At 42.7% G+C, this 72,089-nt stretch overlaps 1 protein-coding gene across 2 annotated transcripts; it reads left to right on the forward strand.

Moving 5' to 3' along the window:
* The first annotated feature begins 15,269 nt into the window (after positions 1-15,269).
* On the forward strand, positions 15,270-60,224 carry LOC140077901 (ubiquitin carboxyl-terminal hydrolase 12-like). 2 transcript variants are annotated; one of them, XM_072125503.1, is made up of 10 exons: positions 15,270-15,658; positions 31,643-31,723; positions 44,394-44,607; positions 45,897-46,123; positions 48,543-48,619; positions 52,805-52,888; positions 56,340-56,477; positions 57,261-57,458; positions 57,606-57,684; positions 59,187-60,224. In XM_072125503.1, exons 1-10 carry the CDS (start codon positions 15,611-15,613, stop codon positions 59,286-59,288), a joined length of 1,248 nt encoding a protein of 415 aa, XP_071981604.1. In that variant the 5' UTR covers positions 15,270-15,610; the 3' UTR covers positions 59,289-60,224. The 2 variants fall into 2 exon arrangements, with proteins under 2 accessions (XP_071981604.1, XP_071981605.1); XM_072125504.1 differs by lacking the exon at positions 56,340-56,477 and having other exon boundaries at positions 15,272-15,658.
* Positions 60,225-72,089: the final 11,865 nt, after the last annotated feature.

Here is a 72,089-nt window from a genome sequence, read left to right on the forward strand (position 1 = left end):
TTCCCCACCACAGAAGTTAGACTCACGGGTCTGTAGTTTCCAGGATCGCTTTTTGATCCTTTTTTCTATATTGGTACCACATTTGCTATGCTCCAGTCCTGTAGAACATAACCAGTCCTCAGTGAATCTTCAAATATTAAAAATAACAGTCTGTCTATCACGGTACATAGTTCATGCAGAACCTGGGGGTGTATGCCATCTGGCCCCGGTGATTTATCTATCTTAGTGGTTGTGAGGCGGCACCGTACCTCTTCCTGGGTTAAACTGTTGACATTCCAAAAAGAATTGACATTATTCCTCATTGTGTCTTCCACCATTGTGTCTTCCTCATTATTTCTAATGGGACCCACACTCTCTGTTTTTAGTTTCTTATCATTTATATAATTGAAAAATAATGTGGGATTATTTTTGCTCTCCCTGGCAATATTTCTCTCAGTCTCTATTTTTGCGGCCTTTATCTGCTTTTTACAGGATTTATTTTTCTCTCTATAATCCTGTAATGCCTCATCACTACCTTCACGTTTTAGCACCTTAAACGCCTTATCTTTCTCGCTTATTGCTTTCCTTACAAGACTAGTTAGCCACATTGGCTTTTTCTTGTTCCTCTTATGCTTTTTCCCATAAGGTATGTGTTTCTCAGAGGACTTTTTCAGAATATATGAGAAAAAGTCCCATTTTTTGGGGGGGCTTTTGTCTTTGAGAACATTATCTCAGTCTATGCCTTTAAGGTCTTCCCTTAGTTGCAGACAATTTGCCCTCCTGAAGTTTAGAGTGTTGTTTGCCCCTTCCCTAACGCTCTTAGTAAAGCGTAATACAAAATCAATGATATAATGATCACTATTACCCAGGTTCCCCCAGAGGCCGCACCACAGTCTCCGGCCTTCCCAGAGGCCGCACCACAGTCTCCGGCCTTCCCAGAGGCCGCACCACAGTCTCCGGCCTTCCCAGAGGCCGCTCCAGAGTCTCCGGCCTTCCCAGAGGCCGCTCCAGAGTCTCCGGCCTTCCCAGAGGCTACTCAAGAGTCTCCGGCCTTCCCAGAGGCCTCTGGTGTGCCTAGAGCTTCTCGCCCCAGCCTCCGCAGCTTCTCAGTGCTTCTCCAGCGGCTCTCCAAGAGCGGTTCTCCACAGAATTTAGCCCCAAGAGACTCACCCACACCCCTGTGTGTGACACAGCCGTCCCTGCCCGACGATCACTGTGATTGGTCAGTGAATCCAGCCTGACCAATCCCAGTTCAAGAGGTTGGGGAGAGCTGGTTCCCGGGTCTGATTCTGTCATATTTTGAGACAAAAGTGACAGGATCAGAGCTGTGTGCCCCCTCTCATCCAAATACCCCCCAAAACCCACTCCAACCCCTCCACACCCCCGTTCCTTATCATTATTCAGTGTGACAGTCGGAGCTGTCATTTTTTTGGGAAATTTTTTTTTGTGTGTGATTAGGGCTAGTGGTTAGGGCTATTGAATATAAGTGATCAGGGCTAGTGATCAGGGCTAGTGATTAGGGATAGTGGTTAGGGCTGCTGAATCTATATAGTGATTAGGTCTACTGATTAGGGTTAGAAATTAGGGCTAGTGCAACGTCCCTGCCAATGCGCATGGCAGAGGAGTAGTTGCGAATAAGCCCTTTTACTACCCAGTACAAATTAAGGTAATTGAGCAGCGGTAGATTCTGTCTGGATAGGCAAGGGTTAAGGGAATGTTAATGTCATCATCCAATGATGTTCCACTTTTTGTAACTGGAGTGTGATTGGAGAAGGAGACCACCTGACTAGGGAGTAACTAAACCCTTAGTCAGGGGAGGAGTTAGTTCTCTTAAGACTCAGCTTCTGACCGAGGAGCATCATCTCCTAGAGCACATGCTCTGTACATAGGCCTCCTAGGCCTCAGCAACTCCACCTAGAGTGACATAGGACATACAGGACAAAGCTGCAGCATTGGACACAGCTACATCCCAGCCTGCCCCTGCATCCAGGCTGGTGACACCACTCCTGAGGTTCCTCTCCAAAATCACTCCAGTACTAAATTTGTACAGAATCGTTTGGCGTGTTGTTACCGTTGGTTGAATAAAGAACTGTACTTTTATGCACAACATTGCTTACGTCTGGTCTCTGCTACAGCTGCATCACCACCAAGGGCGCCCCATCTATCTACCAGGGACACATACTAAAGACTTTAAGGGCTGCCCCAGGGAGAACCAGCCCCACAGCCTCTCCCTCCATATCATTTCTTGCCAACACTACCTGCTTGAGACCTGCCAGGCTCTAGGACAGCCCTCCGGTTCCCCATACCAAGCACTGTGACACTAGCGTGCCTAGGCCGCAACTGCCAGCCACTGCAGTATTCTGGGCCCCAGCTGTCTCCAAGCCCCAAAGAAAAGGCTAGGCCCCGGTGGGGGATGTTGCAAGTGGCGTCACAAACAGGATTTCTACTTCTGTGGCTTATGCTGGCACTATAGACTGTCCTTTATTGAAAAACTACTGTGCTGCCTAACCCTGCTGCCATCCGGGTTTAGGCCCAAGTGACTTTGTGCTTTGTGCTATCTCTGTCGCGGCCACGGATCGAAACAGTGAGTACTCGTTGTGCTCACCATACCGAGCCGAGTCGCTATAGTCGCCTATGAGGGATGTATGTCCGTCAGCAAATTGCAACCAGATATACATCCCCTATACGTTCTTGTGAATGTACCCCTTCAGGGACATATTTATACACAAATTTATACACTAATATATACACACCTTTATATACTTATATACACATAAAGTTCTACACGTGTATCGTTGCACCCATATACATACAAGTATACAGACACATTTATGCACTCATATACATTTATACACTAATAGAGTGTATACAAACTCTTACAGTATATACACTGACCATATATGCACATATATCAGTATAAAAAGACCAAATACACACATACTGCATATACATACAGAATATACACACATACACACACATTCAGTATATACAGCATATACACACACACACACACACATTCAGTATATACAGCATATACACTCACCGGCCACTTTATTAGGTACACCATGCTAGTAACGGGTTGGACCCCCTTTTGCCTTCAGAACTGCCTCAATTCTTCGTGGCATAGATTCAACAAGGTGCTGAGATCTGGTGACTGTGGAGGCCATTTGAGTACAGTGAACTCATTGTCATGTTCAAGAAACCAGTCTGAGATGATTCCAGCTTTATGACATGGCGCATTATCCTGCTGAAAGTAGCCATCAGATGTTGGGTACATTGTGGTCATAAAGGGATGGACATGGTCAGCAACACTACTCAGGTAGGCTGTGGCGTTGCAACGATGCTCAATTGGTACCAAGGGGCCCAAAGAGTGCCAAGAAAATATTCCCTACACCAGTGATTTTCAACCTTTTTTGAGCCACGGCACACTTTTTATACTTAGAAAATCCTGGGGCACACCACCAACCAAAATAGCACAAAATGACACTAAAACAGTCATAAAAGGCCTCCCTTTACTAATAAAAAGGCCCTAGCTGCCTCCCTTTACTAATAAAAAGCCCCTGGCGGCCTCCCTTTACTAATAAAAAGCCCCTAGCTGCCTCCCTTTACTAATAAAAAGCCCCTAGCGGCCTCCCTTTACTAATAAAAAGCCCCTAGCGGCCTCCCTTTACTAATAAAAAGCCCCTAGCGGCCTCCCTTTACTAATAAAAAGCCCCTAGCGGCCTCCCTTTACTAATAAAAAGCCCCTGGCGGCCTCCCTTTACTAATAAAAAGGCCCTAGCTGCCTCCCTTTACTAATAAAAAGCCCCTAGCGGCCTCCCTTTACTAATAAAAACCTCTAGCTGCCTCCCTTTACTAATAAAAAGCCCCTGGCGGCCTCCCTTTACTAATAAAAAGGCCCTAGCTGCCTCCCTTTACTAATAAAAAGGCCCTAGCTGCCTCCCTTTACTAATAAAAACCTCTAGCTGCCTCCCTTTACTAATAAAAAGCCCCTGGCGGCCTCCCTTTACTAATAAAAAGGCCCTAGCTGCCTCCCTTTACTAATAAAAAGGCCCTAGCTGCCTCCCTTTACTAATAAAAAGCCCCTAGCGGCCTCCCTTTACTAATAAAAACCCCCTAGCGGACTCCCTTTACTTATAAAAACCTCTAGCGGCCTCCCTTTACTAATTAAAAGACCCTAGCGGTCTCCCTTTACAAATTAAGAGTCCGTAGCGGCCTCTCTTTACTAGTTAAAAGGCCCTAGAGCCCCCCCTTTACTAATTAAAAGGCCCTAGAGCCCCCCCTTTACTAATTTAAAGGCCCTAGAGCCCCCCCTTTACTAATTAAAAGGCCCTAGAGGCCTCCCTTAACAAATAAAAAGCCCCAGCCTACCTTTACTAATAAAAAAAAAAGACCCTAGCTGCCTTCCCTATACAAATTATAACCCTATATACTTACCCTTGATGTCTTCTTCCACGTACCTTCACTCCTAATGGCGATCCGCTCACCTTCTGTAGCTCCTGCACCTCGCGGCTCTGGTCACGTGACTTACGCGACCTGACGTCAGGTCGCGTCAGTCACGTGACATGGGCCGCGCGGTACAGGAGCTACAGAAGATGGGCGGATCGCCGACGCGGGGCTTGGAGGTAAGTATGGGCGCAGAAACACGGGGGCGCGGCGGCAGCTCGACACCAGGGCAGCTTAGTTGGGGAACTTTCCCCCGCGGCACACTCAACCTTGTGTCGCGGCACACAGGTTGAAAATCACTGCCCTACACCATGACACCACCACCACCAGCCTGAACCGTTGATACAAGGCAGGATGGATCCATGCTTTCATGTTGTTGACGCCAAATTCTGACCCTACCATCCGAATGTCGCAGCAGAAATCAAGACTCATCAGACCAGGCAACGTTTTTCCAATCTTCTACTGTCCAATTTCGATGAGCTTGTGCAAATTGTAGCCTCAGTTTCCTGTTCTTAGCTGAAAGGAGTGGCACCCGGTGTGGTCTTCTGCTGCTGTAGCCAATCTGCCTCAAAGTTCGACGTACTGTGCGTTCAGAGATGCTCTTCTGCCTACCTTGGTTGTAACGGGTGGCGATTTGAGTCACTGTTGCCTTTCTATCAGCTCGAACCAGTCTACCCATTCTCCTCTGACCTCTGGCATCAACAAGGCATTTCCGCCCACAGAACTGCCGCTCACTGGATGTTTTTTCTTTTTCGGACCATTCTCTGTAAACCCTAGAGATGGTTGTGTGTGAAAATCCCAGTAGATCAGCAGTTTCTGAAATACTCAGACCAGCCCCTCTGGCACCAACAACCATGCCACGTTCAAAGGCACTCAAATCACCTTTCTTCCCCATACTGATGCTCGGTTTGAACTGCAGGAGATTGTCTTGACCATGTCTACATGCCTAAATGCACTGAGTTGCCGCCATGTGATTGGCTGATTAGAAATTAAGTGTTAACGAGCAGTTGGACAGGTGTACCTAATAAAGTGGCCGGTGAGTGTACACGGTATATAAATATACACAGAATATACATATGTACGCAATATACACAGTATATAAATATACACAGAATATACATATATACGCAATATACACAGTATATGCACATGTACAGAATATATATATACAATATACACAGTATATACACATACACAGAAAATACGTATATATACAATATACACAGTATATACACATACACAGAATATACGTATATATACAATATACACAGTATATACACATATACAGAATTTACATACAGACAGATAAATACATATGTATTTACTTACCTTTTAGGATGTGTAGGTGACCACCCAGCCGTGGCTTCAGGCGGGTGTTCCGGTGGTTGTTCAGGCGGGTGTTCGGGAAGGAGGGGGGGTTAGGTTGTGTGCTCGGGCGGGGGTGTGCGTTCCCCGGGCGGGAGAGAGAGGTGGGTGGGGGGTGTGGTCATCAACTGTGCCTCGCTATGCAGGGGGTAGGCGGGCCGCGGTCACCTGTGCCGGCGGACGGAGAAGGGAGGTGGCTAGCGCACGGGCGGTTTCAGGGACTGGGTGATCCAGGAGTGGTGGGGTGGCCCGGGGACACGATCTGCCAGGCACCTGGCAGTGCACTCCCGGACCACTTGGCAAAGCACTGCACAAAGGGTCCATGCATCCCGGGCCCCTGAACCTCATACTGTCTGTATCCATGAGGGAAAGGACTCCCAGATCTGTCTACCTGAATGTCCCCCTATCCTAACCAAAAGTGGTAAGATTTTGTGGGATTTTTTATTCCCCCTGTTAGGTAAAGGCTATCACCTTTACATAGATAATTTCTATACAAGTGTCCCTCTCTTTCAGAGCCTCCTTGAAAAAGAAACCGTGGCCTGCGGAACAATAAGGAGAAATCGAAGAGGCCTCCCAAAAAATCTGGTGGACCTTAAGTTGAGACGGGGTGAAAGCAAGTCTTTGTGTTAGAGTAACATCATGCCGACAAAATATAAGGAGAAGAGAGATGTGTTTGTCCTCACATCTATCCATGCAGATTACAGCGCCCCTGTCTCTGTTAGAGGAACCAATGCCACAGTCCACAAGCTAGTTTGCATACAGCCAACACATGGGAGGGGTTGATCTAGCCGATCAAATGCTACAGCCATATAATGCGATTCCCGCACTTGGTACAAAAAGCTTGCAGTGCATTTAGTGCAAACTGCATATTATAATTCCTTTATCATTTACCGCAAGACCCGGCAACAAGTAACCTACTTGGCATACCAAGAACAAGTAATTAAGCAATTACTGTTCCAAGAGAGTGAAGAGGGTGCAAGCACATCCCATGCTAGACACGCCAGCAGAATTGTGCCGGGACAACATTTCCAATATGAGATCCCCCCACAGAAAAGAAAAGACGGCAATACAAAAAATGCTGTGTGTTCTACAAAAAGGGAACACACAAAGATACGGGTTATCAAATGTGACACTTGCCCAGATAAGCCAGGGTTGTGCATTAAAGACTGTTTCCGCGCTTACCATACTTCCCTGGAATATTAATTTTATTTTGTCATTTTTGTTATTTTTATATGATCCTGAACAAACATATCATAACATTTCATTTCATTATACCCCTAGATGAATAAAGGAGTTCTTTACAACATATGCAAATAGATTTTTCCTGGATTTCATTTTACTAGCCCCAAAAACTTTCATTATACCCTTTCATGAATACAGAAGGAAAAAGTGTTCTTTATAACATATGCAAATAGATTTTGTCTAAATTTTATTTTACTAGCTCCAAAAACTTTCATTATAACCCTAGATGAATAATTTCTGCTTTCTGGGTGTTGTTTTCAATAAGGTTCACTTATGGTGGTACATTATTCTGTTAGCTCAAATCTACTATAAGTGTGGAATGCGGCCTATAAGTCACTATTGCTTTATCCTGGGAGCCTTGAAGGGTTTAGTTTCCAAAATGGGGTCACTTGTTGGGGTTTTTAACTGTTTCCATTCACCAGAGTCTTTGTAAATGAATGTTGATGGCATAAATGATGGCAGGAAAATTTACCCACTCATAGCCAAATGGTGCTCGCTCTGTTCTATGCCCTGCTATGTGCTCTAAAAGCAGTTTACACCCACATGTGGGGTATTTCCGTGCTCAGGAGGAATTGTGCAATAAATTGGGGTTTGTGTTTTTCCCTACAACCCATTGTAATTTTTTCAATTTTAGGCCTAATTTAATATATTAGTGAAAATTTTTTTTTTCAAAATGTTACTTCTATTTTGCTTTAATTCCTGTGAAACACCGAAAGGGTTAACAAACTTTCTAAAAGTGGTTTTGAAAAGCTGGATGGGGGCATCACTGAGAATGGAGTCATTTGTGATGGTTTCTTATTGCAAAGTCTTAATTGCAATAGTCCATAAACACGGTTTTCCAAATTTTCCTAAAAATTGCTGTTACTATTGTAAGACTGCTAAAAACCTAGAAAAATGTAAGAATGTTTACAATGTGAAATATAGTAAGAAGAGGGAGAGTCAGCTCACCTGAAGTCCATGTAGCAGAGTCAGGAGTGTTGGAGCACAGACAACTAAGTTCCAAGTCCACAATATAAAGATAAATATAAGTCCAGCTTCATTCAACAGTCCGGGAGGATTTGTAAAATGTAGAAGTTTATTTCATCTTGTTAAAAAGTTCATAAAGATATACAAGCACGCAGAGAATGCAGACATCACAGCGTTATTTGCCTACGCGTTTCGGAAAGGTTCCTTCATCATGGCATGGCATGGCAATGTTTACAAAGTTATCACAATATAATGCAGAGCTATGGTAAATTTTATTTATTAAGTACCATATATACTTCAGTATAAGCCTAGTTTATACTCAAGTAAAAAAAATATAGGTTTTACCAGTTTTTGTGGTAAAATAAGGGGCCTCGGCTTATACTTGGGTCGGCTTATACTCGAGTATATACGGTAATTTGGATGGTAAGATTGTCTGTCTAACAAAAAAAAACATTTTAAATTAGGAAAATTGATGATTATTTTTATATTTTGCTACATTTCCCCTTTTTACATAAAAAACAATCATATCAACTAACATTTACCACTGACATAAAGCACAATGTGTCATGAAAAACCAATCTCAAAATAACATAGATAAATTAATCTGTTCTGAAGTTATTATCAAACAAAATGATACATGTCAGGTCTGAAAAATAGGCTTGTGTCCATAAGGTCATTTTAGGTTGTGTCCTTAAAGGGGTATTCTCATCTGGGCATTCACATTTAGTGTTATTAATATGCCATATATATACATTTCTTCAATTGGATATTATTTTTAAAAAAATGTATCTGTTTGAAGATAATTTCCTATAAATGTAGCCCTATGGTCCATCAGAAACAAAACTGTGTCCGTAGATACGACCACCTCTGTTGGAGTGATTGCAGAAAGAAACAAAAAAAAAATTGGTTTTTGAAATGTCCGGGAGTTCAGGATGCCCCACAGCCGTCCTGTGGTAATGAACGCTGAAGCCAGAAGGTCAGACAGAGCTCAATACTGCATGTCTGGCCACCGCTGCCAAAATGTGAGGTGGTCGTAACTGCTATCTGGTTTCTAGGGGACAACATGGCATCATTTATGAGAAATTATCTTCACACAGGAACATTTTTTTTAATAACATCCAATTGAAGAAATGTTTACATATGGCAAATGAATTTAATTAAATGTGAATGTGCAGATGGGAAAACCCCTTTCAGGTGTTAATACAATTTTTGCTCCTTACCCTCCATGTTTTGTTTACTTCATTATTTTACACCTTTCTGCCCTTTGTTTATTCATAATTGAGGGTATCATTCTTAGATGGCACAGAACTAACAGTTACCACTGAGTCATAGGGGCTTAGAAGCTCTGAAATAAGCGCAAATGCTAACATACTGCTAGCACTTGCTTTTTTCCCCCTTTCCGCCATCTCCCCGGAAGGGGGGTGCAGCCACCGGGGGAGAAGGCCGATGCACGGCTAGGAGTGCTGGAGATCTTTACAAGTGAAATCTCGCTGGCTGCTCTTATTTCTACACCAGGTAGAAATGTAAAAATAAACCAGGTAAGAAAACCTGGAGCGTAGAAATAAAACGCTGCCCAGCCACCCGCCTGATACATGTATGATAAGCTGGACTTTTTTTTTATCTCTTGGCTCTCATAGGTACTTCTGCTGACACCAGCCTGTTACCCTGTGTGATGCATGTAGGTCCTGCGAGACCTATTGTTGACATGTTTCTGTCTTTATCTTTTGCTTCTGTTTTATCTTATTTAATTATAAAACTTTTAATTAACTTGATTGAACATACAAGTGTCCAAGATGCAGCAGACAAGGAGGCACAGCTTCTCCCTGACAAATTTCACTTTCCTCTCGTCCTACAGGCAGCACTGATGGGTAAGAGTCTGGAGTCCTAATTATGACAGAAGAACACAATAACAATGTTAATTAACAATAAATCAATTAACCGACTGCCCTATAAGTATCCTAGGAGTCAAGGAAGAGGCGTGTTTTTTTTCTTCTGTCCTAATTAGGTTTACTGCCAGTATCCTCTTGCTCCCCTGAGGCCTGGGCTGTGGTGCACGTCCAGCAGGGTAGAAGCAAATGTCTTACCAGTGCAATCCTGGTGAAATTACATTCTGAGGCTGTCCTTCCCCCCGTGGTGGCGGAAGTCCAGTATTTTCGGAGTTTCTGGATAAACTCCCCTCCTACCGCGTCTCCCATTGGAAGCGGGAACCGCTGTATTCTCAGGTACGGCTGTTGAATAAGCAGAGAAGTGGAGGTCAGATTTGTGTTGCACTCAATACTTTGGGGTATAGCTGCTGTATTGCCGCATCTCCCCCTTCCTGAAGCCACCATCTGCAATGTACCGTAAGGTGGTTTCTATATTGTCGTGAACAAAGCTCTTGCTAACCTTAGGGCTCAGCGCGTCCCCTGCATCCTTTTCTTATGTTAGAAGGATTTGGTTGTTAGCCTGGGTGTCGCCTCTGACCAGGTGCATTGCATTTCCTGTTGGGAATGTTTTAAGGCTGTACTGTTCAGGTATGCTCTCTGCACCTGCCAGGCAGCAGAGTCAGTCTGAGCTTAAGGTTTGTTCCTTTCATGAGTGCCCTTGTTCCTTCATTTGGCATGTCCTAACACTTGTTGTTTGTGTTACAGATATCCAGCCTTGGTAAAAGGAAGAGAAAGTCTCATCACAGAGACTGTATTAGCTGTGAGCAGCCTATACCGGATGATTGCCCTGATGATGTTTGTGCCCCTTGTGCAGCTCCTGCTCAGACTTCAGGAGGAGATGTCTTTTTTCAGTGGATGAAGGAAAAAATGTCTGCTGTATTTGATGAGATGAGTTCAAAGAAAAAGAAGTCTAAAAGACATCATAAACGTAGAAAACATCATAGGCAATCATCTTCTATATCTTGGCCTTCTAGTAGCTGCTCAGAAGCCCAGATAATTTCTGGGGATAGCCCTGAATCGGAAGGTTCTGGGCCAGATGTATCTGAGGATTTTTTTCTGTTTCACAAAGATAAAACCTCTAAATTGATCAAGGCGGTTAAAAGTGTAATGGAGACAGATGAGAGTCATAATGACTCTGTTAACCAAGATGCACTTTTTTATTTTCCCAGGAAAAAAGCCAAAGTATTGCCTAGTCATCCTGATCTTAAAGTCCTCTTTGAACAGGGTTGGTCTAAGCCTGAAAAAAGATTTGATTTGGGGTCTCGTTTTCGAGCAGTATACAAAATCGACCCTAAGGAATCTGAAGAATGGGAATTGCCTCCCAAGATTGATATCCCAGTGGCTAAACCATCTAAAAAATCTATTTTTCCTGCAGATGAATCTTCTTTACTTAAAGACCCTCTTGACAGGAAAGCTGACGCTATGCTTCGCAAAGGCTATCAGCTCTCAGCAGTCATGGCTAAGGTATCTCTTGCTACTGTGCCTGTTGCACGAGCCTTAAGATTATGGCTAAGCCAGATTGGTCGGGACATTTTGGATGGAGTCCCTAGAGAAGAAATTTATGAGAATTTGTCTTCTGTTAAACTTGCAGGTGATTTTCTGTGTGATTTTTCTCTTGACTCTTTAAAACTTGCATCTAAGAACATGCTAACGGCTAACTCTGCACGTCGTGCCCTGTGGATAAAGTCCTGGACAGGGGATGTAGCCTCCAAACATCACTTCTGTTCACTTCCCTTCCACCCATCTTCCTTGTTTGGGAAAGACCTGAAGGAGGTGTTTAAGAATCTTAGTGAAGATAAGGGGAACTCCGACGTAGAGGAGTTCAGAAGTCTAAAGACAGAACTGTCTTCCACAGTAAAAAAAGCGAGAAGCCTGACTTCTGACGCCATGCCAGGTCTGTCTCCAGTAGGTGCAGAGCTCTAGAAGAAGTCCCTTTGTCAGAAAGAGGAAAAGGAGTGTACTCCGCCATATTTGCTGTACCAAAGTCGAACAACAGGTGGAGATTAATTATAGATCTCCGCTATCTAAACAGGTTCTTGACCAAAATTGCATTCAAGATGGACTCCATAAAATCAGCCACCGCCATTCTACAGCAAAGCAACTACATGGCCAAAATAGACCTGGCCGATGCCTATCTCCACATTCCCATCAGGAGAGGTCACAGAAAATATCTGAGAATAGCAATTGTTACCAATTCAAGAACTCTTCACTACCAGTTCACCTGTCTGCCATTCGGCATTACATCAGCCCCTCGCGTCTTCACCAAGACCACCAAAGTTCTGGTGGCTGCACTGAGACTTCGGGGGATACAGATAGTGCCCTATTTGGACGACTGGCTGATTATAGCAGAGAATCAATCTCTCTTGAAACTTCATCTTCAGATGACAATCGATCTTCTACAACAACTGGGTTTCCTAATCAATTGGGAAAAATCCCTTCTTATTCCAACAACCAGAATTCAGTTCCTGGGGTTTATTCTCGACTCATGCAATATGACTATTCATCTTCCTCAGGAGAGAATCTTGAAAACCAAGCAGTCCGTGCACTACCTTATCAAGACAAGATGCACAACGGTCAGAACAGCCATGAGGGTTCTGGGTCGGATGACTTCAATAATAGAAGCAGTTCCTTGGGCAAAGGCACATTTCAGACAGCTACAACTCAACATTCTGGCTGTTTGGAACAAATCTCCAGCAGGATTCGACAAACCGATTGTACTAACTCCTCAGACCAGAGTCAGCCTCGGTTGGTGGTTGAGGAAGAATTTGGCGTCTGGCACATCTTTACGTTTTGTTCAACCCCAGATCCGGACAACCGATGCCTCATCCTCAGGTTGGGGGGCCCACCTCGGCAATCTCTGGGTTCAGGACAAATGGAATTACACAGACAGGAATCTGTCCTCAAATCAAAGAGAATTGAAAGCCATTTATTTAGCCCTGAAATTCTTTCAGACCCAGCTGAAAAAACAGCATGTGAAGGTACAGACCAACAATCTGTCATGTGTTTATTACATAAACAAGCAAGGGGGTACCAGGAGCACACCCCTCATCAAACTGTGTCAAAAGATTATCTCCTGGGCCGAGGAAAACCTACAGAGTCTGTCAGCAGTCCACATTCGAGGGTCTCTGAACACTCAGGCAGACATTTTAAGCCGTTCTCAACTAAGACCAGGGGAATGGTCCTTGAACAGTGTTATCTTCCAACAGATCGTCAGTCGGTTCGGTTGTCCACAAATAGACATGATGGCGACCAAACAGAACTCGAAGTTGCCAATGTTTTGCTCTCTTTACAGGTCAGACCAACCCTATGCAGTGGATGCCCTGTCTCTTCCCTGGACCAACCTGTTCATCTACATATTTCCTTGGATACCGCTCATTCAGAGGATACTTTACAAAATCAAAGAAGAGAAACCGAATGCAATTCTGATCCTTCCATTTTGGCCACGCAGAGTATGGTTTCCTCTTGTAATGAGGTTGTCCAAGGGCGAATATTGGAACCTTCCTGCAGTTCCACATCTCTTGGAACAGATGGGGTTTTTCCATCCATCACCACAGAAGCTACAGCTTACGGCCTGGAGATTGAGAAGAAGACCCTAACAGGTCTAGGTCTTTCATCCAGAGTTATAAAGACATTGTTGTCAGCTAGAAGACCAGCGACCATTAAGTCCTATGGTAGAGTTTGGAAAGTCTTCACATCCTGGTGTTCAGACGATTCTGTATCTGAACCTTCAGTCTCAGATATTCTTACTTTTCTACAGGATGGCCTTGATAAAGGTTTAAAACCTGCTACCTTGAAGCTTCAGTTTGCTGCAATCAATGCTTTAAATAACAATAGATTCTCATCTAATCATTTAGTACGGAGATTCTTCAAGGCTTTAAGGAACATCAAACCTCCTATTAGACCACCATGTCCACAGTGGGATCTTGCCTTGGTCCTACATCATCTCACAGAACCTCCCTTTGAGCCTATACAGGAAGCTTCTCTCAAATGTTTATCGTGGAAGACCTTCTTTTTAGTTGCTGTTTCCACCGCTAGAAGAATTTCAGAGCTGCAAGCCTTATCCTGCAAAGAGCCATACTTACAGATAAGATCAGACTGCATCATACTAAGAACAGTTCCATCGTTTCTTCCTAAAGTGGCCTCAGTTTCTAATTTAAATCGGGAATATTATCTTCCAGCTTTGTGTCCAACTCCTGCTAATGGTCATCAGCAAGTTTTGCATCTTCTGGATGTTAGATCTGTCTTGACTTATCTAGAGAAGACAAAATCTTTTAGAAAATCTGAATCTCTGTTTCTCCAATTTCAAGGTCCAAGAAAAGGGATGAAGGCCTCTGCAGCCTCTCTCTCTCTCGATGGATAAAGCAGAGTATTTCTATGGCTTACAGAGCCTTGGGACAACCTTCACCTTTACAGATTAGGGCTCATTCTACAAGATCTACTGCTACTTCCTGGGCAGAGTATGCAATGCTCTCTATAGATCAGATCTGTCAAGCAGCTTCTTGGACTTCTTCTAATACCTTTGCTAAACATTACAGGCTGGACGTCTCCTCAGCTGGCTCAGCCTTTGGCGTATCGGTGCTATCTACAGTGGCTTCGAAAATTTGTCCCCCCCTTTGATTTGCTACCTAAATCCCATCAGTGCTGCCTGTAGGACGAGAGGAAGATCTAAATTTTGCTTATGTGAAAATTTATTTTCCTCGAAGTCCAAAGGCAGCACTATTATATTCCCTCCCAATAAAATTTTTTTTTTTTTGCTGCATAAAACACGCCTCTTCCTTGACTCCTAGGATACTTATAGGGCAGTCGGTTAATTAATTTATTGTTAATTAACATTGTTATTGTGTTCTTCTGTCATAATTAGGACTCCAGACTCTTACCCATCAGTGCTGCCTTTGGACTTCGAGGAAAAGAAATTTTCAGGTAAGCAAAATTTAGATCTTAGTTACACCAAATGGCACAAATAATAGCAGAAAATCTGCATGGAGTCTATTCTTGGAACATGCAATGAAGTCTCAAATGCAAAATTTATAAAGAAGTTATCTTCTTCTCCTAACGGCTGGCATACTACCTAGTCTTACTACTCGGGTCCGCAGCTATTCTGTGGGTAAAATTGAGGTATTTACAGACCTAAATCTACAAACAGCTCAACTGCAATTTCCATGTTAATAAAAATTTAGGTTAAATTAGCTAGTGTAAATCTGATAACATCTCTGTGCATTTTGACACATGTGAACAGCTCCTGAGCACTCCTGTATTAGAAGATCCTACCCCCTCTCCTCTCCATTGACTAATAAACTCGACGCCAAAGCCCCGACTACAAGGACGAGTACGGAACAAGGTAGAGGTGATGAAGCAGTCACGTGACGGGCCGATACCACGTGACCCTCACGTCATGGCGGCACCATTCTACACCCGACTGTAGCCCTCCGCTGGGCCCGATAGCCGCCCTTACATGTAGCTGTAGAGATCCTATACAGCCCTAATACACATCACCCGCCGCCCGCACAGTCACTACAGCATACACCCCGTGGAACGTCTGTACAAGGAACCCACTTCCCTATCCCCATGTTTCCGGTCGGCACGTTTTCGATGTAGCACCGCTACGGGCGGAACGCTTTCCCGGTGACCCTGCTGCGGCTATCAAGGGCCGAACTCCGGTTCATCATGGCGACGGTGGAGGAAGGCGGATGGACGTACTGATGACCGTCCGTAAGATCGCCTCGATCTGTACGATGGTGAGTGCCAGGGCCGGGCACGGGAGGCTGGCACTGCTCTCTACCAGGGTGAGGTGGGGCGAGCAGACTAGGATGTAGTGGGCTAGCAGGAGGGCACCTGTATACATGACTGGCTGTGTACATGTCTACCACCCTGCAAAGCAACAGCGCTGTCACATGTTACATCAGCCTAGAGTGTTATGTCCTGGCTGGCGATGATCATAGTTGCTTTATGTCAGGGCATCAGCTACGTGCCATCCGATCACACCCATGACTGACCATGTAACACACCCCTCTTCTATTTATCTATCTATGTGCCCACTCCTGGCTCTGTAGTTCTCCCTGCATGTACTTCAGCCCCTGTCACACCTTGAAGGGTCACATGTTTAGGATTCCCCCACTGTATGTGTCTTGGGTAGTGTGCACACTTGTCTTGGATCATTTACCAGCGCTAACTCACAGAATCATCACTGCAGGGGCTCACAATGTGAAATTTACTTACTACGCACATTTCTAATGAGATTGCCCCAATACGTTTTGAACATTTCAGTGCTAAGAGAAAACCCATGTAGAAGCAAAAAAGAATTGTTTAAAATCATCACTTCAGTTTTGAATAACATGTTATTCAAAAATGTAGATGGTCTTGTACTTGAACCCAGGACCCCAGTGCTTCAAGGCAGCGGCTGTATCAGCCATTTCTTTGCACCACCCACTAGACCTCTACGTGATGTGATTGCTAGGGCATTATAAGGAAGGTGTTTTGGTTCCCAATAAAATGTCATATTTTTGTGTTCTCTGGTATGAGTTTAGAAATCGCCAACTTTGGTGTAAGCGAATGCATAGAATTCATCCTTCTGCACTTTTGTTTTTCCTTTTTCTTCCTATAATGCAACAAAGTATGTCCTGATGTAGGTGTGAACACAGCCTACAATTCTTGTGACTTTCATTCTGTGTCGGGTGCAAATGGATTTCCGTCTATGATGTGATTTTAAACCCATATAACTATTTCTATAGATCTCATACCTTTGCTACAAATTGTTACTAATTTTTAGTCTTTCTAGCTGAAATCCAGGTTGTTGATTATTAGTGGTGATGCTCTTCTGGAGTAGGTTCGTTTCTATATGACTGGAATGACCAGTCATTATCTGCAGTTGTCAATTCCATGCTCTTACTTTTTAATCTGTGGTTAAAGGGGTTGGCCTAAGTTTCTTGTTCCTGTGCTCAGGGGATCCCCATCAATCACAAGAACATGGGTCCTGTTCCCACTTACCGATGAAGCAGCCAGTTGAGCTTGCAACCTGTTGCTCTTTTCAATGCCTATAGAATATAGGTGAACACAGCGCTCGCCTCCAGCATCTAGTGATCAGAGGGGGACATGTCACCTAATAATGGATTCAGAGGTAGCACTTAAAGGAAACCTACCACATGATATGGTAGCTGTAAGATGGAAATACCGAGCACCAGCTCAGGGTGATCTGGTGCCGGAGCTTATTTTTGTTAGTGTCCTAAACCGCTGTATCACGGTTTAAACGTGTTTTAATCTTTATAGCCGAAGCTGCTTCGGCGCACCAAGCGTGTGACCGTGCGCGCGCCTTCATAGAAAGTGAAGGAGAGACGCGCAACCGTGCACCGAAGCAGCTTTGGCTAAAAAGATTAAACCGTGTTTTAAACCGCGATACAGCGGTTTAGGACACTAACAAAAATAAGCTCCGGCACCAGATCACCCTGAGCTGGTGCTCTGTATTTCCATCTTACAGCTACCATATCATGTGGTAGGTTTCCTTTAATTTTTTCTGGAAAAGCATAAATGCTCCTTTTTAGCATCTTTTAGCTTGGTACATTTCAGAAGTATTTGTGGCGTATTCCTACAACGGAGAGCAGCAGTGTATCCCGCTGCATTCCTCTATAGTTAGATACATCCTCTGGCTTCACTTTACATATCAAGAAAGCAGAGCATGTATGCAGAGATGTATATTGGTAAATTACCTAATATCCTGCGCCCCACACTTACACACACATTACAAAAAGGTAAAGTGGTCAACCCCTTTAACCTGTTCACGACCCGTGACGTAATAGCACGTCACGGGTCGGCCGTGGGTGCATGGAGAGGGCTCACGCGCTGAGCCCTCTCCATAGCCAGTAAATATTAGCTGCATATTGCAGCAAAGGCTTACCGGTAACGACCGCGATCGGTGCCAGCCATCTTTTCGAGGATCGCCGCTTCCCGTGATGTCATCGGGGAGCGGCGATCCGTCGCCATGGTAGCCCGGGTCTCACGAAGACCCGAGGCTACTTCGGGTTATCCCATGCATTACAATGTGCTATCAGGGAGTCTGAAAAATAGTAAAAATAAAAAAGTAAAAAAAAAAAAAATTATAAGAAAAAACACTAAAAACTCAAATCACCCCCCTTTCCCTAGAACTGATATAAATAAACAGTAAAAATCATAAATACATTAGGTATCGCCGTGTCCGAAAATGCCCGATCTATCAAAATGTGATAACCTTTTTTCACTGCGTTTAATTCCTTAACGGAAAATCGCGCCCAAAGTCGATCACAAGGTCGAACAGTCCTAAAATTGATAACGTTGTAAACGTCATCAAAAATCTGCAAAAACTACACCCCCCACAGCTCCGTACACCAAAGAATAAAAAAAGTTATTAGCGCCAGAAGATGGCAAAATCCCCCCAAAAAATTTTGTACAGGAGGTTTTAATTTTTTTAAATGTATGAAAACATTATAAAACCTTTATAAATTTGGTATCCCCGTAATCACACTGACCCAAAGAATAAAGTAGACATGTCATTTGGGGTGCACAGTGAAATCCGTAAGATCCAAGCCCACAAGAAGACGGCACAAATGCGTTTTTTTTCTAATTTCACTGCATTTGGAATTTTTTTCCCACTTCCCAGTACACGGCATGGAATAATAAATACCATCTCTATGAAGTGTAATTTGGCATGCAGAAAACAAGATGTCACACAGCTCTGGACATGGAAAAATAAAAAAGTTATGGATTTTTGATCATGGGGAGTGAAAAATGAAAATGAAAAAAACAAAAAAGGGCAAGGTCCTGAAAGGGTTAAACCATTAAAAATATAAATTGTGGACCCCCACAAGGCTATATACTGTCCCAGAGCTCATGGTAGTCTTATCTCGCCCCTGTCCTCCACTGACACAAATATTTACTCCAAAAGAAACAGATAATGAATAAATGTGTCAATGTGACTACACATTCCTCAGAGACACTTACTACACATGTTTCTAATTAGATTGCCCTGATCAATTTGATCCAAAAAGAACAAGTAGTTCTAAGAGTTTGTCTGGCAAATTATCCGCAGGATCAGCCGAAAAAATACTGCCATGCAAGTGAGGGCTAAACGTGACTTTAACTGTGGGTAGTAGCACTGTAACACCTTGGTACCAGGACTCTCTTGTCCAGCAAAATTTTTACTTTCGCTGTAAAATGCAAAGCTTTGGTAAAGAAAGAGTTCTGTGATCTGTATCCTGCTGCCTCCTACGTTGCGGTTCCCGACTTTTGAATTTTTACATTTTTATTTCCTAGCCTTAATGCAGAAATCTGATCTTCCTCTCATCCAGTGTTTTGTTTTTCTGTGTCTAGACTTGGTACAGATTTTGTCTTTTAAAAGTGGTTGCCAATGTGCAAGGCCTGTGAGGGGTTTGCACAAGAAAGAAAGTTATCAAACTTTAACCGCTTAACGCTCAGAGTCCGATATATCGGACGCTGAGCTGATGCCGGTTCAGCTCAAGATCTGAGCCAAACCGGCATCGGGAAACACAGGGTGCCGGCTGTGACTGATAGCCAGCACCCAGTGTAACACCCGTGATCAGAGTTGTCTCAGATCGCGGGTGCTTAACCCGTTACACCCCCTTAACCCTAACATGCATCTGAGGGGGGTCTTTTCCCCACGATGCCCCACCCCCCCGAACAGTTTTCGGTGGGTCGCCGATCAGTTGCCGGTAAGATGGCGTCTATCACGTCTATCTTACTGGCAGAGTGCCAGCCTATGCAAGTGCATAGGCTGACACTGATAATACCCTGCAATTCTTTTCTGTATTGCAGAATATTATCATGAACAAGCAATCAGATGATTGCTTGTTCATGTCCCATGGTAAAAAAAAGTGAAAAAGTAAAAAAAAGTTATTCAATAAAAAAAAAAGTAATACCGTAAATCACTAAAATTTTTCTAAGTATTGGAAGCCGTCAGATTTATATTTTTTAAATGCCCTCTTTTTCTCATTAATTGCCCTTTTAACTGTAGCTGTAAGCCACGAGGGGTGTAATCTCGCCCATCTATACTTGTTACCTATTGGAATAAATTTAGAAGTATAAAAACCCAGGATAGATTTGAATTTCTCCCATTTAACATTAGTATCACCATGTGACAGTATCTGATCCCAGTCTATATCCTGTATTGCAGCCCTGAATTTCTGGAAATTAGCCCTCTTAAAATTCAAAGTTTTCGATTTTCCCACCTGTTTCTGCTTTTTAAAGTTTAAGAGGAAAATAATTATATTATGATCGCTGTTCCCGGACACTGACATTTTGGACAAACTCCACATTGTTAGAAATCACAAGGTCCAACAATGCATCACCTCTTGTGGGATCTTCTAGAAGTTGCAGCATAAAATTATCCTGCAGAAAGTTGATAAAATGTCTCCCCTTCACAGATAAAGACGAGCCCTGACCCCAATTTATATTTGGAGAGTTAAAGTCTCCCATTATCACTACGGTCTCCTCCTGTGCAGCCCGCTCCATCCGTTTATATAGGTGACCCTCTATTTCCTCATAGATGTTAGGGGGTCTATAAATTACACCAAAAATAATTTTCTCAGAGCTCTTCTGGCTTTGAATTTCAACCCCAAAGTTTCAGCCTCCTCACACTCTTCTGAGACCACTGACTCATTCACAATCGGTTTTGTCTCTTCTGATATACAGACATACACTACCCCCTCCTATTACATATACACATACACCACCTCCCCTTCTATTACATGTACATATACACCACCTCCCCTTCTATTACATGTACATATACACCACCTCCCCTCCTATTACATGTACACATACACCACCTCCCCTCCTATTACATGTACACATACACCACCTCCCCTCCTATTACATGTACACATACACCACCTCCCCTCCTATTACATGTACACATACACCACCTCCCCTCCTATTACATGTACACATACACCACCTCCCCTCCTATTACATGTACACATACACCACCTCCCCTCCTATTACATGTACACATACACCACCTCCCCTCCTATTACATGTACACATACACCACCTCCCCTCCTATTTGCCCTGTCTATCCGAAAAGAGTGTAAAACCTTGAATATTAACACCCCAATCATGTGATGCATCGAGCCATGTCTCCGCTACACCAACAACATCCAACTGTTCCTCTAATACCAGAGCCTCGAGCTCACCCATTTTGCCTGTGATACGTCTGGCATTTGTGAACATACACTTTAATTTTCCACAGTTATTTATCTGACCATAGTCAGAAGATTAACGGTTCTATCCAGGGACAACCAAAATTGTATATACAAGGACTGATAGAGACGGGTTGGAATTATATCTGAAATTTGGTTTGATATCCTGAGTATATTTAAGAATTTTTTCTTAAAGGACACCTGTCATCAGGTCTGTGTCACTTGTCCTGTCACTACTACCTGTTGGAGCAGCTCACTAGGATCCCATCCCAGCCTTTATCTAGTTATTTCATACATTATTCATTGTAAAATCATCTATTCTTTATTATGTAAATGAGGCTGGTCACATGGTCAGAGGCAGTGATGTCACCGCTGTTCCCCCTCCCCTCTCCTCCCCCTGCTCATGTCTGTGTGTAATGTATAGTAAAGCATGGCTGGTGTGTGCTGCATCTGCTGACATGCTGCATCCTCCTAATATACAGGTGAGAGACACAGACATCAGCTACACATGAATCTGACATGTTCTGCTGTAACATGGCTGCCTGGAGCTGCTGTATCTCTCCTAAACACACACACATGCACACACAGGCTGCAGGGGGCGTGGCCACCAGCACCAGGAAGCACATCATTATACAGCCTCACACCATTATACAGGCTGTCAGTCAAGCACTGGGGATGTGGCTGTGCCTCCCACTCATGAATAAGCTAATGCTTCATTGGACATTTCACAGGTCATTTGCATACAGCTTTAGGACCTCATTGCTTAGGTTTACAGGCATGTAGAGGGACAATAAAGGGATAGAAGCAATGCTCTCTAATGGCAGTTTATGAAAATATATTTAGTTTATGGGGGTTATTTTGCATGACGGGTTCTCTTTAAGGGGGATACTCCTTAAAGGGCAACATTGGACTGAATGGAGATTTCTGCAAAGTTACAGACCATAGGGACTGATACTTGACTGCTAGAACCGCCTGTAGTACAGTTTGCAACCATTGGAGTACATCCCAACATTTGCACTCCTCTTTCATGGGACAGTTTTAAACACCAACCCTGTCCAATTTTGAAATTCTGTAATTATCCCCTTTCATGCAAATTACCAGGGATACAGACAAAGAAAAAGGTGGGAATTGGAACTTTTTCTGCAACTCAGATTTCCAACTTTGTCGTCACTTGCGCAAACCTTCATCTCTGAACTCGCAGAACCACAAGCCTGATAGAAATATAAAATGATTTGATCTGATACCGGAACCATGGCTGTAGCTGCTACAACGCCCTAGATATAAGTGTCTAAATGTACGCTCCCAATTTCAGTCTAGCTCTGCTCACTTTCATGTGATTTGGCGGATTCTTTTTATGTCTGTCTTTTAGGTATATTAGAGAGATTTTGTGCTAGAAAGGACCCCCTCCCCTGAGTGGTCTGTTAGTTTAGTGAGGTGAGTAGGTGACACGTTCCCTTTAAAGTAAATTATAACCACAATGATGCTACAACAAATTCACTTCTATGGCAGCCATATGCTAGCTGGTGTTCATACTTCTAGCAATGGGTCGCCATTACTGTCATGTAAAAGGGGCCTTTTGTATAGTACTTGAAGAGCTCAAAGCTAACGCTGACTATGCCTGCTAATTCTAAAGGCCTGCAATAAAGGGTTAAATAGCTATGCATTTACTTCAGCGAGGCATGTTATGGGTAATGTGTAAGCATTACTGTTTTCACACATACATCATCCCTAATCCCTGAAGCAATTCTCTGCTTTGGGTTGTGTAGCAAATGACTTGCTGACACGGCAAGAATGAGGCAAGAATGACTATGGGTTGTGTTTGGCAGATACCTGTCTAGTCGTCTCCTGTTACTGCATACCCTCACGCACTTCCACACCACTCATTCTCTTCTTCATGTGATTTCGCTGGAAGACTTTTTAATTTTTTTTTCCCTTGCATAATGTTGGGTTTTCAGAATGTGCTGTCCCACAAATAATGGATACAGGCAGTCCCTGACTTAACACCCAAATTACATAAGACATCATAAGAGGTGTCTACAAGCTTTTTTTTTTTTTTGTTAAAGGACATCTACCACCAGGATGAAGGATTGTAAACCAAGCACACTTACCTGATGGTATGTGCCCGCTCTGGCAGGATCTGCTCTTTTTTTAAGCTTCTGATGCCCTTGTTTTTAAGGGGAAAAAAGTATTTTTAAAGTTATGTAAATGAGCCTGAGGGGCTCCAAAGGTCTTATTGGAAGTTCCTCAGGCTCATTTGCATAACGTTTTTTTTTTCTTAAAAACAAAGGCATCAGAACCTTAAAGACGACCAGCTCATGCCAGGTTTTTAAATGTAAATGAGTGAAATTTAACAGTAAAAGGTAATTCTACAAAGGATATTCATATTGTACCTCAGGGGCTAGTCATTTAGTGGGGTAGAAGCTGGTGACTGGTTTTCCTCACTCATTCAGTCTGCATATAACCGATCTATCATGCATGTGTATAATGGAAATATTAGAAATGTATATTGCCAAAATGGTGCACAACAAAGTCTATGTGTTTGATACTTCAATTGGGTGCTTCCTCAGGTCTGTATATACTCTGGAGGAATAAGAACAGACATATTGGTCTTACTCCAGCTCCAGGGTATATGCCTGTATCTAATTGAGGTGCGAAACCTTTAGTCTTACACCATTTTGGAAATATATTAGATCAGCGCCATTTCTAATACATCCATTCTTCACCCCCATTGGGATATGTCATCGACTTGCCCTAGGTCAGTGATGGCAAACAGTGTCCAAACTACAACCAAAACCTGCATATTTTTTCGCAAAGTGCCAACGCCACAATTTAAGCAGTAACTTATTACTCCCTGCACCTTCACAGGTTTAAATTGTATAGGCACCTGAGGACACCAATACAGTAGAAAGGTGGAGAAGTTTGGATTATCATTGTAGCTTCCTAGGGTCCTGGGCTGCCCGGGACTGCAAGAGGCCTTGAGTCCTGTTTTGCAAACTTTTCCCTGGGGTGCAGGTGCCCATATAGAGGGCTCTGAGTGCCACCTCTGGTGCCCGTGCAATAGGTTTGCCACCACTGCCCTATGTCCATTTGTCGCTACTACAAACCCCTGAGGCCACTTGCACCACAGAGGAAGGGACCAGGCTGCGATCACAAAGGTTTTATTTCAGAGTTGTGCCTGGTACCAAGCTCAACTGGAGAAGGTTAGTAGGTGTCTATTCCTAACTCCCTCAGTTTATGAACGCTAATGGTGCGCTAGGTGTGTTTGGCCCACAATTTTTTTAAGTTTAGTATTAACTATTATTATTAATAGCACTGTGTCTATGTTTGCAGATGACACCAAGCTGTGTAGTGTAATACAGTCTATGGAGGATGTTCATAGGATACAGGGTGACAAACTGAGTGTTTGGTCATCCACTTGGAAAACACTGGTTCAATGTAGATAAATGTAAGATTATTCACCTTGGGGCTAATAATCCACATGCAACATACAGTATGTCCTTGGGGTAGTAATTCTTTTGGTTAGAAGTACATAAGTGCACTAAAAGATCATAAATAACCCTTTACTGCTCGGCATCGTACATGTACGACACAGAGGTGTGGGTGCTGTATGAAGTGTGCTCACGGCTGAGCCCTCTTCATACGGAGGTGGAGTTTGCTGTATATTGCAGCAAACACCCACCGCTAATAACCACGGTTGGTGCTAGCAACCCAAATTAACCTTGCCAATGCCACTGTCTGCATTTTAAAAATGGTGGCACGTGGGCGCGGCCGCCATGGTTCTGTTTGTCTCTCCCTGGAGTCATCAGAGAGCGCCGATCAGTTGCCATGACAGCCTCAGGTCTTCGTCGGACCCAATGCTGTCTTCAGTTTTGTTACAATGAGCCAGTGGTTCATTGTAATGAATACTGTGTAAAAATGCCATATACTTCAAGACCAGAAGTATTGCAGTTTATGGTAGGAATGATCATTTAGGGTTAATGTACCCTAGAGGGTCTAAAAAAAATGAAGTATGAAAAAGTTAGAAGTGTCAGATTATTTTTTTTGTTTACACATTTGTTTAATTAAAGGGGTTGTCCGAGTTCTTGAAAAAAAGCTAAAAGTGGCCGGGACAGGGCTGCTTAAAAAAAATAAAGATGTACTTACCTCCCGGTGCCCTCCCGTATCCAGCGCTGCTGTCACTCCGGTCCGGGCGCCATGTAAACAAACATGGCCGCCGGAGCAGCGCAGGACTCCGTTCCGGCCGGACCCGACAACCTTACGGCCCCCATACACAATGCTGTGTATAGGGACGGATAGGCGTGCCCGGCCAAGGCCGTCCGGAAGCTGAATCCAGCGCTGCTCCGGCGCTGGATACGGGAGGGCACCGGGAGGTAAGTACATCTTTATTTTTTTTAAGCAGCCCTGTCCCGGCCACTTTTAGCTTTTTTTTCAAGAACTCGGACAACCCCTTTAAGGAAAATGGATTAAAACACAATACTTTTATAAATTTGGTATCCCTGTGATGGCACCAAACCAAAACAGAGGTGTTATTTGGACTGCACAGTGAAAGTCTTAAAAACTGAGCCCACAAGAAAGTGACACAAATGCATTTTTTTGCCAATTTCACCATATTTGGAATTTTTTTTCCAGCTTCCCAGTACACGGCATGGAATAATAAATAAGGTTACTGAAAAGAAAAATTTGACATGCAGAAAATAAGCCCTTACACAGCTCTGTACATAGGAAAATGAAAAAGTTTTTTTGAAGGTGGCAAGCGAGAAATGAGCGAAAAAGCCCTGTGTTCTTCAGGGGTTAAAGATCAGCATATAATGTCAATCAGCTTCCTCTAAAGCCAACAACATCTTGTTATGTATCAAAAGTGGTATGAACAAGGCACTGGTTCGGCCTCACCTGGAATATGCTGTCCAGTTCTGGGCACTGGTCCATAAAAATGATGTCCTGGATCTGGAGAAGGGTTCAACGAAGAGACATGAAAATGGCATATGGAGGGTTTCAGTTATGAGAAAAGATTCAAACAACTAGATTTATTTAGTCTGGAAAAGAGACGACTTCGAGGGGACATGATTAATTTATATAAATATATGAATGGTCCATACAAAAAATACAGTGGATTCCAGATTCCAAAAATTCCAGATTAAATCAAATCAAAAGATGAGGGGGTGCTGTCTTCGTCTTGAGAAAACAAGGTTTAATCACCAGAGGAGACACAGCTTTTTTTTACTGCCAATCTGGGGAATAGTCTCTCAGGCGCTGGTAGCAGCAGGGACAGCAGAGAGCTTCAAGAAGGGTCTAGATGCCTTTTTACATCAAGCAATCGATAACATTGACGGTTTTGTTATAATATAGCATTGTTTCCCTTAAATCCCTTCCTCATCCAATCTCTTCCCTTCCCTGGTTGAATTTTACGGAGGTGTCTTTTTCAATTGAATAAACTACGTGAATATCCTGATCTTGAACCTTTCATAACCTATTTTGGTGGGGAACAATATTTTGACAAGGTCATTGTCAGTATTTGAGTGATTTGTTTGGGTAACAGCCGGTAGTTATATCCACAGTTATGTCCTAGAGGACGATGCTACTTTATTTACTAGAAGCTTCCTATGGACCAGCATTAGTGATGGAGGTAATCGGGTTACAGTCTTTGGATCACTCGTGCCTAGCAGATGCCCCTCCTCCCATCTGTGCTGGATGTTTCAGATAACAATATATATTTATAAGGTGACATTTCTCTTACAATATGAGCATTCAGCAATTGGTGTTGTCCTGCTGAGATTCTGATGGATGTAAACCTCACTCAATGGTTATTCGGGGAAAACTGCAACAATCCCATAATCCCAGTAAATGAGGAAGTCTACAGTACCTAATCGTAGATATTTCCCTGTATATTCCCCTCAATGTGTCGTAGCAATGACTTTCCCAGTGTCATGTTGCATATCGCTTGCGTTCCCAGAGTTGCTGTGAGACTGGCACGCTTTCACACTATTAAAGCAATTACTTTCCTGCATTACAGTGATATCTCCATCCCAATGAAACGTTCAAGTCTGTGCTATGAGCCAGAGCCCTTGCTGGTAAGCGTCTCCCATTGAGCGTGTGTAAACAAGTCATTGCTTCTTGCTACAGTTAATGCATCCAAGATGTAATATATGGCATGACGGCAGCCGGGGGATTGAATTGGTAATGGCTTTAAGTCAATAAGTGCCTTCTATCACCCTGCAGATATCACTTGCCCACCATGGTGGTCTTGTCACGCCAAAGACCTCTCGACAGCCCATCATTTGTCTGTCTTTGGCAAGGCATACAGCTATAGGTCTGGCTCTTGCATATCTCTTCCTATTGGTGTCTATTTTACTTGTCTTGACATTCACTGATCTTCACAAACTATACACTTCTGTGGTTGCCACAGTCTTGTGTAGTATACAGAGACCATCAAGGTGGAACTGGATGGTGGTGTTGGAGCAATCGAGTGAATACCGTATATATTTGAGTCTAATTTTAACAAACTGGGAAAACCTGTTGACTCGAGTATGGTAGGGTGGGAAATGCATTGGTCACAGCCTCCGCCCATGCCCCCAATATATAGCCATCCAGCTCATGGCCTCTAGTATATAACCAGCCAGCTCCCTGCCCTCCCCAGTATATAGCTAGCCAGCCAGCTCCCTGCCCCCCCCCCTCAGTATATGGCTAGCCAGCCAGCTCCCTGCCCCCCCCCCCAGTATATAGCTAGCCAGCAAGCTCCCTGACCTCCCAGTATATAGCTACCCAGTCAGCTCTTTGCCCCCCCCCCCAGTATATAGCTAGCCAGCCTCATGCCCTCTAGGATATAGACACCCAGCCCCTGCCCCCAGGATGCCCACCAAAAACTGTACTCGTCTTTAAGATTCCCCTTAACAGGTCTTCTTTTTTTCCTTCGATGCTACGGCTCTGCTTGCTGACTACATCGTTTATGCTGACATTCTGGGGCGTCAGAAAGGGGAGTATAGATTTTTTTTTTTTTTTTTTTTTATAGACCCGAGTATAAGCAGAATTGGGTTTCTTCAGCACGTTTTGTGCTGAAATACTCGGCTTATATTTGAGTATTTACAGTAAGTGGGAAAATCTTTTGATCAGTTTGAGTTTTTCCCCATAATTTTCTTTCCTCAATTCAGAAAACCCAGAGGGATAGTCTCATCATCCCTAATATTATACATGACTTGGTTATTGAGGTGGACCTTTCTATGTACCAGAGTTCAGAGATACCCTGATTTGTGTGGGTCCATTTTCTGGAATGCTGTTCTAAACTTCCTTGGACAGCCAAATGCTAAATTTTATGCTCGACCATCTTCTGCTTTTAAGTAGCCTTCAAATGTGCGACCACTTGGCCATTTAGTGCCATTAACTTTTTCTAGACAAAGAAACTATTGCATTTTTTGCAATTAGAAATTTGTTTGCAATTTTAGTTTTTCCACTGTAGTCACAGTGATGCCCCCAGTAGAATACGGAAGAAAAAACTTACATACCTTGTTCCTCCCTACGTCTTCTCTCTTTTCTTGCCTTAACTGTGATGCTGAACTGTGACGCACAAAGACATCATGTGCCACCTGCGCCGGGTCATCACTCTCCTTAGGGGACATGTCGTCACATGTCGCTTGCGCAAAACAGACCGCGCAGACTGCGTGGTAGATGGAGAGCAGCGGAGGAACTCCAGTGGGAGCCGTCACTCTGCTTTGTCGTTTCTTGTTCCGCAGACCATTAGTAACCACATATTTTCAATTGTCTTAGGCCACCTCTGTGAAATAGTGGTTGCGACCCACAGGTTGAGAGCCTCTATTGTACAATATAGTATTTTTTTCTGTATTGCAGTGTATTTTATTTTATTTTTTTATATGGCAGCCTGTTAGACCCCTCTTCCAAAGCTGCTGTCAGATATCACCACCTAAATGTATCTCCAGTCTGGGTTGTTACCATATGACCAGCTTTCATAAGACGGCCAAACAAACGCTCTTCCTTGGCAGTTAAGAAATATAAGGGTTTAAAAAATATAGGCCTAAATGCAGTTTAAAAAAATCCATATGAATTGATCCATTGTCTGTGATTGATCATCAGCAGGTATCGCCGCCTCTGTAGAAGCAGTAGTTTTTGCAATCCTGTAATGGTTTATGAGAAGTTCACAACTGGAAAAGGTTTGAGATGGTTGTCAGTTTTTCTACAAGTCAATTTCCCAGAAAGCATAAGCCTACACAATTCGCATGAAAAAAGTAAAAAACACATCATGTTAAATAGTCAAATATTTTTATAGCCATAAAATTGAACAAGTTTAGTTTTGTGTGGAAGGATTGCCAGAATTTTGGGATGTGCCTCCACATCATTGTTCTATTAATAAAATTTAATGAGGGACAGGCTGAGGACGTCTCTAGGTACAACATTACAAGCTCTTAGTGTGACAGTATAACTAATACAGGTCCTGGCATCCAGCCCTATGTTTATCATATAGGAGTAATTTACATTCTTCTCACTTCCCTCCTTAATACTTTTCTATGTAGGGTCTCCATTGGTTTAGGTTTTGCTAATAAGGTTTTATTGAGTATCCTTTCCATTCACTACAGAATGTTAATATGGAAAAATGCCTCTGTAGAAGAGACTGTCTGCTCTGTATCTGCTGGGTGTCACATCTAATGTCAGAGATTAGTTGTCTGTTTATTGCGGGCATTTTATTACTCATAATAGATCATAAATTGCCACCGGATACTTTCATCAAATAAATAAATAGAATATGTTATTTTTTAACCGCCCATAGATGTTCTTGGATTACGGTGACTGTTTTGTTCCATAACTACTAAATCCTATAGGTTAGGAAGTAAATAAAAATGTTATGCATGCTCAAATTGTCTAAAAGTTGTATATAGTTTAGGGACAAGTTATTGGGATTACATTATTCTATGAGAAGAAGTGTCCTGTACATGAGGGGCATATATAATTTAAGCATAAGGCTGCATTTACACCAACGTAAGGCTACGGCCGGGTGGGCGTGTCCCTCCCCTCTCCATAGCGATTCTTGAACAAGAATGAGTCTTCACTAGAAGCAAGACCACATTGTCCATGTTGTTAAGAATGAAAAGGAAACATTAGTCCAGTATTATATTCCTTAGTTCGCCGGAAGTACAATAGACAGCTTCAAACTACAGTGAATTCTGAAAAATGCAAGTAGGGAATTTTCATTGTTTTCTTCATTCTTTAGTAGTTTCTTGTTAGCTATGTAGGTCTTATCAGCCCATTAGTGTGTACTACATAATGGACAGATAGTAAAGAGGCATTATCCCTGTTTGGTAAGCTCTGGCAAACGCAGTTTAGTACCCAAAGAGAGGGATTTCACATGTATGACGCATATGACCGGTCTGTACAGTGGCTGTTTGGTCGCAACTCTGGTGTAATCTCTCCTTATCGGACAGTTATCTAAGCTCCTCCTCAACATGACATGGAGTGTGCTCTGAGCTGTCAGAAACCCACTTCTAAGTTTACAGAAGTAAACTAGTACAGTAGAGTGGCCGGACTGCAGTAGGTTTATTCCGGGTGGACAGTACAGGTCATGGGATACACCATGCTGCAAGCTGTGCTGGGTGTCGCAGGTGCCTGTGGCCATCCAAATTGCCAGATTTTGTGCTGTCATCCCTTCCCCCAACTCAAAGCCAGATGTTCATTACACTCAAGTAATGACCCCATGATGGTTCTGGTGGTCACACTGGGGGTCTGGGTCAGAAAACAAGCTGCTACTGCGTATTTCACTGTAATATGGCATAGGCTTGTTTAGAACTTGAGGTGACCTACCCTCTATACACTCTTATATACCTATGAAATCTGCCACGTTTTATGATAGCAAGTTGGTGTGATAAAAGTACTTGATGATCATGTGACGTTTCTGAGGGAACGCCCCCTCCCTCAGACATGTGGCTCATACTACCAGTGGTCTTGTGAGGTCTGAACTTCAAGCGAGTGTCTACAGTATATTTACCTAATTACGCTGTTTTTGCGAATGAAAAAAATTTTGTAAAATGACACTTTCTATGCTAACACAATGTAACAAGCCAACATTGCTGTTGTGCATAAAACCATTAAGATTACTGCAATGGAATTGTAAATAATGTATACCTGTGGATATTAAAGTAAAGAAAATATTTGTTTAAAAAAGAAAACTTTGTGTATGGTCTACTATTGGACACCGTTCATAGATGTGTTTTGAGTGAGGCTTTGAAGATCCTCTAGTCCTGGACCAAGTAACTGTTTATTTCCCTCTACATGTCTATGTCTATTGTTTTTCTGTTGTTTAAAGGAGTATTCTTACCCTTCTAGAGGAATGTTAGTGGGACCTCTGTCTAATAATTCAGGGAGTAACATCGATCTATTCATCTATCCTCTGCCCTTTTTAATGTAAAAAACTAAAACGTACACCAGTAAGGAACGTTCCAATGGTCCATAGTTACTTCGTGTTGAAATGTGTGGCCTTTCCATATGTACAAGAACCTTTATATTAATTGAGACAATTTGTGTTTTTTCTCCCCTCAGGGCACCAATGCCTCAACATTGGAAAAAGAAATCGGCCCAGAGCAATTTCCTGTAAATGAACATTATTTTGGATTGGTCAATGTAAGTTATTTTTTTTCTCTTTGCATTACTTTTTGATATTTATTAACCCCTAGGCGCACCAGGACGTTATAGTACGTCCCCGGGGGTTCATGCTTAGCACACGGGGACCTGCTATAACGTCCTGCTTCTGGCACCGGCTCACGAACGGAGACGGCGTCAGAAGCAGCGGCTGTAAGGGTGTTAACCCCTTACACTTGACCACGGCGTGTAAGGGTGTTTGCGCTATGGATCTGGCATGTGCCCCGGAGCAGCCCGATTTCCCTGGCAGTCAGGTCCCCTCCGGGTCTGACTGTTAACTGTCTGAGCATGTGCCTGCATGCTCAGACAGTTTATACTTCTCTACAATGAAATAGTATTGTAGAGCAGTGTATTGAACTTAAACCAGTGATCAGAGCATCGCTGGTTGAAGTTCAAGTATGTATAAGTAAAAAAAAAAGTGAAAAACGCTGAACACTACACATTAGAATAAATAAAAAATAAATACATAAAATTATAAGCCCCTAAAATGTCACTTTCCCATAAACACACTTAACAAAGTATAAAAAAACACCAAAAAAACCCTGCATATTTGATATTGCCGCGTCCGTAACAATCTGTATAATAAAACAGAATCGTTACTGGACCCACACGGTAAAAGTTGGAGAAAAAAAACGCAAAAACATTCCGAAAAAACATTTTTAATTAATATCCTATAAAAAATGCTCTTAAAAGTGATTTAAAAAATGTTATGCACTCTAAAATAAGCCCACTAAAAAGAACAACTCTTCTCGCAAAAAAAAGCCCTCAAACAGATTTGTGAGGCGAAAAATAAAAAGTTATGCATATGAAAGCCGGTGATGCTAAAATTAACAATTTTTGCCAAATTACTTTTTATTCAGTAAAAATTGAAAAAAAAAATCTATATAAATGAGGTATTTTTGTAATCATGGCGACCCATAGAATAAAAATAATATACCTTATATACTAGTTTTTCAGCAAAAAAAATTTGCTGAAAACCCCAAACTCGGCTTCTACTCGAGTCAAAAAAATAAATATATCTAAACTCGCCTTTCCGGTGACCCCTGTATATCTTCTGTGCGATCTGTCGGGCAGGGTCTGGCAGGCTATATACACTGGGGCAGGGTCTGGGCAGGCTATATACACTGGGGCAGGGTCTGGGCAGGCTATATACACTGGGGCAGGGTCTGGGCTGGCTATATACACTGGGGCAGGGGCTGGGCAGGCTATATACACTGGGGCAGGGGCTGGGCAGGCTATATACACTGGGGCAGGGGCTGGGCAGGCTATATACACTGGGGCAGGGGCTGGGCAGGCTATATACACTGGGGCAGGGGCTGGGCTGGCTATATACACTGGGGCAGGGGCTGGGCTGGCTATATACACTGGGGCAGGGGCTGGGCTGGTTATATACACTGGGGCAGGGGCTGGGCTGGCTATATACACTGGGGCAGGGGCTGGGCTGGCTATATACACTGGGGCAGGGGCTGGGCTGGCTATATACACTGGGGCAGGGGCTGGGCTGGCTATATACACTGGGGCAGGGGCTGGGCTGGCTATATACACTGGGGCAGGGGCTGGGCTGGCTATATACACTGGGGCAGGGGCTATTTTTATGGTATGGTTAACGGCCAAAAAAAAAAAAACCCATAAAAATTTTCCAAAAAATTGATGATTTTCATTTCCTCCACCAACAAAGAGTTAATAAAATCTCACCAATTAGCTATAGATGCCCCAAAATTACCTACCAGAAAAGTGCATCTCATATGGCAAAAGAAATAAGCCCCTATAGGTCCACATTAAAAAAAGAAAAAAATTATAGCCTGTACAATGTGACCTAGCAAATCTGATCTGGATGGCGCCTCCCTCCCCTCTATGCCCGGCCGTGCGCCCATACAGCAGGTTACCAGCACATATAGAGTATCCATGTACTCGGGAGAAATTGGGTTTCAAACTTTGTGGAGCCTTTTTTCATTTAATCCATTGTAAATGTTTAATTTTTCCACCCAAAATGGGTGTATTGTGAAAAAATATTACAATTTGCAGACTGCACCTCCATTTTGTTTTAACCCCTATAAAACACCTAAAGGGTTAACAAACTTATTAAAAGTGGTTTTTTATACGTTAAGGGGTGTCGTTTCCATAAAGGGGTAATTTATGAGTCTCACTATTATTTAGGCCTCTCAGTGTCAATAAAAAGTTGAGCAGGTCCATCTAAATACGGGTTTTGGTGATTTTACAAAAAAAATTGAAAAATGATACCTAAATTCTGAGCCTCATAACATTCTAGTAAAATATGTGGAATCTTAAAAAACTATCCAACATAAAACCGACATTTGGGAAATGTAAGTTATGAATTTATTTGGGAGCTATGACTATCTGCATCAAAAGTAGAGAATTTAGAACGTTGAAAATAAAGAATATTTCCAAATTTTTGCCAAATTTAGTTTTTTTTTCCATAACTAAACACAACAGATTTCATCCAAATTTTTAAACTAATTTGAAGTACAATCTCAAAATCCCCTGGATATCTCATAGCGTTCCAAAGCTATAACCACTTATAGTGACACAGGCCAGATTTGAAAAATGGGGCCGCGTCCTTTAGGCCAAAAGAGGCTGAGTCCCGTAGGGTTTAAAATCTTCTTTCCTTTTTAAAGGACATCTACCATCATATTTTCTGACAGTAGACTAGTCCTACTTACAATTTCTTAAAGGAATCCTTCTCAGAACTTCTTTTATTATAACGTTTTCAACAGAGGGGAGTGAATAAATTATAAGAAGCACTCTGCGCCTTAGACTGGCTAGCATAATTTTTATAACGCTATCACCAAAATTGCAGTGTACAAGGCTATAACAAAAGAAGTTCTGAGAAGGTTTCCACAGGAGCTTAATAGTAGGACCAGTCTACCATTGGTGAATCACTAGCTGGCTGTATACTCCAGGGGGGTGGGTGGCTGGCTGTATACTCCAGGGGGGTGGGTGGCTGGCTGGCTGTATACTCCAGGGGGGTGGGTGGCTGGCTGGCTGTATACTCCAGGGGGGTGGGTGGCTGGCTGGCTGTATACTCCAGGGGGGTGGGTGGCTGGCTGGCTGTATACTCCAGGGGGGTGGGTGGCTGGCTGGCTGTATACTCCAGGGGGGTGGGTGGCTGGCTGGCTGTATACTCCAGGGGGGTGGGTGGCTGGCTGGCTGTATACTCCAGGGGGGTGGGTGGCTGGCTGGCTGTATACTCCAGGGGGGTGGGTGGCTGGCTGGCTGTATACTCCAGGGGGGGTGGGTGGCTGGCTGGCTGTATACTCCAGGGGGGTGGGTGGCTGGCTGGCTGTATACTCCAGGGGGGGTGGGTGGCTGGCTGGCTGTATACTCCAGGGGGGTGGGTGGCTGGCTGGCTGTATACTCCAGGGGGGTGGGTGGCTGGCTGGCTGTATACTCCAGGGGGGTGGGTGGCTGGCTGGCTGTATACTCCAGGGGGGTGGGTGGCTGGCTGGCTGTATACTCCAGGGGGGTGGGTGGCTGGCTGGCTGTATACTCCAGGGGGGTGGGTGGCTGGCTGGCTGTATACTCCAGGGGGGTGGGTGGCTGGCTGGCTGTATACTCCAGGGGGGTGGGTGGCTGGCTGGCTGTATACTCCAGGGGGGTGGGTGGCTGGCTGGCTGTATACTCCAGGGGGGTGGGTGGCTGGCTGGCTGTATACTCCAGGGGGGTGGGTGGCTGGCTGGCTGTATACTCCAGGGGGGTGGGTGGCTGGCTGGCTGTATACTCCAGGGGGGTGGGTGGCTGGCTGGCTGTATACTCCAGGGGGGTGGGTGGCTGGCTGGCTGTATACTCCGGGGGGGTGGGTGGCTGGCTGGCTGTATACTCCGGGGGGGTGGGTGGCTGGCTGGCTGTATACTCCGGGGGGGTGGGTGGCTGGCTGGCTGTATACTCCGGGGGGGTGGGTGGCTGGCTGGCTGTATACTCCGGGGGGGTGGGTGGCTGGCTGGCTGTATACTCCGGGGGGGTGGGTGGCTGGCTGGCTGTATACTCCGGGGGGGTGGGTGGCTGGCTGGCTGTATACTCCGGGGGGGTGGGTGGCTGGCTGGCTGTATACTCCGGGGGGGTGGGTGGCTGGCTGGCTGTATACTCCGGGGGGGTGGGTGGCTGGCTGGCTGTATACTCCGGGGGGGTGGGTGGCTGGCTGGCTGTATACTCCGGGGGGGTGGGTGGCTGGCTGGCTGTATACTCCGGGGGGGTGGGTGGCTGGCTGGCTGTATACTCCGGGGGGGTGGGTGGCTGGCTGGCTGTATACTCCGGGGGGGTGGGTGGCTGGCTGGCTGTATACTCCGGGGGGGTGGGTGGCTGGCTGGCTGTATACTCCGGGGGGGTGGGTGGCTGGCTGGCTGTATACTCCGGGGGGGTGGGTGGCTGGCTGGCTGTATACTCCGGGGGGGTGGGTGGCTGGCTGGCTGTATACTCCGGGGGGGTGGGTGGCTGGCTGGCTGTATACTCCGGGGGGGTGGGTGGCTGGCTGGCTGTATACTCCGGGGGGGTGGGTGGCTGGCTGGCTGTATACTCCGGGGGGGTGGGTGGCTGGCTGGCTGTATACTCCGGGGGGGTGGGTGGCTGGCTGGCTGTATACTCCGGGGGGGTGGGTGGCTGGCTGGCTGTATACTCCGGGGGGGTGGGTGGCTGGCTGGCTGTATACTCCGGGGGGGTGGGTGGCTGGCTGGCTGTATACTCCGGGGGGGTGGGTGGCTGGCTGGCTGTATACTCCGGGGGGGTGGGTGGCTGGCTGGCTGTATACTCCGGGGGGGTGGGTGGCTGGCTGGCTGTATACTCCGGGGGGGTGGGTGGCTGGCTGGCTGTATACTCCGGGGGGGTGGGTGGCTGGCTGGCTGTATACTCCGGGGGGGTGGGTGGCTGGCTGGCTGTATACTCCGGGGGGGTGGGTGGCTGGCTGGCTGTATACTCCGGGGGGGTGGGTGGCTGGCTGGCTGTATACTCCGGGGGGGTGGGTGGCTGGCTGGCTGTATACTCCGGGGGGGTGGGTGGCTGGCTGGCTGTATACTCCGGGGGGGTGGGTGGCTGGCTGGCTGTATACTCCGGGGGGGTGGGTGGCTGGCTGGCTGTATACTCCGGGGGGGGGGGCGGGCTGGCTGGCTGTATACTCCGGGGGGGGGGGCGGGCTGGCTGGCTGTATACTCCGGGGGGGGGGGGGGGGGCTGGCTGGCTGTATACTCCGGGGGGGGGGGCTGGTTATACAGTGGGAGGCTGTGACCAATGCATTTACCATCCTCGCCTTATACTCGAGTCAATAGGTTTTCCCAGTTTTTTTGTGGTAAAATTGGGGGCCTCGGCTTATACTCATGCTATATTTGTTAATTGTAATGTTAATTTTTAATTTATTTCTCCCTGATTTTTTTTTTTTTTTTTTTTTTCCCCCAGTTATTTGTAAAGTGCTTGATTGTGGCAATTGTACAATGTACTTCTACTTCTCAGTAAATAGTGAGCAATTCTCCATAAATGCCCAACTGTGTATTTTGCAGACCATGCATCCACACACTTTTTAGATGTCTCAGTTGTGACTGGCTTAAAAGCCACAGACTGAACCGGGAGTGAGCGTTCTCACTGCGCTATGAATAGAAAAGCTAAAAATAATGGCACCCGGCTTCTATTTCCGCTGCTTGTTATCCGCGGGGCACTTAGATGCCCTTGTGCCATTTCAGGCTTGTTTTTGTAACAATTGAATGAGGACACCTTTTTACAGGCATAATTCCAGAATGTATTTGCATCTCTAAGTAAAGAGCACTTTATGATTATTATTATACAGTAATAAATGGCTAATGCATTAGCTGTGTACCATTTATTTTTTAAAATGCTTTTTAGCTTTTTCAGCTTGGAACTGTGATATCTTGTGCCAATGAGCACCTCTTTAACCCATTCCCTGCGTTTCTGGAAATATTGTAACAATATTGGCCAGAGTTTTGACATGTGCAAATAAAAGTGGAAATGACAGCGAAAAGAAGTATTCTGACCTCTGCAAAACCATTTTCTGTAAAACATATTTTTGATGGGTACCTTCATGTAATTTTAATTCAGTGTCAAATTTTATTAAAATTAGTTTTTAATTACAAAAAATATGCCCCAAATATTTTGTTTTTCTCCACCTAAATGTAATGAATGAACGTGTGTAGAGTTCATAGATGAATAATAGGCATTTATTTTTTTTGGATGATTTTGTGAACAATTACGACTGAATAAACCAAAAATATGCTTTTCAGCTGAAAATGTTATGATGGTCACAACTTGTAAAATATAGCGATTAAACGCATTAAAAAGTAAATTATAAGATAAAAGTAGAAGCTCCTATCCTGTCAAAACCCATCGTTTTCAAAGCAACGCCTATAATATTAAATATATAACTTTATAGTTAACACCTTATCGACATGTGACGTAGTATTACATCACATGCTGGGTGAGGGTGCATGGAGAGGGCTCACGGGCTGAGTCCTCTCCATAGCCTGTAAGTCTGTGCTGCATATTGCAACAAAGACTTACCGGTAACACCCGCGATCGGTGCTAGCGCCGATCGCCGCGGAGGCTATCAGCACATTGTAATGAATGAGGAGGAAAATCCCCATATACTGCCATACTGTAGTATGGTAGGATCGATCAGACAACCTAGGGTTAAAGAGAACCGTCATGCAAAATAACCCCCCTAATCTAAATAGATTTACATAAACTGCCATTAGAGAGCATTGCCTCTATCCCTTCATTGTCCCTCTACATGCCTGTAAACTTAAGCAATGAGGTCCTAAAGCTGTATGCAAATGACCTGTGAAATGTCCAATGAAGCATTAGCATATTCAAGCTGTCCAGCTTATTCACGGATGGGAGGTACAGCCACACCCCCAGTGCTTGACTGACAGCCTGTATAATGATGTGATGGCTGCTCCATGTGCTTGCTGGTGTCCACGCCCCCTGCAGCCTGTGTGTGTATGAGATGCTCCTATACACATGACTGACAGCCTGTATAATGGTGTAATGGCTCCTCCATGTGATTCATGGTGCTGGCGGCCACACCCCCTGCAACCTGTGTGTGTATAGGAGAGATGCAACAGCTCCAGGCAGTCATGTTATAGCAGAACATGTCAGGTACATGTGTAGCTGATGTCTGTGTATCTCACATGTGTATAGGAGGAAGAGCATGTCAGCAGATAAAGCACATACACTAGCAATGCTTTACTATACATTACACACAGACCTGAGAAGGGGGGGAGAGGGGAGGGGAAACAGGGGTGACATCACTGCCTCTGACAAGTGACCAGCCTCATTTACATAATAAAGAAAAGATGATTTTACAATGATTAATATATGAATTAACTAGATAAAGGCTGGGATGGGATCCTTGTGAGCTGCTCCAACAGGTAGTGGTGACAGGACTAGTGACAGTGACCTGATGACAGGTGTCCTTCAAAGTACCCTAGGGAGTCTGAAAAATAGTAAAAATAAAAAGTTCAAATCACCCCCCTTTTCCCTAGAACTGATTATAAATAAACGTAACGGAAAATAGTGCCCAAAGTCGAAAATGGCTATTGCAATTTTAAAAAATATTTAAAAATTCTATAAAAAGTTATCAAAAGGTCATACTGTCCTAAAAATAACATTGAAAATGTCATCAAAAATCACAAAAAATTACACCACCCACAGCTCCATACACCATCTCCAAAACAAAATCTCCAAAAATTTTTTCTACAGGAGGTTTTAATTTTTGTAGGAATCTACTTCTAACCAGCATACTTCTGATAGTCGGGGAGCGTCTAAATGCGACAATAGCTTTTGTGTTAACTATCTCCTTCAACTGTGGGTCTTGTCCTAGGATACCCCAATTGTTCTGAATGGCGTCACAAATAATCTTCTCACACGGGCTAAACTCGAATGAAAATGCAAATCTCCTTTTGTCGTGTTTATTACCATGATTGCGTCTGATTCTATCCCTTTGAGGTTTTCTCAATAATTTGTCTTGGGATAGTGCGACAACCTTATCGTATGCTACCTGAAACAGATCCACCGGGTATCCTCTCGCTAGTAGTCGGTCTCTCAACTAACCTGCCTGAATATTAAATTACGTTTCATCATTATTTATTCTTTCATCATTATTTAGTCGTAGTAGTTGACTGTACGGTAATTTTTTTTTTTTAAGTGTGGGCTGGGTGGAAGCTCTGGAAATGTAAAAGTGAATTGGTAGCTGAGCTTTTTCTAAAGGCAGTAGTCCTTAGTTCGCCTCCTATTTCTTCTACCCTGACGTCTAGAAAGTCGAGCTGTTTTTCACCATAAACTGCCGTAAATCGCATGTTCATAAGGTTTCAGGAGTTCAAATGCTCCATGAAATCAAAAAATTGGGTACGAGTACCCTTCCATACGATAACGCAAATAAGTTTTCCAAGGTGTTAAATGGAAAACAATACCTCCTTTTGCTACCTTGTCTCCTTAAGGAGAACACCTACTGTCTGTCCCTAGTCAATAGCCTCTCACATAGCCAAATCAGTTCCCTACGCTGTACTGAGGAGACCCAATCAGGTCGAAACAGTGCTGTCTACAGTTGTGAGTCTGTTCCTTGTGGAATAGATATACTGGTTTGGCTTAATCCCACATCATATTTTTAGACTTCTTGTAAGTCATACTTGATGTTAAGGGGGCTGCCTTTCAAGGTAGCAAAAGAGGTATTGTTTTCCATTTAACACCTTGGAAAACTTATTTGCATTCTTCCCAGAATTCCCTAGTGGAGCATCTATGGCTTTAAGTCTCCACACGCCTTTAAGGTGGCCTTAATTGGCATTGTCTCCTTAAGGAGAACACCTACTGTCTGTCCCCCTTCCATACGATAAAAATATCATCCACATATCTGTGGAACACCTTCACGTTTGAGATGAAGGGATTGTCCAGAGAAAACGACTCTCGAAACAAGCGAGAAACAGATTGGCCAGAGTGCATGACACCGGAGTGCCCATGGCACTTCTGGTTCTCTGGACAAACCATCGTCATCAAACATGAAGGCGTTATGGTAGAGCACAAACTTTAACCCTTCACACATAAAATTGACGTACTGTGGGCTCTTTTGAGCATTCGTCAAGATATTGTGGACACATTAAACTCCCAAATCCTGGGGTATGCGAGTGTAAAGGCTCTCAACGTCAATAAATGCCAGGGCGTAGCCCTCCTTCCAATGGATCTCTTTAATAATCCTCAAAAAAGAATTTGTATCTTGCAAATATAAGGGAATCTCTAAAAGGAGGGGACGGAGAAGCCAGTCTAGGTATTGCAACAGCGGCTCGGTTAGGGACCCGATACCTGCCACAATTGGATGGTCAGGAGGTGCAGATAGCGATTTATGCACTTTCGGTAGAAAGTACCATACCGGATATTTTGGGTTTTTTGGGAAGAGTTTAAGAGCAGTATTCTCAGATAATATGCCCATCTCTACACTTCTTCTCAGAAATGTGCGTAACAAGGTCTGATATTTGTGAGTAGGATTTGTCGTAATAGGAGTGTAGGTTTTCTGATCTCCTAACTGTCTTTTAGCCTCCATCATATAGTATTCTCTTGTCATAATGACTATATTGCCCCCCTTGTCTGCCGGTTTAAAAACTAATTCATCTCGAGATCTTAGCCAACGTAGTGCGGTTAATTCATCATTAGTCAGATTATAGGGTGTTTTAGGGTACACCAATGCTTTAACTTCTTCTTTTACACGTTGGCAAAAGAAATCTAGAGGAGAGCCCGCAGATAAGGGGGGACAAAAAGTTCATTTTATACCTTTTTAAAGGTCTCAAACTCCAATTCCTCAGATTCAGGGGTCTCTTCCTGTGAAATGGACCTATCTAAGTTCAACAGACAATTGACAGTAGACATATCGATGGGGTTTGACATATCTGGGGGAAGAAAACCCAATGGACCTACTGTGGCTGGTATTTCTCCATTTTTTTTGTTATTCCAGAACCGCTGCTGTTATCATGAAAGAATTTTTGCAAATTAAGTTTACGAATACCTTTAAATCAATCTCAAACTGTATGGGATCAAACGTGTTGGTCATAACAAAATTTAAACCCTTGGCAAGTAAGGATAAACAGTCTGAAGATAATACAGTATTACTAAGGTTAATAACATCGCTATTGTTAGTATCATAAGTTTCCTCATTTCCATTTGGAACTGTAACCGTGCACGAGACCGAAGGGGAAAGAGGAGACGAAAGCAAATTGAAAGTACAGGCGGTCCCCTACTTAAGGACACCCGACTTACAGACAACCCAGACTGTAATGATCAGCTGTAAGATGTCTGTAATGAAGCTTTATTGATAATCCTTGGTCCCATTACACCAAAAATTTTGAAACTCCAATTGTCACTGGGGCAAAAGAAAAAAAATGGTCTAGAACTTCCATTATAAAATATACAGTTTCGACTTGCATACAAATTCAACTTAAGAACAAACCTCCAGACCCTATCTTGTATGTAACCCGGGGACTGCCTGTACAATCAACATCATTTGTAGGATTAAATGCAATATCAGGTAGCAAAGTATATGAGAAAGAGTCAGTCTGGTTAGTGGAGCCAGTGTCAGTAAGCAAGGGATCACCTATAGGTCTCAACGCCATGAGACTTGTTTTCTCTTGCGGTTTCTGTGTCAACTTTTCGCCGTCCTCCCCTCCGGATAAAACCTATACAAATTTGGTATCCCCGTAATCCTACCAACCCAAAGAATAAAGTAGACATATCATTTGGGGCTCCCATTGGAATTTTTGTACTGGGAATACCGCTTCCCAGTACAGGACATGGAATATTAAATACCATCACTATGAAGTATAATTTGTTACGCAGAAAATAAGCCATAACAGAGCTCTGTACATGGAAAAATAAAGTTATAGATTTTTGAAGGTGGGGAGCGAAAAATAAAGACGCAAAAACAAAATAGGGCCTCAGCATACATTCAACCATCTTGATGCCACTTTGCAGCAAACTGTGATAAAATGCAAAAATTACATGAAAATATAATATTTATGAAAAAAAATTTATAGAATATGCTTTCCTTATGAGCAGTTAATGTCACCAGAATATCCAACAAAGAAAATGTTAAACAGTGTGCACCAAACCATTTTTCACAAAATTGCACTGAGGATCAAACAAATATATTACCCCCCCCCCCCCCTCTAAAAAAAAAAAAAATATATATATACTGGCGTATAAGACTACTTTTTAACCCCTTAAAATAATGGCTACAGTGGGGGGTCGTCTTATACGCCGGATATACGGGGGCCGCACTGTGTGAGGTGTTTTTTTTCCCCGTCAGCGCGCAGAGAGCCGCTTCCTGGGACCGCCGCGCATGCGTGGCAGTCCGCCTCTCACAGTCATTAGAAGAGGCTTAGTACGCGCTGACGGGGCGGCGCGCTGTATGCTAATGCAGCCGCCCTGTCACAGCGGTCGGCGTCACAGAGCTGGGGGTCACAGGCGGCACTTACAGAAGCATGTCGGATCTTCATTAATATCGCAGCTTACAGTTATGATCACCAGGCACTTGCTCTCTTTTTTGTTTTGCAAAGTTTTAAGCGAACTTTTTTTCATTTGGGAGAGGGGTAGTCTTATACAGTGAGTATATACCAAATTCTATATTTTTAGGGCAGAAGTTGGGGGTCGTCTTATACGCCCAGTCGTCTTATACGCCGGCATATACGGTATATATCCCTAAACCTAACAAATGAGAACTTTTAGGTGGGTATAATATGTGCACCATTATATTAGCAATGGAGTAAATGAACCTGCCATACCATAGGTTTAAATTGTGGAGGAAGGGTGTAAAATAAAAATCTTATTCGGGCACAAGTGTGTTGCGTGTTCCTTGCAACCCTTTGGCGGTGTCAATATGTACCGAGATTGGGAGCAGTGGATCTGAGGACATTCTCCCCTCCATAACTTAAATTAAAAGAATGCTCCAAATAGAACCGTCGTAGAGCCATTGTGCTGCCTGATCTGGTTAGGAGAGGGTTAATAGCTTAAAGAGAACCCGTCATGCAAAATAACCCCCCTAAACAAAATATATTTTCATAAACTGCCATTGGAGAGCATTGCCTCTATCCCTTCATTGTCCCTCTACATGCCTGTAAACCTAAGCAATGAGGTCCTAAAGCTGTATGCAAATGACCTGTGAAATGTCCAATGAAGCATTAGCTTATTCATGAGTGGGAGGCACAGCCACATCCCCAGTGCTTGACTGACAGCCTGTATAATGGTGTGAGGCTGTATAATGAAGTGCTTCCTGGTGCTGGCGCCCCCTGCAGCCTGCGTGTGTATGTGAAAGATACAACAGCTCCAGGCTGCAGCCATGTTATAGCAGAACATGTCAGGTACTTGTGTAGCTGTTGTCTGTGTCTCTGTGTATTAGGAGGATGCAGCATGTCAGCAGATGCAGCACTAGCAATGCTTTATTATACATTATATACAGAGCAGGGGGAGGAGAGATGGGGAGAGATGGGGAATAGGGAAAAATTCACTTTTTTCTGGTTTGTTTTAGATTTGGTGAGGTTTTTTTTCTTCTATTATTGTACACTCCATACAAGATAATTTTCTTTTTCTTGTGACCATATACATCTGTGTAGTCATTATTACGCTGCTTTATTATTTACTTCTATATTTCTCCTTCTAGTTCGGTAACACCTGCTACTGCAACTCTGTTCTACAAGCACTTTATTTTTGTCGTCCGTTTCGGGAAAAAGTTTTGGCATACAAGGTCCAACCACGGAAGAAGGAAAGCCTGCTCACATGCTTGGCGGACCTGTTCAACAGCATTGCCACGCAAAAGAAGAAAGTGGGGGTTATACCTCCCAAGAAATTCATCTCCAGACTGAGGAAAGAAAATGGTATGCTAATAAGTCACGATTAGTATGGGCAGCTTCACTCAAAGCCTGCAATAAGGGACTCCTGCAAAGGCATACTCATTTCAATTGACCTTATACCATATGGGCCGTGTGTTTAACGTATCATATTAACATTTTTCTGCATTTCAAAAACTCCTTTAATATCCACTGCACAGACTCCTTGACAAGGGATACACAATGTAGAATGGAAGTATATGTATGGGTATACAAATTTTCCAGGATGGGATAAGGAAATCCCCCCCCCCCCCCCCAGCTGCCTTGTACATCAGCTCCTTTGACATCAAGCATGTCGTACAAGAGGCCTTATGACATTATTAAAACCAAACCAGTATATGTGTTCCTAACCCTAGACAAAAGCCTCTCACTCAGTTCTCCATGGAGACCCAATCAGGTCGAACAGTGCTATCTACAGTTGTTAGTCTGTTCCTTCCTGAATACATATGACATGGTGTGGGATTAAAACCAATCCAGTATAAGGCCTCTTGCAGGTCATGCTTGATGTCAAGGGTGCTGCCTTACAAGGATTTCCTACTCCCAGCCTGGTAAACTTATTTGCATGTTTTACCAGAATCCCCTAATGGAGCATCCATGGCTACAAGTCTCAGAACGCCTACACGGCGGCCGTAATTGGCAGTCTGCATATGGTAAATTCTTTTCCCAACTGCAATGTAAAAGAGAAATTTTCAGATTTGACTAAGAAGATGAGCTGCACTGCCATCTTGTGGGCCAATATCTGCAATTGTTAACCACCTATCTGCAGACTGACAATTGCCCATTCTCACTGTCTGCTATTAGGAGTCTTAGGAGCTCTGTTAAAGCAATTTACTATTTTATGAAGAAAATATGTATTAATTGCTTATTTATCTACACATAGCCTTATATAGGTGAGAAAAACAGTCGCCAAGATCTGACCTACATTACCTTTAGCTATATACATTGCCTTCATGCAGGGCTCAGACAGACTACCCTGTATTAACCCATTGCTTCCCCTTATCCGTGAATTAATTGGTAATATGAGAGAGAGCTTAAAGGACATCTATCATCAGATCAAGGATTATTACCACAATTATGCAAATGAGCCAGAGGGGCTTCCGGCTCCATTAAAGCCTTTTTTTTTTTTTGTAAAAAACAGACCTTAAGAAGCTATAAAAAGAGCAGTTCCTGCCAGAGGGGGCGCGCACCAGTATGTCAGTACGCTTGGTTTACAATCCTTGATCTGGTGATAGATGTCCTTTAACTGGAAAATAATTGTGGTTCATTGTGTTTTGCAGAACTGTTTGATAACTATATGCAACAGGATGCCCACGAGTTCTTAAATTACCTTCTCAACACTATTGCTGACCTGCTGCAAGAAGAAAAGAAACAGGAAAATCAGAATGGCAAGCTGCAGAATGGGAGTTTAGAGCTTCAGGAGCCAGATAAGCCCGACCTCACCTGGGTTCATGAGATATTCCAGGGGACTTTAACCAATGAAACCAGATGTCTTAACTGTGAAACTGTGAGTTGCGTGTACTAGACAAAGAACAAGTTCTTAGACACTGACTTCATGGTTTTTATTGCACAGGCTGTCATGATGTGGTTTTCTCTTGGGGAACAGCTCAATGTATCCTCATGTCCCTTAAAGCCTACCCTTAGCGTTTTAGAACCTCCTGCTGAAATATGTTGGTGTCCTCTACACTGGTGGCCCATAGGGGTTCACAACAAGAGCTTCCCAATACAAAGCACATCACTCTCTTGAAGAGCCATTGTTAGTCATGTGGAACATGCTGATCTATCTTGTGGTAGCTTTTAATAGAGCAGCTACCAAAGACATGTCAAGAGGCATACGTAGAGGCTAAAGGTTATCGTATTAAATATAAGATATGTATCGTTAAGATTGCATCAGTCAAGTGATTCTGTGATCTACAGAACTGGATATACAGGTTGGAAATCAGGGCTTTGGATAGTGATCAAATTCTGCCTGCCTGTATCACTGAACCGTAGGCCTGATGCCATGTTAAAGATAATAATCTCATCTTTTAAATGACACCAAAAACGGGTATTATAAAAACAAACTCCTCATCTGGTGACTGTGTCTCAGTGCAAGCTACACCCCTTTCATGTGAGCCCACATCCTCTTAATCAGACAAGTCTGGAAAGTGCCAAAAAAGGTCTAAAAGCCTTGATAACTGTGGTGCAATGCACTTTAGACTGTTTTTGGCGCAAAACCACCAGAATTGTGGTGCAAGTAGGTTCATAAATCCCCCCCCCCCCCCTCTGTGTCAGCTGTATCTCATACCCAACTGCAGTAAGTCTGGTATGAAGTTGGAGCATCCTTCTCATAATTGGGCCAGCGCTATGGTCAGATGTGGCCAACACATCCATCTGAATGCTGCCCCTTTTAATACTAACGAGCTGGATTGAGATTCTATGATAACCCTGTGTAACAATCATATATCTGTAGACCTCTAAGCTTCATAAAGCTTCATTTTTTCTGAGAGTTGTCATTCGTGGGCTTGGCTATGCCTACAACATGTAGATAATAACTTGTAGTAGATGTATGTAGAGCTGTCTCTGGAGACTAGCCCTGCTCATTCTGCTAGTGTGTGGGTGGAAGAAACTAGGCTTACGGTTGCCTATGGGCTCATAAATGCAATGCAAGTTAAATCAACGGTAAGAAGCAAATAGTGCACAATGCTCTACCAATCGCATAACGGACTAGTCAGCGCCGCCTGATAGGGCACAGAAATGGGAATAATAAAAAAAAATCTGCCTTAAGTGAGCCTATGACAGTCACGTGCAATTACCCATCAGTAATATGGAGGAGTAAATTATTTTTGGTTCCTGCAGGTCAGAATAATTTGTGGTTACCATCTGTTCCTCACTGAAATATTAGTCATAAGGCTGCCAACAAATGCTGTGCTCTAAAAGCTTAAATCTAAATGTAGTCAGTGCTTTCTGAGGCTCTTCATAAATTCTACAGCACTTTTTGTTTTTGTCAGTTATTTGGATGCAATGTATGCCATCATTATTGTTACATGAATCCCACATTGCTTCCTATAAGGCTACATGCCATAGCCGAGCGGGCGTATGTCCGGCACCATGGAGAGCAGTAAATGCAGCACCGCATCTCTCCGTGCAGCCATTGCAGTCTATGAGGGACGTATGTATGTACGTCACCCCAGCGGTCGTGTGCATGGGCCACAGTCTATGGAGATCAATATTCGGCCATAAATTGTGCGGCCGGATATTGATCCCACAAACGTTTGTGTGCAAGGGCCTTAGATCGTTGCATCTTTTTTACTGCTCTCACCTCTGTTAGAGGCTTTCAGCTATTCTCCATGGGGGGAGTGCTTTACATTTTTTCACACACATGTCATGTCATAGCTGCTGCCTACTGTGGCTCCTAGAAGAGGGTCCCATAAACCGGACCCCTTATTATTATTATTTTTATAATTGATGAACCTCCAAGCAATTGTGAGATGAGATGTCTTGGTACCCCATGTTGGGTAGAGCAGTATTATTTATACTTTATTCACTACAGGATTTCCATTACAGGCATTCTCTTTCAGTCCCCATTACAGTGAAGGGAGCGCTCTATTCACATGGGGCATTTAGGGAACAAAACTCTCAGGATGTATGTGAATAGGGGAATAAGTGTTAATAATAATTACCCCTTTACTACGACTAGGCTTGTTTCCTCTTAATCAAATATGCCATTTGATTATTTTTACGTTTTTAAGTTTAAACAACTGGTACCGATCTTGAAAAGTTATTTTATAACCAGAATGTAAGAGGCAGACCTGATCTGTATCTGGAAGCCTCAAGACATCTTCACATGGTATCTGTAGAGTCATTCTTTCAATCTGTCTGAACAGCCATAAAGACCTTCCTGTTCGTGTATGCTTACACTGCTTTATTCCTATGTACTTTTCAAGGTTAGTAGCAAAGATGAAGATTTCTTGGATCTCTCCGTGGATGTGGAACAAAATACTTCCATTACACACTGCTTACGGTGAGTCATAAGCCATGAAAAACTGACTACAAGTCTGTCCCTAGAAACCTATCACAATTGTTGAGGAACATCTACCACCAGGATGAAGGATTGTGCAGCTTTTTATGCCTTTTTTTTTAAAATCAGATACATTTTCATTTGATTTTTTTTGTGAACACAAACAGGTGGTCATGCATTACAGCTCAGTTAACAAGGTATGTTACCTGTGGAAAGTTGCACAAGTACTGTATTATACTGTATTTAAACAGCCTTAATCAGTCGCAATAAAACCATATAGACAATATTTGACAGTATTGGATCTATGTTTTTAAGCAAATTGCAATGATTAACATCCCCGCCTCCTGCCCCAGAGTCGGCTCCCGAGGACTGGGCTAGTATGCCCTATGCCTCTTTATTCGAGGGTCCACTTAGGTGGCTAAAGGTTTTGCAGGCTCGCTCTGAGTTGGAGCAAGGATTGTAATGGCAGTCCTGCTACACCCATCCATTTTCCCCCAAATTTTTTTTATTTGGCTATAGAATTTCTTTTCTAATGCGTTCCATATTCAAGTCTAACATTGTTAATCCTATTTAGCTTCCTAACCTGGTATAGAGACTGGTATAGAGTCCGTTGAATCCCTATAAATAATATTTCGTCCTCCAATATTATCTCAGGGATTCCTAATAAACAAGTGAGGGGAGTTGCTGGTATGGCAGCTGAGTACACCCTACCCAGAAGTTCTAGCACTTCCTTCCAGAATCCTTCTAATTCCCCACACTCCCACATCATGTACAGAATACCCGCCTCTTCAATCCCACACCTGGGACAGGATGAGTCCCCACAGACCCCTATTTTACCTAGTAGTTGTGGTGACCTGTATGCTCTATGTAACATGACTAGATGTGACATCCTGTAAGGCTCACTTGGAGACAGAGTTGGTACAACCTCCAGGCAGTCGGACCACTGCTCATCTGGAATAGGTCCAATATCTCTCTCCCATCTGGTCCGGCATTTCACTGGTATATTTTCAAATGTTTTGTTTAATAATACTGTGTTATAGAAGGAAATTAACCCTTTAGTAGTAGACAGCAATGCCCTGTTCAGAGCGCCACAGGCCCCTAACGTAATCGGCGTCAATCTATTCTAAGAGTCATAGGCATGTCTCAGTTGTAAATATTGATAAAACCAGGAGCGGGGGAGTTGATAAGTGGCACTAAGGTCCTCAAATGTTTTACATACACCATCGGTGCATAGATCCACTATAGTAAGGATTCCTTTTTCCTCCCAGGGCGAAAAAACCCTCCAGCCGAAAAATCTCTGGCAATGTCGGGTCCTTCCATATAGGGCTATAAGAAGTGAATTTAGCCATACCCAAAATATCCTGCACCTTACGCCATACCTTCCCCATAAGTAACAATGTTGCTTTCCTACCAAGTAGTCCTCCTCCAAATTCAGCTCCCAGGGCGTGTACAGGAGTAGGAAGCCCATCCACGCTTTAATTAGACTGCCTGCCGTGTTAACCTCCTCTATCTTACCCCATCCTGCAAAATTTTGAACCCGGGAGGCTAGGAAGTATATCCATGGATATGGGATCGCTAGGCCCCCTCCATTTTGCCTCTCTGAAGCGTGTAAAAACTGATACGTACCTGTTGGCCTTTCCAAATCCGTTTACGGAACAAACCTTGTATCCTGTGAAAATAGGTCTGCGTTACCCATACCGGAGAGTTTATGTAGGATATACAGGAGCTGTGGCATCAGAAACATCTTAATCAGCTTCCCTCTTCCTGCTGGGGACAGAGAGGGAGTTTGCACCATGTCTCAATTTTGGTTAGTGAGTGGGAGAGTAAAGGTTCTAAATTATCTTTTATGTAATCCTTCAGTTGGCCGGTTACCACCACTCCCAGATATTTAATTTTGGATGCCATCTGTATGGGGCCTATGGTTTGGGGATCATCCGGAATAGGATCCAGGAGAAGTAAAACTGACTCCCAGTTTATATGAAACCCCGAGTATCGTCCAAAAACTCTAAGAATGTTCATGACCCCAGTTAGGGATCTATCTGTGTCGTCCAGATATATAAGGAAGTCATCAGCATAAAGAGAGACCCTTTCCTCCCTTGCTCCTCCCCTATATTCCTGCAAGTCTGGGGTAGACCATGCCCTGGTTTTTACATGAAAAGGCTAAACTATGCAAATGCGCCTGAGCTCCATAGGTATTAATGGAGCCTGGAGCCCCTAAAGCTCATTTGCATAATTCTTACAACTTTCATTTGATGGAAGCTTAAAGAAGAGCAGATTCTGCTAGAAGGGGCACACACCAGTATGTCAGTGTGCTTGGTTTACAATCCTTCATCCTGGTGGTAGATGTCCTTTAAAAGTTTGTAGGATTTTTAAAAATAGTAGAAGCTAGATCCAAAAGATTGGTAGTTTTTTTTTTTTCTGCCAGGTGTACACCACCAAATAGTAGCTTACCCTTTTTATATAAGGAAAATTGTAGCAGCACATATGGTTAACCCTAGTTGCGTTCTAACATACCGGAGCGCGGCTATGCCGCTTATATTCCGTGTCAGCTAATAGATAAATCTTCTACTAGTCCGGTCTCTAACTCTCCCTTCTTAAATCACACAAAGTCTTGCCCTAATTAAATTGCAAAACTAATAAATTCTTCAGTGAGGCAATGTGCACACGCTAACTACAAAAAACATGCAACATTGTATCAATGATGTTTCAACATATTAAGGAGTCTGTAGATAAAGCATCAATGAATTAGAATTGTTCTCTGCACATTATATAAGAAAATATAAAAACATCTTGTATAAAATTTCATAAATTTTAAAAATAGGTCCTGGGGCTATAAAAATTAAAAATGCCCTGTACATTGAGTGCTTCACTCAATGCAGTTGGACCTTTAAAAACCCCTGATGCCGTTTAACCCCTTTTGAGAAATTAAAGATCTGCTGCAATAGGTTCTGTGGGCAGCATAGACTGTTTCATAAACTTACTGCAGTTCCAACCATTTCAGGCAAAAGTCCTTTTCCTTTTTGGGCAAAAACCACTCGGAGTTCTCCATATCTGCAGTAGATCATTACGGCAAATCACAAAGCCTTTCTCCTACACCAACCGGACCACAGCTAAGATTTTTTTACCTTTCTGCTGCTGAGATGTATTCCTACTATTGATAGTCATAATGCTATGGCACCCACACTGCAGGATCATATGCATATGCTATGTCACCCACATTGCAGGATCATATGCATATGCTATGTCACCCACACTGCAGGATCATATGCATATGCTATGGCACCCACACTGCAGGATCATATGCATATGCTATGGCACCCACACCGCAGGATCATGGGCATATGCTATGGCACCCACACTGCAGGATCATAGGCATATGCTATGGCACCCACACTGCAGGATCATATGCATATGCTATGGCACCCACACTGCAGGATCATATGCATATGCTATGGCACCCACACTGCAGGATCATATGCATATGCTATGGCACCCGCACTGCAGGATCATATGCATATGCTATGGCACCCACACTGCAGGATCATATGCATATGCTATGGCACCCACACTGCAGGATCATATGCATATGCTATGGCACCCGCACTGCAGGATCATATGCATATGCTATGGCACCCGCACTGCAGGATCATGTGCATATGCTATGGCACCCACACTGCAGGATCATGTGCATATGCTATGGCACCCACACTGCAGGATCATGTGCATATGCTATGGCACCCACACTGCAGGATCATGTGCATATGCTATGGCACCCACACTGCAGGATCATGTGCATATGCTGTGGCACCCACACTGCAGGATCATGTGCATATGCTATGGCACCCACACTGCAGGATCATGTGCATATGCTATGGCACCCACACTGCAGGATCATGTGCTAAAGCACCCTTTCTATTATATGCATCCTCAATGGCTTTTGCTGCTTTTCTTTCCTCAGATTACCTGTATTTTACCTTTTGTAGAACTGATGAGATAAAAATAAAAGAAATAGGTTCTAATAATATATATAAAAGCTATAAATCATACAAATGTAATTTTTTTTTAAAAATGTGTGTTTTATATTGTCTGGTTTCACAGGTCCGTTTCTGTCTATGGGGATGCTTTAATTATAGAGTTTACCTTTGTTAGAGATTGTATATTTATATAATTTTCTTTGTGTTCCTGCAGGGGGTTCAGTAATACAGAAACACTATGCAGTGAATACAAATATTACTGTGAGCAGTGTCGGAGCAAACAGGAAGGACAGAAGAGGTGAGATTTTAGACATATATGCCTACAGATATGAGGATACTCTTCTCATACGGAAGTATTTCTATCATGGACATGCATGACATATGCATTTATGATTTATTCAACTGAGATGTAAAACTGATAGGGGTACTTTTATTCTAATGGCTATTAGAGACGAGAATATGTTGTCACAGCTGGAGGGGGTTTTATTGTTTTAGGTTTGACTAACCTGTAATATGTTTTACTTTGTTGTTTGCTTGAGCTGTTTTGACATTACCATTTTCCCTTTGAGACAAGTTAATAATACTTCCACTATATACTTCCATAGAGGTAGGGGAGAGAAAGGTGTATGCAAAGGTCAGGGAGATACCTTTTGTCAAGATAAGTCTGGGTCTTTGCTCTAACACTTAAAAACCAGGGGGAAAAAACTGTTCTCAATATTCTGGACTAAAATATTCATGTTTTACTTTAATAGCTTTATTGACAATAAATAACTGAACGTTTTATGTACATTGGTATCTTCCCTCCGTGTCTTAGAAGTTCTGCTATGTGCTAACCCCCCTCTTTACAGTCCTCTGTCTGGTTGTAAGACAACTATCTGCAGCAGCCTCAATGCTCCCATGCAAGTGAAGCATACTTTACCCTTCCATGACCAAGAGTCATTGGTGACTCAATGCCCAGGTCAAATTTTGGAGTTGTGTTTTGCTCTTCTTTAAAGAAAACCTGTCACCAGATTTTGTCCCCCCCACCACCCGGAAAACAATGCCTGCTGATAAAGGGTTACAAGTCCTCCCTATATTACCAAAAAATAGCTGCCAGTAAGGATCTGTACCTTACTTACAGCCATTTTTCTGATATGCAAATTAGATTTTCTGACTCTCCTGAGAGCGGAGAAAAGTCAGAGATACCAGTGAACCATGCCCCATTATTCTGACTGACAGCTCTGTTTCTCTTCAAATCACTGCTCAGCCTCCTTGTACTTGGGGACCGTCTGCTAATAGTCAACTACAGACATATAAAGCTCTATGTACAGGTGGGAAATATTGTTTCAATTTTTTTTTCAAGGTGCTTTGTGTTACATTCATGACATGTGACTAGTGATGTCATCGCAGGTCCTTCAGCCGTCTAAGAATAGCAAACTGTACACCATATATGTTATCACATGAAATCACAGCAGCCTCCATGGAGGATGGAGAGGAGTAGAAGTCCATGGAGGCTGCTGAGACTTCATGTGGTCTGATATATGAATGGGATACTGTTTGTATATTATTAAGAAGCTAAAAGACCTGAGATGATGTCACTCTGGCCACATGACATGAACTGTGGTCAGTTAGGAGGCATAAGGCATGGGGGGTATTAAATGGGAGGGGCCGGCTGAGCAGGACACGCCCCCCTCTGATGCCAGGCAATATAAGATAAAAGGTGACTTATGTGGATGTGCAAATGTTCCAGGTTCCCTTTAAGTGACAATATCTTTGGAACTTCTTTATATATAACAATTTTTTACTTTTTGGTATTTTTTTTTTTTCTTGAAACGTGAGTCTTTAACTCAGTAGGATTGTTTTATTAATTAGATATTTTTTAGCAGTCACATGACTAAAAATTTGACGAAAATACACTTCTTTGTCATTTTTTTCCCTATAATTTTTTTTTTTTTTTGGTTAACATAGTTTGGTAGAGGTTTCTTCAATTTTGCTACTTAAAGATATATACAATGCCAAACCACCGGCTTCCCCATGTTCAGCTACACATGCAGAGGGTGCATGTACTTTTGGAAACTGGTAGCGCTGTCTCCCTGCAGCTCCTTCTCCATTTTGCTGCAGGAGGTAAACTTCAAATGGTTATATCTTTGGAGCTTTCGGTATCGTATGCCATATATACTCGAGTATAAGCCTAGTTTTTCAGCACAAAAAATTTGCAGAAACGCCAAACTCGGCTTATACTCGAGTAAAAAACATATAGGTTTTACCAGGTTTTTGTGATAAAATTAGGGGCCTTGGCTTATACTTGGGTTGGCTTATACTCGAGTATATATACGGTAACTTAAAGAGGACCTGTCACCTGTAAAAATGGCACTAGGAGCTGCTTACTTTTAGAGCGGTCTGGTGTTTCTAGTGTACATCACGGCTGTGTCTGCTAGCGTTAACGGAGGTTTCCGATAACGCTAGCAGTGTAACACTGCTGCATTAGTTGTAGCACTAGGTGCTGCTCACTTAAGTAAGCAGCTCCTAGTGCCTTTTTATGGGTGACAGGTCCTCTTTAAAGGAAATCTACCATTTTGTTTTTAGTTTTTTGTTTGAAAAACATAGGAAAACGGGCAAGGTGTGCCTCACGCAGCGGGATTAGCAATGAAAACATTGTTCTTAACCGCGGTAAAGGATAGGTCCGGAGATTTCCATTTAGCTGCTATGTGAATTCTAGTCGCTAAAGCTATAAATTGGACTAAGCGATGGGCTCTGTCTTTAACCTTTGCTGGTTTATCGCCTAGAAGGTTACAGGTGTTGCGTTACCTAACAGAGCGGATGAGGGTTTTTACCCGGTCCAAAGGGGGGCGACTATGGGGCAGCGCCATCATATATGGGCCATGTCGCCCAGGGCATTGCAGCCTTGGAAGCAAAGGTTGGGTAGGTGGGGATAAATATTGGCAAGACGTGCAGGAGCATAGTACATTCTGTGGAGTATCCTAATTTAATTATGTTAACTTGCTGGCTGCTTTTCGCTTGAGTTGTCCAGCAGTCTCCACCTTTGAAGGGAGAACTGGAAACCCAAGTTAGACTCCCACTGTTCTATAAAACATGACTTGATATCCGATGGGGGAGGATTGAAAATAGAGTATAGCAGAGAGATCATTCCTCTGCCGAATGGGTCATTTATACAGATTTTTATCAAATGCATGCGGGAGTTTGAGGAGATGCATCGTGGGATTGCTTGCACAAATTGTAATAATTGGTTAAGTCGGAAAAATTCTTAGGGAGAAACCTCCTTTTTGGTTACAACCTTATTATGAGACAGCGGTTTACCTCCGGACATCAGGTTCCACAAATGGTTAATACCCTTCTTCACCCACCATCAGAAGTCCCTTGATTCTAGTCCTGGAGGAAATGTCCTATGAAAAAGGGGTAACAATGGAGAAGGATTAGTTTGCAATCTATTTTGAAATCTAAGAGTGCCAAACTTTGAAGGAGTGAAGTGAGAAGGGGGGAAAGGGTCTGCAATAAGGTTGGCATTGGGCCTCCCAACTACCATTTTGCATTGTTATGTTCAAAAAACAATTATAAAATTCAGGAACTTGGAAGCCGGATGCCCTACATAAACACATTACTTTCACATACACAGGCGCTTCCTGAACTGTCCAAACAGGACTATTCAACCTGGGCTGGATGACTGATACACAGCAGCTGGGGATGGTGCAGCAATTGTTTACAATCAGGGATAACACAGTGATGACATATTCTCGACTTCTGCTGTGTAGGACATTGCTGAAGCAGTGCATAATTGGGGTGAGGAGAGCACCGGGTGCAGCCACAGGAGCTACCGAGCTCAAAAACCGCTCATTTCAAGGATTAAACAAGATGTGTGCCTACATGAGTGTACCTACATCATTATCAAGGTATATTTGGTTCCTAATGCATAAAGTCAAATGGTAGATTTCCTTTAACAGTGAATATCTCCGGTTCTGTGGCCTGCCATGACTTCTATTCACGTGCTACCTGCAATCATGTGCAAATAGAATGAATATAGCCTTATGGCAGTCGTGAAGGGTTTAAAAAGTTTTGTTATCCCCAACCCACAGGATAAGGGATAACAATGTGATTGGTGATAGTCTGAATACTGGGATCGCCTATTGTGGTCCCTTTCTCAATCGTTGATGATTCTGCAGGTGGAGCAGGTTTCTTGCTGCACTTAATATGAAGGAGTGCGTCTGTGATACCCAAGCAGATTTTTTGATGAAGTTTGCCTTCTCAGTTCCCATTTTTTACTTTTGCTACTAATGTGAAGGGTGAAGTTACATATTTGGGGTCTAGAGTGTATAAACATCTGGGGTGTACCTGGACTTTCCACCTGCTGAGTCCATTGGAAGTTGGTAGTAAAGGGCTACCTGTTCTCATGCATGTGTAATAGCTGACCCTTCATCTCATCTATATATATTAGTCTGATTATATTTGTATTGGTAGCCGGTAGATACTTCACGTTGTGTCATCCTTGTGTTGTGCACTGCTTCACAGCCGGCAGCCTATTACAGTACAGCACTTGTACTTTGTGCTTCAGGAGGATTAGATTCTGATTTTCATTTCTATTCCGGTTTTACATGTCATTGAACTTCCCTAGTTCAATGACTAGGGACTAAGTAATCCGGTGAAGGACTTGCTAAGTATGTTAAATCTGTTGACAGGATGAGAGTGAAGAAGTTGCCTATGATATTAGCCCTGCACTTGAAAAGGTTTAAATACATGGACCAGCTGCACCGATATACCAAACTTTCCTACCGCGTGGTGTTTCCACTTGAACTGCGGCTCTTCAACACTTCCGGGGATGCCACTAACCCTGACCGAATGTATGACCTTGTAGCGGTTGTTGTTCACTGTGGCAGGTGGGTAAATGTCTATTATTCTATAATCCTAGATCTAGGACATTTGCAGGGGGTCACCATTAGCCCTTGTTCCATCCTCATTACAATCTTCAGATGTTCCCAGGAAAACCAAGCAAATAACTTTTCACAATTCCCATTTTCCCACAGTGGCCCAAACCGTGGACACTACATCACCATTGTGAAGAGTCATGGATTCTGGCTGCTGTTTGATGACGACATTGTAGAGGTTGGTTGGTTGATTTGCTTTTTCTAGAATTTTTTGGGATGAATTAATCCCATTCTCCAAATCTCTGGTTCTTTATTATTTCCATACAGCGCTTTCTCTCACTCATTGACTGGGCGTTACGCTTACTGCCATCCATGCATTCTCCTTTGGAAACTGGGGAAAAAGACAATAATGTGTATTGAGTGCTGGTGACCTGTGCCAGTGTGAAGTTTAGTAAAAAAATGTTTCTGCTCCTGATCCCATTCCCTGGGATGTCCAGGTTTGAAAAACATGGCTGCTTTCTTCAAATAACAGCCTCGTCCCAACTTTGGGTAGTGCGTGGTGTTGCAACTAACAGCCATGGTCAGGTGTAATATGTAAATTAACTGCAGGGGCTATTGGGGCGTGTACTAGGCTTAGCTCTGAGTGCCTGACCAGGCTAGTACTCGTCCCTGTAGCCTCTGAAGTTAATTTACATATTGCTAAAATTTAGGTTTCTAACAAGTTAGAATAGGGTCCAGGATTATTAAATTACAGATTAAGGCAGAGGCGGCAGGAGGAATCTACCATCACATCTACTTCTGATATTAGATTCCTCATAATAACACATAATTTCTATAAACGCCACCATGTTTTCAGTTGCACAACCAAATTTCCGGTCAGCCTTCCATAAAATCTCGACCGGCTCTGGGCGCAGTTCAGGTGCAGAATTTAATGGTCTCTGCCGCCATCAGCAGGCCGAGGTTTGTACACATAGCCAGGACCTGAAAAAAAAATGTCATTAAAATCCCTTTGAGTGATTTGTTCCTGAATACAGGAGCTTAGGTTGCCAGAAAATCTGCTGCAGAGGGGGTAGAGAGGCATGCTGCGAGGACTGTGTATACAGATATTAGTGGGACCATTAGGTTACCGCTATCAGTGCTCACATACACTGCGTCGTACAACAAATGAAATCCATGGGTGCGCTGAGAAAATAGATCGTATAAATAAATACAAATAAAATGAATATTCCAAAACTGAATTCCTTTCTAAAATGATAGATGGGTTGGAAAGCGCATCAGGACACATCCTTTAGGGTTACCCAAATTGTATTTACCATGGAAAAATTTAGCAGTAGCCGATATTCACCTCACACAGAAGGACTCTGACTTCCTGTGAAGTCCAGTGTCGGTATCATTACTGTATACTACACTCTCAATGATGACCAGTCCAATGTCAGTGGCTGGAGGGGCATGCTAAGGATATTAGCACAACTTTCCATCCACATTACCTTACAATCACTGCCGGAAGCCAGCAGGACACAGACCGTCACAGGAAATCCCAAGTCCTGCTGCCTTGGGAGTGTGATCAGTGGCAAACAGCAGCTACTAAAAGACTTTACCATTGTAAGTACAATATGGGTGACCTTATACTCACTGTGGTAAAGTTTTGTATAAGTGGCCATCCCCTATTCTTAGTCATTTTGCAGATCATGTAATATTTTACATTATAATGCCTTTTTAATTTTTCCCTTTAAACTGCAGAAAATTGATGCCCAAGCCATTGAAGAGTTCTACGGTTTAACATCAGACATTTCCAAAAACTCAGAGTCAGGATATATCCTGTTCTACCAATCAAGAGACTGAACCCCATGACTGTGTTAAAGTAAATTCCTATTCATGAAGAAGGGTGAACTGGTTGACAGAAAATGAGGGGATCAAAGTCGTATATCAAGTACAGAGGAGATGCTTCTACCTGTTGCTGCAAAATATCGGCTTTCAGTTCCTGGATGAACTGTTTAACATTCAGCTCTTACTGCTATCGGCTGTACTAAGCAGATCTTCTGCAATAAGCCACTTCTTCACTCTGGCTTCTGGTAACCAGGTACAGGCTTTCTCTCGCCCAAAAACCCTTTAAATTCTTAATAGGATGACCTTGCCGAAGAGACCCTTGGAAGAATGGGCCCACCTTTACGAGTCTGCCAGACCCAAGCTAAGAAGTTAGCACTTTGTAAGACAGGAGATGCCTGTGGTTTGGTGCTCAGTTCATTACAAGTCAAAAATGGTGACATTGGAGAACTGTGATATTCATAACAAAGAATCATTGTTTCATATCACGTGTAACCGCGACTGTACCTGCACCATCTCTGGTGATTCCTACCTTTTTGTTTTTTTGCTGTAACACTCCTTGTAGTGAGTGTTAAGTGGCTGCTGTTCTGCACACTAAATAATGGGATCACTTGTAATTTTTTTTTTAATTTAATTTTTCTTTCAATATATTTTGGAATTTTAGCACCTTTTTTAATTGTTGTCCTCTGAAAATACTACTGCAGAGATGCACATAGACTGACAAAAGTGCAAAATTGTTGCGGGTTTCTGCCTGCAATCATGAGCTCTTTTTGGGATCTAGTCACAGGGGGCGGCGAGGTGTCATGGAGTCATTCGATCCTGAAAACGGTTTACTGCTGGAGTCCCTGCTCTCTAGGCTTTTCCAATTGCTGTCCAAAAACCTTGGTTATAAGAGACAGGTGATGACGGTTTCTAGTGTAAAATCCCATAAATAAAGTAACCCATTTATGCTTACTTGGAGTTTTGGACCAGTTTACCTCGTCGTATAAATGTTGCTACACTTGCAATAGTATGTTATAAAAGATCCTACCATCCCATCATTAAAGGGGTCCTGTCACCTCACCAATGCCACTCAAATCACAAATAGTAGCTCATTCTGTGTGTTAATAGTGTCCAATTGTTGTTGTTCTTATGTGTTGCATCATTGTTCCAAAATCAACATTGAATCCTCCTCTCACTTCCCCAACATAAAGTATGGAGATTGGGGAGCCCATCCATGCAGTCAAGGCCACCTCAGAGGTTCTCTGGTTCCTGACAACACCTCTCAGTTCCAACAGTAAACTTTCCCAGTCCTGCGCATGTGCACACGGCTAGTGTCCAAATCACAGGTGCTTACACAAGACTTTAGGACAGGGAGAGAGTGCTGTCAGCAATGAGTGGTGGTCTAATGAAAGAGCAGCCTCCCACCTCCATGACTTCATCTTAGTGAATGGAGAGGAGGAGTAGAAGTGAATTTTGGAACAACCACAATAAAAATACAGAATAAGGTAATATATTGGGGATTGTGTAACATTGTAGAAGTGACAGATTCCCTTTCAGTTTCTTTTTTTGTTTTGATTTATTTTTGCCAGATTTATTGCTGAAACTTAAATCGAAGTGAGGTTGTGTTCCTCAGGACAATGGGGCAGTTTTCTGCTAAAGATATTCTGCTTGTAAATTCATCTTTACTTGCAGTTCACTTTCTGCATTATATTGCAGGTTAGGAAAGCATATTAGTGAAAGCTCCCAAGGCAGATTCTAGCTTATCATTCATGACGCCAAGTGTCCATTGGATTGGTGTAAAGCCCGCTGCCACTAAACTCTGGATTGTTCTCAGGTTTATCCAACCTTAAATTACGGTTCTGGAAAACGGAGGCTGACGGGGCTTATTCACACGTTTTCCACAGCATCATCCTTTTGTGGGAAAACATGTGAGTCACTTGGGAAATGTTGGAAATCCACAATTGAAATCAAGCATGATAAGCCAGGGTTACATACTCTTAGTTCCAGGACTGTAACTGTGGTAATTGTGTTTTATTTGTTACCCTTTCCTTCTAAAATCAATTTTAAAAATTATGTTAATAGCCAGAAAGGCCCTGGGTTTTTTCCAGAGCCCCTCTGTACTGTAACAGCCTGTGAAGCAACAGCCCATGGGCGCTCTGGTATCACCCCTCACATTTACTCTGATGGTTTTGAAATGAGGTGCCCAAAAGGCTGTGATGGGAATGTGAGTCAAAAGAGGTGTCATCCTGTGGAGTCCCCCTGTAATGTATATAACCCGTGCCAGACCTCCATCTCCTTTTCCTGGACACAGATAAACTCTTATACTGTTTCAACCAAAAACCAACAATACACAAAGTAATGACCCATATATCATGAAAAAGGTCAAATTTTATTATAGAATATACACAACATGTCATAGACGCTACTACTTAGAGAAGAATTGAAGCTAAAATGATAGCCAGATGGAACTCGTAAAGGTGATACATGATACAATGACGAGACCATATTCATCATCTAGACAATAGTGATGTGGGGATCTATGTCACTACTCCTTAACCCCTTCCCGACATTTGACGTAATAGTACTGCATGGCGGGAGGTGCGTTCCCGCAAAATGCAGTATTATTACGTCAAGCTTCTGGCGCCGGCTCCTGAACGGAGCCGGCGCCAGAAGCTGCGGGTGTCGGCTATATATTATAGCCGACACCTGCCTCTAACACCCGCGATCGGAGATTTCTCCGATCGCGGGTGTTAACCCCTAACACGCTGCGGTCGCGCTGACCGCGGCGTGTCAGAGGCATTTAAATCTAATAGAAGTTGAATCGGACCCCCCCGCGGCGCTTACCGGGGGGGTCCGCTGCTCCGATCGCAGCCCCGGGACTGCCGGTGCCCGGGGCTGCGAGATCTACCTCCGGAAGCCGGGTCCCTGCCTCCTGGCAGGACCCGGCTGTAAGACACTGGGCATGCGCAGCATGCTCAGTGTCTTACATTACACAGTGCAATACATCTGTATTGCACTGTGTAACCTGTAAAATAGCTTGAACAAGTGATCAGAAGATCACTTGTTCAAGCTTAGATGTCATTACCTGTAAAAAAAAAGTAAAAATAAATAAATAAACGTTTTTTACAATAAAAATAAATAATAAAAGAAAGTGAAAGTCCCCCCAAACTCCACATTTCCCTTTACACAAGTAATAAAGTATAAAAAACACTAAATCACGAAAAAAAACCCACTTATTTGGTATCGCTGCGTCCGTAACAATCTGTACAATAAATCCTAATCATAATTGGACCAGCTCGGTGAACGTGGTAAAAAAAAAAAACCCAAAAACTTGCCAAAAATTAAAACTTTTTATCAAATTGCTTTACAAAAAATGTTCTAAAAAGTGATCCGAAAAAGTTACAAGCACCAAAATGATACCAATAAAAAGAGCAACTTGTCACGCAAAAAATAAGCTTACAACCAGCTCCGTCAACTAAAAAATACTATAATTATGCCACTATAAAAATGGCAATACTAAAACAAATGCAATTTTTTCTATTCTAGTTTTCCTTCAATAAAATTGGACAAATAAAAATAAAACTATATAAATGAGGTATCACCGTAATCGTAGTGATCCGTAGAATAAAGATAATATATTATTGTTATGCTACAGTGAACACCCCCCCAAAAAATGCTAAAAATCCAAAACAAGAATTGATGATTTTATTTTCCTCCACACGTAAAAAGTTAATAAAATTGCTTCAATAAGCTAAAAACCCACTAAAATTAAGTTTTTTTTACAGTGCATCTCGTCTTGCAAAAAATAAGCCCTTATTTGTCTAAATTGCTTAAAAAATAAATAAAGATTGTATAGCCTATTCCCAACGAGCGTTGTTATAGAACGGTGCGGCGAGTAGTGACTTTCCAACACCGGTCAGGGTAAGACGGCGGCTGTTCACTGATCGGGGTAAGACAGCGGCTGTTCCTGACAGCCATCCATCCTGCCCCATGGACCAGAAGGGTTACGTCCCCCCCACACACCCCCAGTTTATTATCGCTGCTATTGGCTCATCAATTCAGACAAGCCAATAGCAGCGAATTTACTTATGACGTCTGTAATACCGGTCACCATGTCTGTAGACACGGTGATCGGGGCAGGATGTCGGCTGTTCCTGACAGCCACCAATTTTGCCTTGCGGTCCAGAGGGGTTTTGTTGCCCCCCTCTGTCCATGTTTGCAGCTATTTGCTGGTCGATTTGGTCCAGCCAAAAGCAGCAATATTCGTCACAATGGGCATCGCTAGGGTGAATAAGAGCAACACTTGGCTATAATTTCCCTACTAAAACGAAGATTTGGTACAAAAGCGCTGGCCATGCACAATGTACAGATTATGCTGTACAACTCTTACGAGCTGTTCCAATGTGCACGTCCTGCCATATCATTTCTCCGTTTTCAAGAGGAAGATATTAGGAAACTAATATTGGGGCAAGAAGGACGCGGCCCCAGTACCTCTGGTTTAGATGTTCCTGTGTTTTGCTAGGACAGCATTTTCCCGGTGAATTCTGCTGCTTCTAATGGTAGGACTCAATAAAGAGTCTGTTCCAAAAGAGGAGTTAGGATGGACACTACATACTACTAAGAGACCTGCGACACCTCCAGAGTGACAAAAGTTTAGTTGGTCCCCTGGTATATTCTACCTCCTTATACGCAACACATTCACAATTCACGCCCAAGCTGTTGTGAATTAATTTCGGTAAAATGAATAATTGTAACAACTGTTATGTCCCTTTGCTCCCTATACCCCTCCATTATTTCATAAGGGGCGCCACATAACGGGCACTGAACTTTCCAGAAATAATTGCAATTTCCATCTTGGACTCCATTGCACATCGTATTTGGAAACCACCTATATGTTCAAAATGCTCATTTCACCATGTGTATTACACTACACCACATATTACACCTTGCTAAATTCCCCAAGGGGTGTACATTCAACAATTAGGGTCACTTTTCAGGTTTTCCTCTGTTTTGGTACCACTAGGGCTCTCCAAATGTATCCTGACACATGTGAAGGATTTCTTGCAAATTTGGCCTCTAAAAGACAAACATCCCTCTTTTCCTCTACTGTGCGCCCATAAAGCATTTTATATGCACATGTGGGGTACTTCTACACTCGGGAGAAATAGTTTTACACCTTTTTTGGGGTTATTTAATATATTATCCCTTGTGGCTTACAAAAATTAGCGGTAAAGTGACATTTATAGGAAAATTTTCACCTTTTTAATGTTTAGGGCCTAATTGGATCATTCACCTGTAGGGGCAAATACATATATTACACATTGCAAAATTCTCTAAGGGGTGTGCGTTCAAAAATTAGGGACACTTTTCGGATTCTTCTCTGTTTTATACCACTAGGGTTCTCCAAATGCATGTCAAACATTTCTGTCAAATTTGGCTTCTAAAAGGCAAACATTCCCCTTTCCTTTTACTGTGCGCCCATACAACATTTTATATACACGTGTGGGGTACTTCTACACTTGAGAGAAATAGGTTTACACATTTTGGGGAGTTATTACATTTTTTTTATCCCTTGTGGCTATAAAAAAGTAGGGGTACAATGACCTTTATAAGAAAATGTTCACCTTTTATCTATTTAAGTCCTAATTAAATCAAACACCTTTATGGACAAATACACATATTACACCTTGCTAAATTCTCTAAGGGGTGTGCTTTCCAAAATGGTGATACTTGTTGGGGTTCCGCTCTGTTTTGGTACCACTACGGCTCTCTAAATGCATCCTGACACATGTAAAGGATGTCTGTCAAATTTGGCTTCTAAAAGGCCAACGCCCCTCTTTCCCTTCTGAGCTTCACTGCGTACCCATACAACATTTTATTTGCATGTGTGGGGCAATTTTATACTCGGGAGAAATGCTAGTACACATTTTTTGGGGTTGTTTCATCTTTAATGCCTTATGGGATACAAAAATTAGCCGTAAAAGTGACTTTTTTGGGAAAATGTTCACCTTTTTCCTTTTAGGGACCTAATTGAAGCAAACACCTGTAGGGGAAAATACACATATCACACCTTGCTGAATTCTCCAAAGGGTGCACTTTCCAAAATGGTGACACTTGTTGGGGTTCCCCTCTGTTTTGGTACCACTAGGGCTCTCCAAATGCATCCTGACACATGTAAAGGGTGATTGTCAAATCTGGCTTCTAAAAGGCCAAAGCCCCTCTTTCCCTTCTGAGCCCTACTGTGCACCCATACAACACTTTATATGCAAAAGTGGTGCAGTTCTGTGCTTAGGAGAAATAGTTTTACACATTTATGGGGTTGTTTCATCTTTTATCCCTTGTGTCTTACAAAAATTTGGGGTAAAAGTGACTTTTTTGAGAAAATTTTCACCTTTTTTCCCTTTTGGGGCCTAATTGAATCAAACACCTGTTGGGGAAAATACACAAATTACACGTTGCTAAACTCTCCAAGGGGTGTACTTTCCAAAATGGTGTCTCATGTTGGGGCTTTCCTCTGTTTTGGTACCATTATGGCTTTCCAAATGCATCCTGACACATGAAAACTTTTTCAGCCATATTTGCCCTGCAAAAACGAAACAACGCTCTTTCCATTCCAAGTGCCCCCCTGTGCCCGTACAGCAGGGTACAGTGACAAAATGGGTAATGGCATGCTCAGGAGGAATTGCCCTAAACATTGTAAAATGCATTTTCATTTTTAACCCATTGTGAAGGTGCAAATTTTAGTGTTCAATGAATTTATAGTAAGATAAAATTACATTTCTCTAATTTCACTTTCATTTATCTTTCACCCTCATGAAACGCTCATAGGGTTAACAAAATTCCCAAAGGTTGTTTTGAATATTTTGAGGGGTGTAGTTTCTAAAATGGTGTCATTTGTGGGGGTTTTCTGTCATGTAGGCCTTATAAAATCACTTCTAACTAAATTGACCCTCCAAAAGTAGGTTTTGAGGATTTTCGTGAAAATCTGAAAAATTGCACCTAAAGTTATAAGCCTCCTAACATCCTAAATAAAGGAAAAGATGTTTGAAAAATGATGCCAAGTTAAAGCAGACATATGGAAAATGTTAGTTATCAAGTTATTTTAGTGATATGACCAACTTTCCAAAAAGTAGAAAATTTTGAATTTGGAAAACATTGTTTTTTTCAAAATTTTTGCCAAATTTCCATTTATTTCATAAATAAATACTAAATATATTGATTAAATTTCTCAACCAGCATGAAGTACAATGTGTCACGAAAAAACAATCTCAAAATCAACTGGATATGTTAAAGCGTTCCAAAGTTATAACCACTTAAATAGAGACATGTCAGATTTTAAAAAATGGGCCGTGTCAGGAAGGTGAAAAGTGGCTTCAGCGTTAAGGGGTTAAAGGGAACCAGTCCTCAGAAATTTACCTAATAAACCACTAACAGTATGTTGTGAAGCAGCTGAACAAATTCTAGATCATGTTTCTTTCATGACCCAGTGCGGTGGCATTGTCCAGAAAATCTACTTGGAAGTGAGATGTAAATTGGTTGCATGAAGTTGATTTTTTGGACCATGGACCAGAAAGAAACAAAAACTAGAAGGTGTTTTACGCTGCCTGACAATATACTAGTGGTAGTTTATGAGATCCATATAATTGTGTACTTCGTATTAACTGGTCTTGTACTGGTCAATGCTTATATATTTATATCAGTGTAGTGTAACCACATATACTGTGTATATTTAGCAGCTGACAGTTGTAGTTATATATTGTGCGGCACAGTTATGGCTATTTTTTGTTACTATAACAATCACGTATATGGCCATATTTTTCCTATACTTATTTCCCCTAGATATGTTCTAACTGGCATTATCTAGGAGAACCTAAAGGGAACCTGTCATTGGCAATTGATCTCATAAACTACTACTAGTATATTGTCAGGCAGCGTAACACCTTTCTTTCATGTTCCAGTGTGATGGCCTCGCCCAAAAAATCCACTTTATGCAACCAATTTACATCTCACTTCAAAGTTGATTTTCTGGACAATGCCACCACACTGGGTGATGAAAGAAACATGATCTAGAATTTGTTCAGATGCTAGATAACATACTGTTACTGGTTTATTAGGTCAATTTCTGATGACAGGTTCCCTTTAAGGCATAGTGCACATAGGTCCCCGCATCACTATTGTATATACGATGAATATGGTCTCGTCATTGTATCATGTATCGCCTTTATGAGTTCTATCTGGCTATCGTTTTAGATTCAATTCTTTACTTAGTAGTTTTTATTACATGTTGTGTATTTGACCTCTTTTTATGATATATGGGTCATTACTTTGTGTTTTTTTTTGTTTTTGGATGAGATGTTTTCGAAGGACTCTGATTATAGTGTTTGAGGTATGTTTCTAGGTGGTTTTAAACTCTTAAACCGTCCCTTATTGGTTAAAGTAGTAATAAGCTGCATTGTATGACACTGATCACTGGTATGTACAATCCATACTGCTTAACTATTTGTACAAATAGTCGGTATACCGCATCTGACACACTGGGCAGTCATATCTATGTAAATGTTTGCTGCGCTGAGAGGGTTCACACTTTACTTCTCACAGAAGACAAATGGGGAAGAATTGCAAAGCTTAGATTTCAGGCTTAAAGAACATCTACCATCTTTTACTGATGGTAGACTAGTCCTACTTATTAGCTCCCGAGGAGTCCCTCTTTTTTTAGAACTACTTTTATTATTATGCTAATCAGTAATAATAATTTATTCATTGCCTTAAATTACAGCCCTTCCTGCTTTAATCTCACTTGGTCCCCCGATGTTGTATTACACAAGAAACTAGTCCAGATAATAAATCTTTTTGGAGCTCGGGTGAGTATTGGGGCATGGTCTTTGTTAGGACAGGAGTTATTAAGACCAGTCTACCATCAGTAAACCTGATGGTTGATCTCTTTTAATTTTGCCCAAAATTAGCAAAGAGCCCAAAGAGATGTTTTTCACCACAGCAATCCCAGGCCATAAGTGCTAATGTAAGCGGCTCTTGTGACCTAAACCAGCTCCCATAGACTGCAACATCGCTTGAGGGATCTGGGATTGGTTGGCAATTACAAAGGGAGCTGATGCTTTATTCAGCATGGCAGACCATTGCTCAGGGAATCCTGCACTGCTTCATATGCACGGTCTATGTGGCGGCTCGGTTTCAACTAGGATGACATGGGATGGCGATCTTCTACCCGCTGATAGTAGCTATAGCTCCACCGGCTGTTACACTGTGTAGGAGCACATCTCCCCCTCCCACTGCCTACTGTAATATCACACAGTGGGAGAGGGAAAGTGCTCCAGCAGAGAGGGGCTCTGGCACTAGTAGACCCCAACACTTAGTGATGAGGCAGGGGCCTTCATCCCCATAGCACCTGATGCAGGCAGCCGCTTGAGTACCTAAAGAAATTCAATGGCATCAATGTCTTTAAGACACAAGTTGCCCTCAGATCTTGTATGTGTGGATGCCAGATCCTGCACTATTTGACCTCTAGGATATGGGTCATTCTATGGAGTCTGGGGCCTTTTTTTTGTTAAAATAAAGCATGATAAACCAGGGACACACTCATAGAGACGGGCACCGTGACATTTTCTTATAAGGATCGAGGCTGTGGATAACAAATATAAACTCAACTTTTAAAATTATGCTAAAATGTATATACATACATAATACATACATGAAGAGGCATGATATGCACAATGTACAGGAGACATGTGTCATCACAAAGAAATGTGTTGAATTTGGTAGATTCCCTTTAAAAAGACCCTGAAATAGACCCCATAGGAAGCTCCACCCACCCATCCTTGAGGTTAAATAGGGAAGGCTCTGGCACCCAGTATACTACGCACAGCCTATATATTCTCTTTATCCGGTTCATAAATTATTTCAACATCTTTAGTTTAAAATGCTCATTTTACCCCTTGAAAAAAAACTTCTCAGGGATGGTTTCCAAAAATGGGTTCCATTGTTCTGGTATCTCTGGTACTCTGTAAATGGGACATAATACTCGAAAACCGGCAAAATCTACTCCCTGCCTTCTCTGCACTGGTGAGTGCCCAAACAGCAGGTTTGTATCTTTAGTAACACACTTAATGTCATAGATGTGTACCCAAACTTTTCTATGGGTGCAGAAGGGCTATCCACACAAGTTACAGAATGGCTAAGGGATTTACTCCACATCGCTGCAGTTTTGTTTCAGGGGTTGGAGCTCCATGTTTGTATTGTAAAAGTTAATTTCCGGGATCTGCATCAAATAAATGATATGCTGCAGAAACACAATGGGTGTATAGGATTCTTATAAAACCCCATACACTACACAGTTACTGTATTATGGTGCAGATGTAACATTCCATTACTTTTTGGAACACGTTCCTGAGGTCAATAAGATCACTCGCCCTATGAGAAAATCCCCGAGGGGAAGTTTTTAAAATGCTGTCATATTGTGAGTATTATATTTTTTTTCCATCTCGGGGCCTCTGTAGTTCCCATCCAATGCAGTGTAAAAGACCTTTGGTGAATGGTGGTTTTTCATTCATGTAGGGTGATGCTAACATCCTAAAAGTCATCATGAAGGGCTGGCATCTCCCAGAAATCACATATTTGTAGAAAACTCTATTATTTTTTTACTATGCACCAGCCACTTTTTGATGTCAAAATGCTCGTTAAATAACTTGAAGGGTACAAGGTGGTCAATTGATGGGGCTTCCACTTCTGTAACCTCAAACATGTGCAAACATGTCACAGCACCTGTGCACTATTGCTTTAAAATCTGCCCTACAAAAGCTCAATAGCACGCCTTCCATTTTTTGTCCCCCTCCCCATTTGCCTAAACTGCAGGCTGCATCCACATGTGCAGTGTCTTTTATACAAAGTCTGACAAGCATGTTTTCCTTCTGTGTAAGGGTAAAGATTTTGGGGCTAAATGAACATATAAGTAACAATATCCTAAGTAACAATACTTAAAGCGCCCCTGTCACCGGGAATGTGATTTTTAGCTGGTAGCAAGTTCCAATAGCCTGTGCTATGTTGATTTTAAAAATGCCTTCGTATGCATTCTGAATTGCTTCAGTAGTTTATAAAAGTTTATTTCACATTACCTGGCTCCCTGCCAGCAGCGTGTGGTGATGATGAGTTCCCAGGGAGGGGGAAGCTGCAGCCTGTGTCAGTCTCCTCTCCTCCACACTTGTGCAGCTCCCTCCCCACTTCTTGTAATGTGCACTGAGCAGGGAGGGAGAGGGATAGTGTGGAGAAGGGGAAGAATGCACGAGAAGACACAGGCTGCAGCTGCCCCTTCCTACTGGAAACTGTCACCAGCTAATAACATTTCTGGTGACCGGTTCACTTTAAATAGTTTGTTAGAAATCACCCCATTTTACAAACTCCGCCTCCTCAAACTTTCAAAAGCCCCTATAGAAATAAAATGGCCACTTACCAAATTCATTTTAAAAATTTCCTTGAAAATTTGAAATGTTTCTTCTAATATAACTAAATGAATTTAAAAAAAAATGATGACAACAGAAAGTGGAGATGTGATAAATGTCCGTAACTAATTCTAGGGGTAAGAATATCAGTCTGATAAGCCGAATATTGCATATGTAATAGATATTTGCTCCCCTTAACACATTGTTATTTAGAAGCGGCAACATGCAGACTTCATGACTCGTTAATGGCATAGCTCGTCATCTCTTGCCATTATAAACAGATCTGTGATGACGGCCTTTGCTGCATGTTCTGTGTGACGTATATTTGTGTTTGGCCACATCATCTGAATACTGGAGATCTCTGTCTATGAGCAAAAGCTAAAGCTTTATCTTCAGTAGCACAAACACTTAACCTTCCCACTTCTCCTTACAATAGGAATTCATTACTCTTCTTCTTCTATTGAACTCACATCCCACACAATGCTTTCATTTGTCCACTGACAGCAGCCTCTAGTTAACCCTTGTGCTGGGAAGGAAAACTTCTCCTAGGAAAGCCTTGCAAATACCATACAGCACTTACTGCCAGCACTGTATTGTGTGCAATATAGATAGCTGAAGCAGTGCTAAATTTACCTTCCTCTGATGCAATATAGAATGGTGATGCCAGGTCTAACTGGGGTGTCAAAGAATAACAACCTACACAAAATCACATATACATAAATATAATATATCTATATACACACATATATACATATATATATATATATATATATATTTATGAAAATAGGCGGCACTCCAATTTTGTGGGAAAAATTCAAGTGGTTTTTATTCCCAAGTCGCTACGTTTCAGCCTCATCCGAAGCCTTTCTCAAGCTTGAGAAAGGCTTCGGATGAGGCTGAAACGTAGCGACTTGGGAATAAAAACCACTTGAATTTTTCCCACAAAATTGGAGTGCCGCCTATTTTTTCTATTTTCTTATGGACTGGGGGATCTGGCCGACCCGTTAGTGCGTGCACCCATCCTTATTTTTGGTTATGCAGTGCCGCTGTAAACTCTTTTCATTTTTTCTATATATATATAATACAGTGGGTAAGGAAAGTTTTCAGACCCCTTTTTTTTCTAGATCAAAACATTTTTATTGTAATTTTCAACATTTTTACAAACACACTCAATTACACAAAGAAACAAATAAATAATAATATCCCAATTCCCCCTCCCTCATAGCAGACAAAAAGTTACATTTTTTTCCGCATCAATGAACACTACAAAAACAAATTTAGATATTTTCTCTAGTTTATTAAACAAGAGATACTGAAATATCACATGGTCTTAAGTATTTCGACTCTTTGCTGTGACACTCATAATTAAGATATAATGTCCATTTTC

The sequence above is a fragment of the Engystomops pustulosus genome, chromosome 9 (assembly GCF_040894005.1).
Source record: "Engystomops pustulosus chromosome 9, aEngPut4.maternal, whole genome shotgun sequence".
NCBI classification, from domain to species: domain Eukaryota; kingdom Metazoa; phylum Chordata; class Amphibia; order Anura; family Leptodactylidae; genus Engystomops; species Engystomops pustulosus.

Coding starts and splice junctions, on each gene's coding strand:
- LOC140077901 (XM_072125503.1), top strand. CDS start 15,611: ATGGACGTACTGATGACCGTCCGTAAGATCGCCTCGATCTGTACGATG. Junction 15,659..31,642: donor TCGCCTCGATCTGTACGATG/GTGAGTGCCAGG, acceptor TTCTCCCCTCAG/GGCACCAATGCCTCAACATT. Junction 48,620..52,804: donor TCCATTACACACTGCTTACG/GTGAGTCATAAG, acceptor GTGTTCCTGCAG/GGGGTTCAGTAATACAGAAA.